The sequence below is a fragment of the Cherax quadricarinatus genome, chromosome 61 (genome assembly GCF_038502225.1).
Source record: "Cherax quadricarinatus isolate ZL_2023a chromosome 61, ASM3850222v1, whole genome shotgun sequence".
NCBI lineage: Eukaryota > Metazoa > Arthropoda > Malacostraca > Decapoda > Parastacidae > Cherax > Cherax quadricarinatus.
Window position 1 is genome coordinate 3,248,348 of NC_091352.1, and position 72,089 is coordinate 3,320,436.

At 39.3% G+C, this 72,089-nt stretch overlaps 3 protein-coding genes across 16 annotated transcripts in view; all 3 read left to right on the forward strand.

Annotated features, from left to right (window-relative positions):
• Positions 1–3,419, forward strand: part of BicC (protein bicaudal C) — a 133,762-nt gene extending 130,343 nt beyond the window's left edge. For all 13 annotated transcript variants that reach the window (XM_070098140.1, XM_070098142.1, XM_070098141.1 and 10 more), the window contains one exon: positions 1,051–3,419. In XM_070098140.1, the coding sequence (XP_069954241.1) occupies positions 1,051–1,151 (101 nt within the window). In that variant the 3' untranslated portion in view covers positions 1,152–3,419. The remainder of the gene's footprint in view (positions 1–1,050) is intronic.
• A 4,874-nt stretch (positions 3,420–8,293) lies between these two features.
• Positions 8,294–41,840, forward strand: LOC128699440 (L-asparaginase). The gene is made up of 15 exons (XM_053792186.2): positions 8,294–8,365; positions 15,974–16,262; positions 18,424–18,544; positions 18,836–18,953; positions 19,563–19,674; positions 19,984–20,109; positions 21,970–22,180; positions 23,477–23,682; positions 24,587–24,679; positions 24,858–24,971; positions 25,910–26,122; positions 27,817–27,990; positions 30,510–30,683; positions 31,321–31,480; positions 41,135–41,840. Exons 2-15 carry the CDS (start codon positions 16,182–16,184, stop codon positions 41,161–41,163), a joined length of 1,932 nt encoding a protein of 643 aa, XP_053648161.2. The 5' UTR covers positions 8,294–8,365; positions 15,974–16,181; the 3' UTR covers positions 41,164–41,840.
• A 6,627-nt stretch (positions 41,841–48,467) lies between these two features.
• The window catches only part of LOC128699439 (uncharacterized), a 33,878-nt gene continuing 10,256 nt past the window's right edge, over positions 48,468–72,089 (forward strand). The window contains exons 1-5 of one of the 2 annotated variants that reach the window (XM_053792185.2): positions 48,468–48,657; positions 63,286–63,371; positions 64,855–64,891; positions 70,407–70,481; positions 71,470–71,901. In XM_053792185.2, the coding sequence (XP_053648160.2) occupies positions 48,655–48,657; positions 63,286–63,371; positions 64,855–64,891; positions 70,407–70,481; positions 71,470–71,901 (633 nt within the window). In that variant the 5' untranslated portion in view covers positions 48,468–48,654. Of the gene's footprint in view, positions 48,658–63,285; positions 63,372–64,854; positions 64,892–65,368; positions 66,104–70,406; positions 70,482–71,469; positions 71,902–72,089 lie in introns of those variants that run through there. The other variant, XM_070098153.1, reaches the window with a different exon arrangement.

The following is a 72,089-nucleotide window of genomic DNA, read 5'->3' on the forward strand; positions in this document are numbered from 1 at the left end:
TAATGATTTTTACCTATTGAAATTTCTCCCTTGCCCTATCTTAATTTCTTGTTCTGTTATGTATAATACAAATCCTGTATTTTTAGCTTCCTTAATCCAATCATACTTTAAATGACATTAATTTTTGTATTAACTGCACACTGTTGAATATAATTAATATTTTTCTACAAGTACATGTACAAGGGAGCTTTCTGTATAGTATGTCATTGATATCAGCTAGGCCTGTATACCTTGTACATGTACCTGTAAAAACGAATATTATTATTAATGACATACTAAATTTTGTCCCCAGTATGCAACCCACACGAGTCGACTAACATCATTACCTATTTTCTGATACGTGAACATAGACAGCAAGTGTCTTAAGGAAACTCGTCCTAATGTTTCCACTCATACTGGGGATCAACCCCTGGACCTCAGTGTGTGAGCTGAGTGCACTAACAGTCAAACTACAGACACACTTTACATTTAATGTTACACGATTCACTTGTTCAGAACTTAAATGCCCCGTGGCCTGGTGGCAAAGCTCTCGCTTCACATGGTGAGGGTCAGGGTTCGATTCCTGGCAAAGGGGTGGAAACATTGGGCGTGTTTCCTTAAACTGGTTGTCTATGTTCACAATCAGTAATAATGGGCACCTGGGTGTTAGTTGACTGGTGTGCATCGTATCCTGGAACAAAACTGACTTAATTTGCCTGAAATGCTCTGCATAACAAGTGGCTTTCTATACAGTAGTATGTCATTGATGTCAGCTAGGCCTAAATACCTTGTACACCTGGAATATACCTGGACAGAGTTCCGGGGGTCAATGCCCCTGTGGCCCGGTCTGTGACCAGGCCTCATGGTGGATCAGGGCCTGATCAACCAGGCTGTTACTGCTGGCTGCACGTAATCCAATGTACGAACCACAGCCTGGCTGGTCAGGTACGTGTAATTGCAGAAATAGATATCATATTTTATTACTATTAATTACAGATGTCTTATGAAGTTAGTTGCTCACCACATAATTAAAAAACATTATTAATACCTAGTTTTTATGTATACTTTCAGATCTGGCAACTAAAAAGCCTTTCTTTGGGGGTATAAGTGGTGTGACTAGTGGCATGGACCATGCCTCTGCCATACGAGAGACAACGACGACATGGGAATAATGTACTGTAAGGAAGAGGTTATGACTAGGCACATAGAATAGTAACATTTTTGACTACTGTGGAATAGTTAGATATAATGGTGAGTTGACAAGCTGCAAGAGAAGTGGTTTGACCAGCCTTATAAACTTCAATCAATTTTCTTAAAAAATTACTTGACAAATTAATATACAGTAATTAATGGAAGTAGTTAATTAATATGTTTCTGATTATTTGATCTTTAAAAAAATACAAAATGGATGATAAAACGTTCATAGTAATGGTATTTATATTTTAAAAGTCTATGGTACAGTTTCTAATTAAATAAATTCCTGACTATAGCAATTAAATTTACGTCTCTGTTTTTATGTTGGGGAATTTTGTTCTCGAGTGCTGTAGTGGAAAATTATTGGTTTTCAAGAAGAAGAAAAAAAGTTATCCATTCAGGAGTTAGTGCTTAAGAATTTGACCTTTGTAATAATGTCACTATGTGGCATCTATTTGATCTGGTTCAACTGGTGATGCAGTGACATTGTCTGGTGAATAAAAAAAGGTTCAATAAGGTCACTTTAAGCATATAAAAAAAATGAACCTTGTAATGAAATCATTCACCAGTGTGAGCTCTGTGTCTGACAACCCAGAAACATGGAGTAGTGGTCACCCGCAAGTGAAATGAAGATTTTTTTTCCACATATGTTAGATGAAACTGTTTGATTATATATTTTATCATTTCTTTTCACTGGGTGAGTAAAGCAAGCACCAAATCAGGGTTATGGGGTATTGCTCTGCTCTCACTATTTCCTTGTATCTGTTAAGCTTTTTGTATTTGTCTTGACATACTATAAAAGTCACTTGCTTTTTGCTGGAATTGTGGCTGTATTTCAGCAGCTTTTTTGACTGGTCTACATATGATACAGTATCCAACATAATTTAAACCTGAACTAACTATGACTGCAGTCTCACAATACTGTGTTGCACATGATGACTCAGACAGAATATGGAAGTACAAATATTACAGGGGGTTTTTCACAGTAAGTTAGTGCTGTTGAACAGACATAGTAGCATCATGATGCATAATTGAAATTATGCCATACCTAAAAAATTTTATTTGCTCTTTCACATTGAAATGTTGTGCCTTAAATGTATGATGAATGTACTATTACTGGCCTGACTAATTAATATTACTGGCCTAAATAGTGAATAATATTACTGACCTGAATGAGTATATTATTATGGGCTGAATGGCGAGTGCATTGTTACTGGCCTGGATGAGTGTATTATGACCTAAATGAGGAGTGCATTATTACTGGCCTGAATGTGTTGTAACTGGCCTGAGTAATTGTTGTTACTGGCCTTAATAGTGTATTACTGCATGAATGTATTATCAATGGCCATCTTCTCCGCTGTATGCCGTATATCTCATGCTGTCATTTCTGTTGCATTTTATGTATTCTATTTTTTTTTATACAGGTATTGAAAGTATGTTAAGTTATTTCTTATACTGATGCCAGTTTTTGACCAGGTTGGTTATTATTTAAATTTGCATGATAAGTTCTTTGGAGTCAAAATGAGGTTTAAGCAGAATACTTGTTTTACGATTGAGTGGACACTAAATGACCAAGAAAATTGGAAAGTGTCTATTCAGCAAGTAAAAATTCTTTCTTTGTTGTTTAATTTTAAAGAAATACTATATTTAACATTTTCTTTAATTCACTGCTTATGCCAACATGTTTTGATCAGGACAGAATTCTGGTTCTGCCATGGATCGTGTGGCCCCATGATGTAATTTTGTTTTACAATTTTAAGGTCATTCCATAGATGTAGAGCAAGTGCCTTAATGCAGTGTTCATGTGGAATGTAATTGTGATATTAACTATAAGTAATATTTTACAATTAAGGGTGTTTACCCAAGGTTAGTTAATTATTTTTATACCATCATTGCTGTAAATAAATATGTAGCAGTTTATAGAAAAGTATGTAACTATATGCATGTAATTTTCATTTTCTAGTCTATATTCTATTGAGATAGAGAAAATAGATCATTCCTGTATTGGGATTTTAATTTTTTTTTATTATTTTAATGCATTGGGAGTTTTAGTTAGTGTGGGATTTTATAGGGGTGATCCTTTTTCTCTACATAATATAAGTTATGTTCCTAATATCAAAATAACCAAACTAAGTCTTTAGTATGCTCTTATTTTAATAAAATTTATGAAGATGATAGTTTCTAAAGAATTCTGCATTTTCAATTTATTTACTTTGTTTAGTTTGAATAAAGATTATCTAAATTTATTTAAATTTTTCATATCCCTTTCATCAATTTTTTTTTTGTCACGTGCTATAACAAGTACACTGAACTAAGTACAGTACACCATAAAATCTTTGTGGGAGAGCACCAGCAGTCTTTAATTTCTTAAGTTTGTATTAAGAGGAAGTTTCTCTTAGAGAAGTAACTTAGAGTTGGGTGCCTTGATTGATCTTGTGGAAAATAGCATAATTAATATACAAAAGTTTTAATTACACAAAAAAGTATCAAATGCCTTGCTTAATTAGGACTTTCTGTAGAGTAATTTATATGTCAATTACCCTAATTCTATAATATACTCTGACCCTTATAGGTTTAGTGCTTATAAGAATAAGTTTATTTTGACATGATGTATGGTTGTACAGAGGAAAATAGTTGGGTGTACATGCCAAAAGCCCCTTAGTATGCGGAGCATTTCGGGCAAACTTAAAAATTAACATAAGATTACGAAGGCAATAATAGTTCATTTGGTCATTAGTTAAGTTACAGTGAGTACAGGAGAATTTAATATTCTATTAGGTAATGCTACATCAATCAAAGTTTATTCTCTATAAAAATGTGGCTTTGATCAGTCTAGTAAAGAATAATTACACTACTGAATTAGTTTATGAAGATTACAGTATTACAATAGAACAATTTAAAACTATTTACAATATGATGTATTACAATTTAGTACTACATATTTAAAACAATGAAATTTAGACATCCTAATTTTGAAGTAGTGGGTAAGTGGTTGAGCAATCCTCAGCACAATATGAGTAGCTTTGAGTAACTGATAGGTATTAGGTATGGTTTGTCTGGTTAATTTTGGGTGATGAGGTGACTTCCTAGCAGGACCTTAAACTGATTTGCTTGGTTATGATTAACAATAAAATATACTCCACTTTCTATAAAGTTTGTTTTCCTGATGAAAGATCTAAGAAACAAGATACTAATAGAAGCTAAGCCAAGAAATCAACCTTGCATTGCTAGAAGTGAAGGATTGAACTTATTACAGAAGTAAATGAATGAGTAACCAAATGGATATACTGTACTTTGAACTATGAGCTAGGATTGTTTGAGGGTGGGGGCATGCCACACCCTTACTTGATCTTCCTTGATGATGGCCTTCACCTTTGACATGCTCCCTCTTAACTATTTTTCAGCATTTTTTTTTTTTATTAACACACTGGCCGATTCCCACCAAGGCAGGCTGGCCCGAAAAAGAAAAACTTTCACCGTCATTCACTCCATCACTTGTCTTGCCAGAAGGGTGCTTTACACTACAGCTTTTAAACTGCAACATTAACACCCCTCCTTTTTCAGCGATAGCTTTATTTATTCCTAGGTATGTTTCCGGACAGCGTCGTACGAGGGCATTTACTATCTTCGGCTAGTATTTTTACTGCTGAATTGTATGCCATCCTTGCAGCACTTATCCGTATTGCATCTATGCCTGTGTCGTCATTTGTGGTTGTCTCAGACTCCCTTAGTGCTTTACAGGCTATACAGAAATTTGATACACCTCACCCCTTAGTCCTCCGTATCCAACTTTGGCTACGCCGCATCTTTACCAAGCATAAAGATATTTTTTTTTTTTTTGTTGGGTCCCTGGTCATGTTGACGTACAGGGCAATGAACAGGCAGACACTGCTGTGCGGTCAGCAGTACATGACCTACCAGTTTTATATAGAGGTATTCCATATACTCTTTTGCTGCAATATCTTCCCACCACACCTGTTGGCAACAACATTGGTCTACTATGCTCGGCAACAAACTTCAGTCTATTAAACCGAGTATAGGTTACTGGCCGTCTTCTTATCACCAGTGTCGAGGTTGGGAGACTACTCTCTCCCGTCTTCGCATTGGCCATACTCGTCTTACTCATGGATATCTCATGGAGAGGCGCCCTGCTCCTTTCTGTGAGAATTGCCAAGCTTCATTATCAGTCAGCCACATTCTGTTGGACTGCCCACTTTATCAATGAGCACGCAGAATTTACCTCCGTCATCGTCTTCGCTCCGCTGATCTCTCTTTACCTTCCCTTCTCGCTGATGGACCCACCTTTCATCCGGACACTCTCATTGACTTTTTGACAACAACTGACTGACTTCACAAATTCTGATACCTTCAGCCCTTTCTACTTCAATCTCTTGCTACCCTCTACCCCCGTACTATCCCCTGCCCCGCTGTTTTCTGTAACCTACTGATCATCCCTCCTCCCTTCTGCCATCCAATACCCTCGCTTCCTTCCCTACCCTGCAGCTCTATATAGCCCTTGTGGCTTAGCGCTTCTTTTTGATTATAATAATAATATTCCTAGGTAGTGGGCTGGTAGACAGCAACTGCCCAGGGAGGCACTACCGTCCTGCCTGTAATTGTTGTACATGATGGTAAGATTGCTGGTGTCTTTTTTCCATCTCATAAACATGCAATATTTCAGGTATGTATTGCTACTTCCACTTACATTTAGGTCACACTACATGCATGTACAAACGTACATATACGTGCCTCTCTGGGTTTTCTTCTATTTTCTTACTAGTTCTTGTTAATTTCTTTGTGGTACATAATGTAGTTAACATGTAATAAGACATTGGTAGGCACAAAAGACAGCCAATAATGTGATGCATTTTGAGCGCACATGAAGGTACAGCACATTCTTCAATGGAAACTTTAATGGAGATGTACAGCTCTTGGTTGAAGAATTTGTATCCATCTTCCCAGTGGATTTATTTATTTATTTATTTATTTATTTATTTATTAATTAATTAATTTGAACATACAGAGGTACAAAAAAATACAGGTAAGAGCAGCATGCCAAAGCCACTTGTATGCATAGCATTACGGGCAAGCTTAAAATTAACTAAGCAATGATGTCATCAGTGATAAAACATTTTTGTATATAGATTGCCTTCCATTCTTGAGGTACTGCATGATCATTATAGATCTATGCCTTTCCCACTGAGTAATAATACAATATTATACAATACCCTGTTAACTGCATAATCTGGGCAGAGAAACTGCAAATGTGCGTATATCTTATATTAATTATTTATTATTAAGACCCTCTGTAAGAAACAACCGAGTTCGTTGTTGAAAATTTCTGTTCATGATCTAATTTTATTCATGGGTTAGTGTTAGTCATGGAAGGCTTGAGCCTAGAGGAACATTGGTAGTCAGGCAGATTTAGATTAGATTTTGCCACCGAAGTGGCTAGTTTATTGTGCACCCCATATCCATCCTGTGGACGGTAGCGCGAGAGCATATGGATACACAAAAGGCCTAGGAACTAGGCCCCAAAGGGTTAACAGGAATACATATGGATTTATATCTACATATCTATAGTTCACTTATCTGTTACAAGCAAATTTAGGAAATTTGCTTAGTATATCTGGTATCTTATTTTCATTAATAAGATATCTTGACATGTCACATAGGTTATTATACTGTCTGTCTCTGTATTCCTCAATAAGTGGACAATTAAGCACATAGTGTTCAAGAGAGTGACCATATGCCAGAGTCAGGCAGACTGGCAAGGTTTAGATGCCTGGGTCCTTGGCTGCTGCAGCGACCCATCTGGCAGACCTACGCTCGCCGGCATCCATCCACCACACCCACCTATCCTTATATCCACCTGCATCCATCCACCACACCCACCTATCCTTATATCCACCTGCATCCATCCACCACACCCACCTATCCTTATATCCACCTGCATCCATCCACCACACCCACCTATCCTTATATCCACCTGCATCCATCCACCACACCCACCTATCCTTATATCCACCTGCATCCATCCACCACACCCACCTATCCTTATATCCACCTGCATCCATCCACCACACCCACCTATCCTTATATCCACCTGCATCCATCCACCACACCCACCTATCCTTATATCCACCTGCATCCATCCACCACACCCACCTATCCTTATATCCACCTGCATCCATCCACCACACCCACCTATCCTTATATCCACCTGCATCCATCCACCACACCCACCTATCCTTATATCCACCTGCATCCATCCACCACACCCACCTATCCTTATATCCACCTGCATCCATCCACCACACCCACCTATCCTTATATCCACCTGCATCCATCCACCACACCCACCTATCCTTATATCCACCTGCATCCATCCACCACACCCACCTATCCTTATATCCACCTGCATCCATCCACCACACCCACCTATCCTTATATCCACCTGCATCCATCCACCACACCCACCTATCCTTATATCCACCTGCATCCATCCACCACACCCACCTATCCTTATATCCACCTGCATCCATCCACCACACCCACCTATCCTTATATCCACATGCATCCATCCACCACACCCACCTATCCTTATATCCACCTGCATCCATCCACCACACCCACCTATCCTTATATCCACCTTGCATCCATCCACCACACCCACCTAACTATCCTTGCATCCATCCACCACCCACCTAACTATCCTTGCATCCACTTACATCCATCCACATCCACTTTTTTTGTGATTGAAATTTCATTAGACAATTCAATTTATGTGTGCTTAACTAAGGTAGCTGTTGCCCTGTACTTGCTATCTTAATAACAATCATGCTAAATATTAAAAAATATAATACTGCGTCTTAGCGTTACGAAAGAGAACAATTTTTCCAGAAATAACAAGTCATGTAATCCTGTCTTCCCAGAGGTGGGGCCGCCCCACCTTGCTCTCCGCCAATCACAGAGCCTAGTCTCAGTGACGTCACAAGGGATTCTTCATTCAGATGCCTCGCTTCTGGGACCTACCCCTAAAATTTAGCCAATCAGAGACCTCTGAGTGCCATGACGTCACGGGTAGCTCGTGTGGTGGATTTTAATCAATATATTTTAAATCAGTTGTCTGTTGGCCAGTGTGGTGAGTGTTGGCTACTGCTACCTCTATGTGTCCAGCAGGTTATCCTAGGTAATTTACACCGTGTATGATAATTGTACTTATCTGTACCTGTGTCTAAACTAATACTCAACACGTTATTAAAATTAACGATTTGTGTGTATCTAATGGAAATAAGTCAGTTTTTTTGGGTTTTCCTGGTGGGTAATTTATACATATGTGACTTATGTATGATAATTTGTACAACTATATTTGTGTATTTGTACCTAGATAAACGTACTTATCCACGGACCCCCATGGAAATTAATCTTAATAACCTAATTTGATTATTATAATAATAATCATCTATGTTAAATGCACATAACGGGACTTTTTATAAACCTATTAATGTGACCTCAACATCAATGTAAAAATATTTTTTATGTATACATATGTAAATAAAAACTTCCATTTCTTGTTAGAAATAATTTCACCACGTGTTGTGAATATTTGTGCTCACTTATGTGTGCTTGCATGGGTCGAGTCACAGCTCCTGGCTCTACCTCTCCGCTGGCTGCTACTGGCTTTAATTTTCTTGGAAAGATTTTCTTCGAATTTCTGACCTTGAAGATTAACCCAAGAATTGACTTTTCATGGGACTATACCTGTGTGTCCACACTGGCTGACACCTATATCCATCACAGTGTGGGGCGACAGGGAGGAGCTCCTGACCACAGGGAGGAGTACAAGATCAGCAAGTACAGGGACATTAGCCAACAGTATCAGTTTATCCCAGTGGGATCAGAAACCTTGGGATCATGGGGAAAAAATGCCACACGTTTCCTTAAAGAATTGGGTTCCAGACTCATCGACACCACCAGGGACCCAAGGGCAGCCACTTTCATGTTCCAGCACCTCAACGTGGCCATCCAGAGGGGAAATGCTTGTTGCATACTGGGCTCGCGTCCGGCTTCGGAGGAGCTGGAGGAAATTCGTGATCTTTAACACATTGTACCATTGTATTCATTTGTGTTTTATGTAAATGTATTCTTTCTATTAATAAATTTTCCCATAGAAAATAAAATATAGGGGGTGGTAGGAGAAGAAAATATTCAAACAGTTCCGGGGAGAACCTTGAGTTTTCCCTGACGTACGTTTATTATCTTCTCTGAGGATGAGGGTCCCCAGTCCAGCTATAGAGGTGGTACCTCCCTGTATACATACACACACACACACACACACACACACACACACACACACACACAGATATATATATATATATATATATATATATATATATATATATATATATATATATATATGTAAGGCTAAGAGCTGGTATCCTACTTTAGCTTATTTCAGAGCCCTATCTTAGGTATATTACTACTCCCCCAGGATGCGACCCAAAACATTCAACTAATACCCAGGTACCTGCTTACTGTTAGGTGAACAGGGACAGGAGGTGCACGGTTACTACACCTAGTATCTACTTACTGCTAGGTGCAGGTGACTAACACCCAGGTACCTACTTACTACTAAGTCTAAGGAGACATGAGTAACGTGTACACAGTGCTGGGGATCAAAGCAGTGTGTGAGCTGAGGATTCAATTCATAATATTCGAAGCTAGTCATGGTGGATCAGGGTCTGATCAACCAGGCTGTTACTGCTGGCCGCACGCAAACTGACGCACGAACCACAGCCCGGTTGGTCAGGTACTGACTAAGTGTCTGTCCAGCACCTTCTTCAAGACAGTCAGGGGTCTATGCTTATGCATGCTGGGAGGCAGTTGAACAGACTTGGGCTCCTGACACTTAGTGTGTTGTCTCTCAGTGCTTGCATGAAGAATAGATGAGACATTGAGACTCTCTGACCGCGGGTTCAAATCCCGCCCGTGGTATGGTTTGTTTGCAATTGTGTCATTACGATTTCGTGAGTCAAATTTATTCTGCTGTGCTCTCACTCCTCAGGTACCATATAAGACATTTCTGGTTTCGCAAAAGTAGATGAGTGACCGCACTGCCAAGCAGCATCAATGGTGTAAATATTAAGGGAGTAGTGGTTGTAAAAATAGATGAGGGAGTAGGAATGGTTGGGTGTGAGCAGGAGGCGCACTAGGATTGCCTACCATGAGGTTAACAGGTGGAGTACTAGGACTTGCTTACCATGAGGTTAACAGGTGGAGTACTAGGACTTGCTTACCATGAAGTTAACAGGTGGAGTACTAGGACTTGCTTACCATGAGGTTAACAGGTGGAGTACTAGGACTTGCCTACCATGAGGTTAACAGGTTGAGTACTAGGACCTGCCTACCATGACGTTAACAGGTTGAGTACTAGGACTTGCTTACCATGAGGTTAACAGGTGGAGTACTAGGACTTGCTTACCATGAGGTTAACAGGTGGAGTACTAGGACTTGCCCACCATGAGGTTAACAGGTTGAGTACTAGGACTTGCTTACCATGAGGTTAACAGGTGGAGTACTAGGACTTGCCTACCATGACGTTAACAGGTGGAGTACTAGGACCTGCCTACCATGACGTTAACAGGTGGAGTACTAGGACCTGCCTACCATGACGTTAACAGGTGGAGTACTAGGACCTGCCTACCATGACGTTAACAGGTGGAGTACTAGGACCTGCCTACCATGAGGTTAACAGGTGGAGTACTAGGACCTGCCTACCATGAGGTTAACAGGTGGAGTACTAGGACTTGCTTACCATGAGGTTAACAGGTGGAGTACTAGGACTTGCTTACCATGAGGTTAACAGGTGGAGTACTAGGACTTGCTTACCATGAGGTTAACAGGTGGAGTACTAGGACCTGCCTACCATGACGTTAACAGGTGGAGTACTAGGACCTGCCTACCATGAGGTTAACAGGTGGAGTACTAGGACCTGCCTACCATGAGGTTAACAGGTGGAGTACTAGGACCTGCCTACCATGACGTTAACAGGTGGAGTACTAGGACCTGCCTACCATGAGGTTAACAGGTGGAGTACTAGGACCTGCCTACCATAAGGTTAACAGGTGGAGTACTAGGACCTGCCTACCATGAGGTTAACAGGTGGAGTACTAGGACCTGCCTACCATGAGGTTAACAGGTGGAGTACTAGGACCTGCCTACCATGACGTTAACAGGTGGAGTACTATGACCTGCCTACCATGAGGTTAATAGGTGGAGTACTAGGACCTGCCTACCATGAGGTTAACAGGTGGAGTACTAGGACCTGCCTACCATGACGTTAACAGGTGGAGTACTAGGACCTGCCTACCATGAGGTTAACAGGTGGAGTACTAGGACCTGCCTACCATGAGGTTAACAGGTGGAGTACTAGGACCTGCCTACCATGAGGTTAACAGGTGGAGTACTAGGACCTGCCTACCATGAGGGTAACAGGTGGAGTACTAGGACCTGCCTACCATGAGGTTAACAGGTGGAGTACTAGGACCTGCCTACCATGAGGTTAACAGGTGGAGTACTAGGACCTGCCTACCATGAGGTTAACAGGTGAAGTACTAGGACCTGCCTACCATGAGGTTAACAGGTGGAGTACTAGGACCTGCCTACCATGAGGTTAACAGGTGGAGTACTAGGACCTGCCTACCATGCGGTTAACAGGTGGAGTACTAGGACCTGCCTACCATGACGTTAACAGGTGGAGTGCTAGGACCTGCCTACCATGAGGTTAACAGGTGGAGTACTAGGACCTGCCTACCATGAGGTTAACAGGTGGAGTACTAGGACCTGCCTACCATGAGGTTAACAGGGACTGTTTTGTTCACCTGGGCAATATGAGACAATATTTGTGCTAAGCAACGCCAAATTTGGGCAAACCTAAATTTTACAAGATAGGGGAAGGGATGAGGAGGGAAACTGATGGGGAGAGGAGAGGATGGGGATGGAGAAGTCACATGTTGCCATGAGAGGAAGAGAGTGAGAGTTGTTGATGGTGTCGGAGAGACGAGTCACTGGGTCCATGACGCCTCTTCAAAGCTCTCCAAATATCTCTCTTCAATACGAAGGGCTGACAGTGCTTAAAAATAACTTGTACGTATTTAGAAGTTTATTATTTCGCCTATCTGTATAACTTTATTATAATTTTTAAAGGGTGGGCCGGTATTTTTTGTATTAAAATTAGGTACAATCCCCACTGGAAATAAGTCAGACTTGTTTTTTTAGGATTATCCTAGGTAATTGTTACACAGTGTATGATAATTGTACTTATGTGTACCTGTGCCTGGTGGCTAAAGCTCCCGCTTCACACACGGAGGGCCCGGGTTCGATTCCCGGCGGGTAGAAACATTTCGACACGTTTCCTTACACCTGTTGTCCTGTTCACCTAGCAGCAAATAGGTACCTGGGTGTTAGTCGACTGGTGTGGGTCGCATCCTGGGGGACAAGATTAAGGACCCCAATGGAAATAAGTTAGACAGTCCTCGATGACGCACTGACTTTCTTGGGTTATCCTGGGTGGCTAACCCTCCGGGGTTAAAAATCCGAACGAAATCTTATCTTATCTTACACGATTTTTTTTTTTTTTTTAGTATTTCTTCACTTGCGATAAGCTGGCTGTTATAATGCATGAAACAGGATGGGTTTTCCCGTCATACTTCATTACACACAAATATTGGTTTTCTTGCAGACTCCAACATACTGGATGGTTTTCCTGTCATTAGTTACTCCATCACAAAGTATGACTTCCATGTCATACATGGAGGGGGTGTCGGGGGTCAACGTCCCCGAGGCCTGGTCCGTGACCAGGCTTCGTGGTGGCTCAGAGCCTGATCAACCAGGCTATTACTGCTGGCCGCAGGTAAACCGACGTACGAGCCACAACCCGGCACATAAGATAAGCTAAGATTTCGTTCGGATTTTTAACCCCGGAGGGTTAGCCACCCAGGATAACCCAAGAAAGTCATCGAGGACTGTGTCTTATTTCCTTCCATTGGGGTCCTTAATCTTGTCCCCCAGGATGCGACCCACACCAGTCGACTAACACCCAGGTACCTATTTACTGCTAGGTGAACAGGACAACAGGTGTAAGGAAACGTGTCGAAATGTTTCCACCCGCCGGGAATCGAACCCGGAGCCCTCCGTGTGTGAAGCGGGAGCTTAAGCCACCAGGCCACCGGGCCACCGGTGGCTAACTGTAGGTGCCTGTCCGGTTCCTTGAAGATAGCCAGGGGTCTATTGGTAATCCCCCTTATGTATGCTGGGAGGCAGTTAAACAGTCTTGGGGCCCTGACACTTATTGTGTTCTCTCTTAGTGTGCTCGTGGCGTCCCTACTTTTCATTGGAAGGATGCTGCATCTATTGCCAAATCTTTTGCTTTCGTAGGGAGTGATTTTCGTGTGCAGATTTGGGACTAGTCCCTCTAGGATTTTCCACTTGTATATTATCATGTATCTTTCTCGCCTGCGAGATACATTATAATATACAACACACAAGATAGTTTTTCCATCATAGAGGTTGAGTTTCCTCTCGTATTTCAGCAAACAGGAATTGTTTTCGTCATAATTCATGACACGTTGAGTGGGTTTCACAAGAGGTAAGCCAGTGGCTGACCTTGGCCACATTATGCAACCAAATCTCCTCTGAACGGGTCAGGTATAACTTACATCCGCGTCTGGAATCTTCCTTTCAGTTATAAACGTCCTGATCTTTATCAGTCCACTACTTCTAAAACCTTTAAACAATATATGAAGCGAAGTCGATTTTTTTTTGTTGCTGGGCTCACCTGATCAAATAAGTTTTACCAGTGCATTAGAACTTTCCACGAAACTAATAGTTATCCGTTATAAAGGTCAAGCCGATCAAGTGGTAAATGACCTTCCACAGCTCCTACATGATACGGAAATGGTCATGTGTTTCTTAGGGGTATGGAGAAACTATGACATTTCATGATGTAATTTTTTATGCTCGTCTCAAGATATGGACAGATAAGCCGGCGGAAGGTCTCGCATTGCCCAAGGCTCTGCATGACCCTTATGGCTGTCGCACTCCTGACTTGAAATAAACAAAATAAAAAAAGCGAAAGAAAATGCGTGAGAAACCTGCAATATGGTGGACACAACTGATTGAGTCACATGACTGCAAACTCTCAGTGAGCGGGTGAACTCGAATTCCTTGGATCAAGAGCCTTTTATCAGCGTCATGATATAACTAGGTGTGATGAGAACCCATCTAGCATGTGCCATCAATCTACTGCAATGTTCGTATAATCTTGCTAAAATATATGTGATTGCAGACAATATTGTTAGTTACTGAACGAAGGGTAAAAACAGATAAAACAGACCACCTGTATGTGGTTGAAGGGATCACGTCACAGCTCCTGGCCCTGCCTCTTTGCTGGTCGCTATTAGGTCGACACTCACTCCTTGCTCCATGAGCTTTACGGTACCTCTTCTTAAAGCTATGTATGGATCCTGCCTCCACTACATCACTCTCCAGATTGTTCCACTTTCTGACAACTCCATGGCTGAAGAAATACTTCCCAACATCCTTGTGACTCATCTGAGTTTTCAACTTCCAGTTGTGACCTCTTGTTGCTGTGTCACATCTCCGAATCTTCGTGTCCCAATCTACCTTGTCAGCCCTCGCAGGCGGGAGAGATACATGATTATATACACTTGAAAAGTACTAGATGGATTAGTACCAAATTTGCACACGAAAATCACTCCCTGTGAAAGTAAAAGACTCGGCAGGCGATGCAACATCCCCCCAATTGACATCAGGAGTGCCACTAGCATGATCAGAGACAACACAGTGTCAGGGGCCCAAGACTGTTCAGCTGTCTCCCAGCATACATGAAGGGGATTACCAACATACCCCTGGCTGTCTTTAAGAAGGCTTTGGACAGACACCTAGTCAGTACCTGATCAGCCGGTTTACCTGCGGCCAACAGTAACAGCCTGGTTGATCAGGTCCTGATCCACTATGAGGCCTGGAAACAGACCGGACCGCGGGGGTGTTGACCCCCGAAACCCTCTCCAGGTATCATTATCATGGCCCTGCTATCCTCCAGTGTTATAATCATGGGGGGCGCTAAACCCGTAGGGATTATACAACGTCTGTGGGGGGAGGGATGGAAGGTATTCAGGGTCAGTCCAGGGAACTGGAGCACAGAACCAATTCCCTAGATCAAGAGCCCCTCACCAGCGTCAAGAAACCTCTCTTGAGGGGTCCTCCAGTGGGACATACCCCTTAGCTCCGGGACTAGTCTTGTTGCAAACCTTTGCACTTTCTCTAATTTCTTGTGACGTGCTTGACCAAGTGTGGGTTCTGCACTGTGTGTGTGTGCTCACCTAATTGTGGTTGTAGGGGTCGAGACTCAGCTCCTGGCCCCCGCCTCTTCGCTGATGTGTGCGTGTATGTGTGTGCATTATACTGCCATCATATGAAACTGAAGATGTGTATTTCCTTGTAAATCTTAGAATGTGTGGTTTACATGTTATAAAATATTAATTACAAAGACGGCCACTAGCATGCCTAGGCATTTCCGGCAGATTAATACAAATTCTTACTCTATATTGATATAAGTTATGGAGCAGTACATTTGAATGTACATTATTAGATACATAAATAATTAGATACATAGTCTTCCAACTTGTCAAATGTTACTTGTAATACGTTTTAGAAATAAATCAGGTGGAATAAAAAGTGTGTGCACCTGCTGAGCTGAGTATATTTTATAAACCAGGTGCACCAAGGATGCCAACTAATAATGGAGTAGAACGTGAAGACAACAGGACTAGTCTGGCTCACTCTAGAATGGAATAGACTGTCTATAAAATAGCAAAGTAGGTCGTCTGTAGCTTGGCCTCGTCTCCTGTCACCCCTGGTGTGACGGGGCAGTCACAAGACATAACCTTGCTGGTGGAAGGTGGGAAAACCTGGCATCTGGCACTATGATGTCCCACGCCTCCTCCTTGGATGAGATCAGTGCCAGCTATGACGTCAAAACTGTGGACCCGGCCTCAGTCCCCAAGGTAAGGCCTTCATCACTCATTTAACAGGCACGTAAGTACTCCTGTCTTCTAATAACATGTTCATTTTTCCCCTTGTCCATAATTACTATCGCATTACAAAGTAAATGCGATAGTAATTATGGGCAAGGTCTATTATAGTGGAAAAATGAGCGTTTTATTAGAAGACAGAAGTACTTACGTACCTATTAAGATTATTATTATTATTATTATTATTATTATTATTATTATTATTATTATTATTATTACTATTTTATTATTATTATTATTATTATTATTATAATTATTATTATTACTTTACTTTTATTATTACAAGCATGGGGAGCGATAAACTTGTAAGGGTCATACAGTGCCTATAGGAATAGGAGGTATTAAAAGTTAAAATAAAGATTTTATTTATTTGCAAAGGTTACAATTACAAATCAAGTCACTATCATGCCGGGGAATTTCTGGCGGATTAATCCTAATTCTTAAAAACTACTTAAATCTAGACAAGATAAGAGTGGTTATCTTTTCAATAAATCATTATGTTAATAATAATGAAAGGTGGTCAAAGATGGGGGGGGGGTATAATAATAATAATAATCTTGTGGTTACACGTAACAAATAACAATATTACAAATAATGATCAAAACAGTTACTATTTTATGGATTAGCAGGTGTTTTAATAGATTAAAGGTTATATAATATTTGGGAGAGTTGCTTCAAACTGATTAAAGTTCAGGTTGAGTCAAGGACCAGGAACACAGATCCAAGTCCCTAAATCAAGAGCCTCTCATAGGCATCAAGGAACCTCCCTTAAAGTATTATTTTTTCATATTAAATCCTAGCAAAAGGAAATAACTACAGCACTAATAAGCGAAACAATGTAGATCATAGCCAAAATGAGCGATAAACAAAAAGATTTAACAGGAATTTAAAGCCAAGGTAAAAGTGTTTGCCATAAAGCTAACAGAATTCTTGGCTTCATATCAAGAAGTATAAATAACTGAAGTCCCAAGGTCATACGTCAACTTTATATATCTTTAGTTAAACATCATTTATATTATGCTACTCAGTTCTGGTCTCCATATTACAGAGAATGATGATGAAGTTGATTCCATGTACTAGAAGCCTTTCATATTATAATAGGCTGAAGGCCTATTGTCACAGGCCTGCAGATGATGGGAAGCTATGACTAAGAATACAAAGCGAAAACAGGAATAAATATAGGGGGAAATAAATAGCGTATTGAAATTATCTAATCAAGACAGGGCTCACAGTAATGGATTAAAGTTTGAGAAATTTATATTTATTAAAGGATGGCGGGAAGTGAGACACTTCCGCAATATTTGGGTATCTTATCCAGAATCAAGATACCCAGATGTTGCACAAGTGTCTCGTTTATTAACATGGTGGGAAGTACTGGTTTAACAGTAGAGTTGTAGAAGAGTGGAACAAACTCCCAAGCAGTATCACTGAGGCAACAACTTTGGGTAGTTTTAAATATAGGTTTGATGGGTACATGAGTGAGTGTGAGTTAAACTTGCCTAGCATGGGCCAATAGATATCAAAATAATATACAATACGGACAGGTTGATAAGTAGGGCACATTTGCAGCAGTTAAATATCTTTATTCCAAAATGTTTCACTTAAACAGTATGCTACTTCAGTCCAGTACATACCTGGCATTTGTTATGATTAGTGTAGTCAAATTGTATGTTAAATTTATAACGTTTTTTTTTTTTTTTTATTTTGTTACACAAATCTCTTCATACATCAGATTCAGTTATGTTTTATTGAAACCACTAATTCTTTTACTCATCAGTTTCATTTTTAAAATAAGGGAATATGCTACATATTTCTAGAGTAAGAAAATAATTAGTTGCACGATGATATTCTTTTTAAAAAAGTAATGAAGAGTTGTGTAAGAAAACTTTTTTATTATGTCAGTTTTTATTTGGTGAAATTTCTTAGGCTAGAGAAGATAAGAAATTACATTTTTGGTTTAGCAGTACCTCTCCTACTTCACTATACACATTATATACTTGTACATATATTGAGAATTTAATTCCTGTTTTAGGAATTAAAGTATTTGTGACAAGTGGTGAACAGAGTACAGACAGCCTTAATGACCCATGTGTTTTAAGCTCAACAAACTACTTAGTTCCAAGTACTCTTGCAGATTCTGTATGGGCACAAAGAATCAATAGAGTCGCTGGTGGACTTCGAGTGGACCCAGGAGTCCAGAGTACTTGTACTGTACACGGGAGGAACCATAGGCATGGTCCGTAACGAGAGGGGAAGTAAGTACACGCAGAATTCAAAAATAGGTGTGAGGATGACCTCTGTATAAACTGGATGACGCCCATTACCCAAATATGACTCCTTTAGGTTTGGTGCTCCCCCTATACTACATATCATAAGCCCAGCCCCCTCTACCTCAGTGATGCAAGAATGTCCGTATAGTCCTTGCGGGACTATATGGACAAATGTTGAACGTAACACTTGTCTGTTCTCATCAGGACAGAATCTGAACATTACTATCATGTTTCATCTAGACAGAAGCTGAATAAGACAATCATCTCTCATTATAGAGCTGGTGCCCATCCCTCAGGAGCTGGAGCTTAATATCCGACGCTTCCCTCACATGCATGACGAGATCTACTCAGCCAAGCGCTTCAACAGCTTCAGCAACCCTCCTCTCGTCCTTCCGTATGTCTACCTCTCAGATGCTACTCTTTCTGTCTCTTGCATCCTACTTCATTTTCCTTTGCTTGTACAATTTTTATAGTATTTTTATTGTGTTATCTCTTTTTTATGATCCAGAGAGTTTCTTGTCTATTAACCATTGCTTACATGACTCCACTTAGGATGGTAACATGTTAGCATCCTCTGTATTTTTATTTGATACTGTTCTCTGCATAAAATGTTTACATTTAACATTAATGAGCTTATCATTTTGAAAATGCAAGGGTGATGATGGCATGTCAATTATACTGTATGTATGTACTGTACTGTATTACCTGTTCATGTAATTGCATAGTATGTACAACTTTCACATGTTTAATCATTTGTCATTTTGGCCTTGTGATAAATTTTCTTTTTCACTAATGAAATGATCATTTCTATGAAACATTTAGCATTATAATTGTAACATAGGTTATCTGGTCTTTGAGCAAGATATCATTATCTTTTCAATACCTTTGTCATGTTAAGTTTTAGGAACTGTATTGTAGTTTTGTCAGTCACTCACTGGTAAAATGTAAAGGTATAATGATGATGATGTCATTCTGCCCCTGCCTGATAAATATTCATGTACAGAGACTGTAAGGACAAGTGTCGAGTGGTTTATTGGGTTTACGAGTATGATCCCCTCCTTGACTCTTCCAACATGACGATGGATGACTGGATTCGCATTGCTAAGGATATTCGGGTAAATGATGGCCTCTGTTTTCCCTTCTAGATGCAACAAAAGTGTATAAAAAGGAAAAGCTGTAATATATTTAATGTGAAGTACTGTATGGTTAATTTTACTATACCATTTTGAAATGTTAGTGCTCAGCCTTCATACTAAAAGCAACCTGTGCTTAAAACATTGCTCATGAACATAAATTTTTGCAGCTAACAGTTTTTTGTATGTTGTCACACTAAATCTGACCCACCTGATATCTATAACTGTATGCCATTTTAAATTTTACAGTGTCTCTTATTTATGGATGTTAATTTTTCAACTTATTCACAGGGTGTATATGAGATGTTTGATGGATTTGTGGTGTTGCACGGGACTGACACTTTGGCCTACACAGCTTCAGCTCTGTCCTTCATGCTTGAAAACTTGGGCAAGCCTGTTGTCATTACTGGTTCTCAGGTAATGTATGTTTAGTAGCTGTCACATTTTTTGAAGTACAGTTTTCTTAGTTGAAACATCTATAATTTACCTGTTAAAATTTGATATCTAGCACTTGTCTTACACACATGTTCCCTTTGAAGAAGACTTTAGATTAGTAACCCAAGGTAATCTAAAACAGTCAGGTAGTGTGGCTTATTTCTGCAATCTCGAGGAGTTAATTAATTACTTAACACAAGTAGTATCTGTTAACACCCCTCTGGGTTTTCTTCTATTTTCTTACTATTTTTTTCAAGAAGTTGGCTGTCTTCCACCAAGGCAGGGTGACCCAAAAAGAAAGAAAATCCCCAAAAAGAAAATACTTTCATCATCATTCATCACTTTCACCTCACTCATACATAGTCACTGTTTTTGCAGAGGCACCCAGATACAACAATTTAGAAGCATATATAAAGATAGTATATAACACATCCCTCCAAACTGCCAATATCCCAGACCCCTCTAAAGTGCAGGCATTGTACTTCCCATTTCCAGTACTCAAGTCCGGCTATATAAAAATATAATCGGTTTCCTTTCGTTTGATACCCTCATCACCTTCCTCTTATCTATGTTCACTTTCAACTTTGTACCTTTACATACCCTCCCAGTACTATTTCTTGTTCTTGTTCATTTCCTCTTATCTCCATGGGAAAGTGGAACAGAATTCTTCCTCCGTAAACCATGCGTGTTGTAAGAGGTGACTAAAATACCGGGAGCAAGAAGCTAGTACACCCCTTCTGTATACGTGTACGTATATTACTAGTTTTAAAAAGAGAAACTTGTTTTTCTTTTTAAGTCACCCTGACTCGGTGGGATATGGCCGGTTTGTTGAAAGAAAAAGTATCTGTTAACTACTAGGTGAATAGGGGCAAGAGATTTAAGGAGAATTGCTGATATATTGGAAGCACTATATTGGGTCTGACTTCCACTAAATATTGGTTACTCTTGCTGAGGGCTAGGACACATATAAACTTTATTAGTTATTGGTGAAATTTAGCAGTCCTGATTTCCTACTTATTTGTTCTTTCTTGGAAGTACAGATGTATGTCAGTAATATAAGTATGTACATAAAATTCACTCATACTACTGTGTATACTACATATCAGGACAATAATATCAATAATATCTAATATCAATCCAGTCCTGAAACTCTTTCCTGATATGTAGTTATATTATTATTATTATATTATTATATATATTTATTATTATTATATTATTATATATATTATATGTAGTTGCAACAGAACTCGTAGACATTACACTAGACTACCCCCTCTCCAACCTTTTCGAGAATGACCCCTATTCTTATTCTTCATATATTATACTTGTGATCATAATTTTGTTTTAAGGCTGCCCAAAATGGTTTGTATACAGTATTAAGGGACTTTCTATAAAGCTGTTATATATGTCAATCAACCTAATTATATAATATACTGTATCCCAGTTTATAGAAATTATTTTTTTCTTTTGTTTATTCATCGTCATAATTTTTTACTGGTTGCTTAGGGAAACCTCATATTTATAGAAGACAAACCTTTGTGTGTTGTTTCACTGGATCTGAACACTACCACCATGTTACTCCAGCACATCCTGACCATTTGTGTAACCTGAAGTGGAAATTATGAGGGCACTAAAATGGTATGTTTTCTTGGATGCTGATGTAATACAGTATCTTTTCAAATAACTGCATTTATTGAAAATGTACTGAAAATACTAGTGTGCTTCATCATCGATTAAAAATGAGTTGCTGCATTTTTGTGCCATTACCAAGTTTTTCTCCAATCTCTTCACATTTCTATAGTTTATTCAGCTACCTATCTAACACTTGCAAATACACTTCAGATCCCCATTTTTGAGACTCGAAGCGATGGAAGGGACAACTTCATTGGGGCAGTGATAATAGCGGGGAGGTATACAATCCCTGAAGTGACAGTATTCTTTAATAACAAGCTATACCGTGGGAACCGCACAACTAAAGTATCTACGGGCAGACTTCAAGCCTTCGACTCTCCAAACATGTCCCCACTGGCTACTGCTGGCATCTCCATCCAGGGTGAGTTATATAACCACACATTTTGAGGATGACTGGGAAGAGGGGTAAGGTGTATCCAAATGGCATACTGTGGGCAATACCTGGAGTATACCTGGAGAGGCTTTCTGGGATGAACGCCCCTGCAACCCCATCTGAGACCAGGCCTTGTGGTGGATCAAGGCCTAATCAACCAGGCTGTTACTGCTGGCTGCATGCAAACCAATATATGAACCACAGTCCGGCTGGTTAGGTACTGACTTGTAGTGCAAACTTTTTATCTAGATGCTTTGCTCTGTCTAGAGTTTTAACAAGTTGAAACTACAAAAAAATGAAATGTGGTCCAAATAAAAGCTTTTTCTGCTATGTCTCTCTTACAAAAAGATAGGACTGAAGAAAAAAACAGAAATAAGGTAGTGAAAAGCTATTCTGCTATGTATCTTACAGGCAGATAGGACTGAAGAGGAAGAGAAATAAGATAGTGAAAGCAATACAGTATTGTTTTCAGAGAAGGGGAGAGAGAGAGTGAGAACCTTTTGTTTTTGTTAAGTTGAGAACATGATTCCATATTCTTATGTATGACAACAATAATAATTTTCTTGGAGTAAATGAGAGACTAATTATCATTATCCGAGCAAAATGTTTTTCACAATCATTTTTTTTTTTTTTTAGTCGTTTTGAATTGTGTATTCTGTCTTTGAGGTCCCATGTATGAAACTTAAACTTTAGGTATTAGTTGAGAATTTAGTAAGAGTTAGAAAACAAATTAAGAAATCTGATTAGGTTTTGGTAAATAATAGTCAAAATCAGTTTGGAAATATAATGGCGTTCTCATTTTGGTGTCAGTACTCATCTCTAAGTGTGTTGATAATACTCTTGGAAGTTAATTTTTCTATAAAAAAATGGCTTCCAAGGTGAATTTCCAATTCACTGCCTGCTATAAATGTATGCAGTATATACCTGGAGGGGGTTTCGAGAGTCAGTGTCCCCGCAGCCTGGTCCATGACCAGGACTCACGGTGGATCAGGGCCTCATCAACCAGGCTGTTAATGCTGCCTGCATGTAAACCAACGTATGAACCACAGCCCATAATAATAAGAAATCACAAGAAGCTTATGTGTGTGTAGTTGATGTAAGAATACTCAGCAAAACTAGTCAGAGTTTATCAAAATGACAGAAGGGGACTGGATATGTTAACCCTGAGGACACCATTAATTGAAGATATTTGTCTTCAAATTACTGTACAGTACAGTACATATGATTTTATTTCATAAATGTAAACTTGGAACAGAATATATACTGTACAGTATTTCTTTTCAGTTGATTACCGCTCTGTGTTTCATCCAACCTGCCTGAAGAAATTTACAGTATTTGACAGTCTAAATCGTCACGTGGGTATTCTGAGGATATTTCCCTCTATATCTGCTGAGACTGTTTCTGCATTTCTCCAGCCTCCTATGGCTGGAGCTGTCATTCAAACTTACGGTGCTGGTAACATGCCCTCTAACCGCACTGACATTATCAAGGTAGGCTCTTTATTGGTACTCATGTACATTTTTTTTATGTATTGTCATTTTCTTTTGCAGTGCAGAATGTTACTCAGTAAAATGCACAGGTGTTTTTTGATACATATTAATTGCTCAGAGTCTTTGGACTAATTGCAAAAACAGTTTTATTGCTAAGCAGCTATGAGAAAGAAAGCTGTTGAATGCATGACATTGAGAGTAATCCCATTACCTCTGTGTTGTACTGTGTTTGCTTAGACTAGTTTTATTTTTATCAACCTTAATAAGAAAGAAATTTGTTTATTAAGAAAATGACTACGGAAGAGATGATTAGTATCTTACAAGATTATCTTAAGAGGCAGCTACCCTAACTCTTTATACTCTTTATTTTACAACAGTATTTCTGTATGGTGATACATATGGGATGTGTGAGGGAAGGAGGGAGTAGAGGTTATACTGTACTATTATCAACAGGCATATATGTATGTTAATCGGGGTGGAGGTGAGGTGTTTATGGAATGAGTACGTATACATATTAGATGGGTTGGGATGATGTGGTTTGGTAGGTTAACAGTCAACCACAGTGTCTCAATCCTCTTGATAGTTAATGTTTTTATCTTTGAGATTATTATTTTCAGTACTATAAAAATGTAATGTACTCCCCTGTTTATGGTTGCAGTGGTTGATTCATAGCTCCTGGCCCCTGTCTCTTCTTCAGTCATCTTACCTTGGTGAGAGATGGCTGGTGGGTGTGTTAAGAACATTTTTTTGACATGCTGGCTGTCGTCCACCAAGGTAGGGTGACCCGAAAAAGACACTTTTACCATCATTCACGCTATCACTGTCTTGCTAGAGGTGCACAGATATGACATTAGATGTTTCTCTAAACAGCAAATATAATGCAATATTTTGTTCAACTTCATAGGTGCTGGAAGAAGCAACTGAGCGAGGAGTGATCTTGGTTAACATTACTCAGTGTATGCACGGCTCTGTAGACACCATTTATGAGACAGGAGAGGTGGGTTTGACTCTCTACTGCTAGAAATAAACAAGATGGCACTCACAGCTAAAAATCATGATTGTCCATTGTAGCTTAAGATTAGTTGCAAGTTGGATGAGTATAAACTGTTTAAATATCATTACAATTTCTGCATAATATTTTCAGCAGCATATTGCTTTTCATTTGTTTTTCTCAGGGTCTGGTGCAGGCTGGAGTGATGGCAGGTCTGGACATGACACCTGAAGCAGCACTTACCAAACTTAGCTATGTCTTGGCCAAGAAAGAATGGGACAGTGATGCCAAGAAAGCGGTTAGTAGAAATCAGACAACTCATCAGAACACAGAGGGATTTATTATTATTATTACACTCAGAACTAAGCACTAAACCCACAAGGGTTATTCAGACAGAGTGATTGCAATGACTGGATGTCGCAACATGTCATAACCTCTGTAACTGGGAAGACATTGCACAAGCTTCAAGCTTAACGTATGATAAAAAGGATTTTAAACGCTGTAGTTTTTTGGAAGCTTGGATTAGCATTTTTTAATCAAGATAAGCTAAAGATAAAAAAAAATACAGTATTTTGTAAAACTCATTGCTTTTGTTTTACTCATTATAACTAGGAAATAGAATATGACTATTTTTACTTACTTATAACTGCACCATTTAAAATTAATATATAAGAGGTAACCTCTAGATACTGATAATATTTTTCTTCTGTAGTTTATTATTTTTTATTTACTGTAATTATTATTATTATATTTTGCTATATACTATTTTTTTTTTCAACAAGTCGGCCGTCTCCCACCGAGGCCTATTATTTAATGTGATATTGCTCGTATTTATATTCAAATCTTTTACAGAAGTAGTATGAACTGTGCTCTTTATGAAAGCAGCAATTAACCAGTATTCCATAAGTGTTAACACACTTACAAATAATATAGTAACTGGTTAGCCAGACTTGAGTCCTGGAGGTGGGAAGTACAGTGCCTGCACTTTAAAGGAGGGGTTTGGGATATTGGCAGTTTGGAGTGACATCTAAACTGTCGTATCTGAGCGCCTCTGCAAAGAGGATTGTGTATGAATGATGGGGAAAGTGTTGAACGATAATGAAAGTTTTTTCTTTCTTTTTGGGTCACCCTGCCTCAGTTTGAAACAGCCGACATGTTAAAAAAAAAGTAATAACAGGATAATAATTATTAGCTAATTTTATGATTGCATGTCATAAAGTAATTTTTTAATGACAGATGATGACCACAAATCTACGAGGTGAAATGACTGTAGTTAACCAGGAAGATGAAGAGTCGAGGGAATTGGATGTCATAAGCTCCATAGCTCGTGCTCTCCATCTGTCCTCTAGTGAAGATATTGAACATGTCAAGGAACTTCTCATTCCCACACTTTTCTTCTCTGCAATTAGTAATGCCGACTTAAAACGGCTGGAAGAAATTTACCGTAATGTAAGTACAGTACTGTGATGTAAGCTCACTACTGTGGTTGCTACTCCCCTCAAGGAAGGTTCCTTGATGTTGGTGAGGGGCTCTTGATTTAGGGAATTGGATCTGTGCTCCAGTTCCCCGAATTAAGCCTGAATGCCTTCCACATCCCCCCCCCCCCAGGCGCTGTATAATCCTCCGGGTTTAGCGCTTCCCCCTTGATTATAATAATAATAATAATGTGGTTGCTACTTTGTCACTGTATTGAATACGTGTATAAGAAGTCACACTTATTGTTGGTAGCTTAGATCATTTTATCATGTCTGTAGGCCTGGGGGCTTTTGATATTTGTGAACTGATACAGTCAGTAACTACTGTCAGCGAGAGCTGTTCTCTAATATGATATGTTCACATTTCCTGCTTCAGACAGCCACTACGGTAAGTCTAGTTTATCTAGATTGTGCAGCTCTTCCTACTGCACCTTATTTATTTATTTTCACAATCCTTCTTGCTGGGGTGTAAAATGATTTACAATACTAACACACTCATAATTTTGATCACATTATTATAAGACATTCATAATTTGAAGATTTTACTTGGATGTTTGTGCTCATGCTTGTCTTTTTGTTTGTTCCATGAACATTTAGAATGACAGGTAAGTTCCTTAAACTTTTACCTACCAGGTACATTCAATATACACTTTACTTCCCTGCATGTTTCTTAATAGTTCTTATTAATGTTTTATTTCCAGTGTAGGTCTAATTAACGATTGGAGCCGTGAGGGTGATGATTCCCAGAATAATTAACAGATATAACAGTATTAACACTACACTTGGTGTAAACTTATGCAAATTTCCTGTGGAAATTTGACCAGTTGATACACTTGCCGCTAAGTTTTAAGTATGTTATGTAGCCAACCGCAGTATTTAAGTCAATTAGATCATCCAGCACTAGAGATTTAACTTCCCTCTCACACACAGGTTCATAATAATATACAGCTTTCTGTCTTATTATCTCAGCACTAAGTGGGTCACCTCTCTTTGTTTTTCCTCAGTTCACACATTCAGTAACTGTTCTGTCATTTTAACCTATTTGTTATTCATTGCAGTAGGTTTTTTTTTTTTTCTAATGGTATGGACAGTTAATTCTCTGAGGCCAGAGTAATGGGCAGTTTGCAGCACACATCCACTTCCTCAAAGCATACATCAAAAACTTCAGTCTTCTTTGAAGTTGTCAGTTTCATGCTTAATTTTTTCTTTGCACTTCCAGCATAACTAGTTTTCTGTTGGATGCCATGGTTAATATCCAGAGATGAGGTAGGGTGCATAAAATGTCTAGAATTATTCAATAAACATAGGGGCACTGAACATGCAATTTAGGGAAAATTACACACTGTGTATCCATCCTGGATGTCACAAATCACTTGATTCCATACTGATATTTTCACACATTATGGCATGTGCATTTGAGGGCTCTTCAGAAAAAAATTGGTTAATGGTTGCAATTTTTTAATTGTTGAACTCATATATTCGGGCTCTCATAAACCATGGCTCTGTGGTATACTTTACTGTACATGCATTAATTAATAGATGAGTAGAGAGTCATTAATTTCTTATAGTATATGAACACTTGAAATTGTATAACATTTATTAAAATTGTATTCCCAAAAAAGTGTTAAACCTATATAGATGTACTGTACAATTTGTTGTGTGTTGCAGGGTATTGAAATTAACCTGCAGGATGCCTCTGGCTGGACAGCTTTGCACATGGCATGTAATGAGGGACTGACTGATGTGGTGACATGGCTGCTGAAACATGGTGCCTCGGTACACATCAGGGACAGGCTGGGACGGACACCCCTCAGTGTGGCCATTGAGAATGATCACCACAAGGTACAGAGAAAATCTTATGCTATACATACAGCATTATCCATTAATGATGATAAAAGCATTTTAAAATTTTGGCTTCTGAAGTATTACTATATTGTGGAATGCTATTGTATTTCAGAGATAATTAAATGGATTTCTATTATCTAGCATAAGGTAGTACAGTGGTACCTTGAATTTTGAACATCTCCCAACTCGAACAATTATATAAGTGTATTTTTGTAAGTGTATTTTTGGGGGTCTGAAATGGACTAATTTACATTATTCCTTATGGGAACAAATTCGTTCAGTAACAGCACTTGAACAGCCTTCTGGAACAAATTATGGTCGAAATTCTTGCTCCCAACATCTTGCTCCTGGGGGATTTCAACCTTAGGCACCTAAAATGGAGGAACATAGCAAATAATGCTGTAGCAGAGACAACACTAGGAGGCAGCTCAGATGAAAACTCGCACACACACAAGCTTTTAAATCTCTGCACCAAATTCACCTTAAACCAACAAATAATAGAGCCTACAAGATTGGAGAATACACTGGACCTCATCTTCACTAACAATATACTCAGATCACAACATAATAGAGGTTCAGACATGTATGCGCGGGGCCCCAGACCGACAAAATGTGACCAGTCATGAGGGAGCTTTCACCATTTCAACTTCAATAACAAAAACATAAAGCGAGCTGCTAACCAGACTGAGAGTCGAAGACCTAAATGAATTTTTTATGAGAGTGCCACAGAATTTGGTAGACGCAAATCTGTCTGACATTATCCTGGCGCCAAATGACTTCGAAAAGGCGATAAATGACATGCCCATGCACTCTGCCCCAGGCCCAGACACATGGAACTCTGTGTTCATCAAGAATTGCTAAAAGCCCGTATCACGTGCCTATAACATCCTGTGGAGAGGGAGCATGGACACGGGGGTCGTCCCACAGCTGCTAAAAACAACAGACATAGCCCCACTTCACAAAGGGGGCAGTAAAGCAATAGCAAAGAACTACAGACTGATAGTGCTAACATCCTATATCATAAAAATCTTTGAAAGCAAGATTGCCACCCTTCTAGATACCCATCGGTTACACAACCCAGGGCAACATGGGTTTAGAGCAAGTTGCTCCTGTCTTTCCCAGCTACTGGACCACTATGATGCTCTAGAAGACAAACAAAATGAAGATGTAATACACACAGACTGCAAAAGCCTTTGACAAGTGTGACCATGGTGTAATAGCAAACAAAATACGTGATAAAGGAATAACAGGAAAAGTTGGTAGATGGATCTATAATTTCCTAACAGATAGAACAGAGAGAGTAATAGTAAACAGAGTAAAGTCTGAGGTGGCTACCGTGAAGCACTCTGTTCCACAAGGCACAGTACTCTCCCCCATCTTGTTCCTCATCCTCATATCTAACATAGACGGGGATATTAACCACAGCGCTGTGTCTTCTTTTGCAGATGACACCTGAATTTGCATGACAGTGTCCTCCATTGAAGACACCGCAAGACTCCAGGCAGATATCAACCAAATCCCAGTATTTGAGGTGTTTTATCGCAGTTATGTGTGCCATGAAGGTTCTCTACATTTTCTAGGTCAGCAATTTCACCTGCCTTGAAAGATGCTGTTAGCATGCAGCAATATTCCACCCTAGATAGAACAAGTGACCTGATGAATGTCATCATGGGCTTGGTATCCCTAGATTTGAAGGTTCTCATTATCCATCTTGTCATTTTTCTAGCAGATGCAATTGATACAATGTTGTGGTCTTTGAAAGGGAGATCCATTCACATTATCACTCCAAGGTCTTTTACGATGGTTTTTTTGCTCTATTGTGTGGTTGGAATTTGTTTTTTATTCCGATATAGTTATAATTTCCTCACATTTTCCATATCGGATTAATTGAAATTTCTCATTATTGAACTTCATATTGTTTTCTGCATCCCATTTAAAGATTTGGTTGATGTCCGCCTGGAGTCTTGCAGTGTCTTCACTGGAGGACACTGTCATGCAGATTCAGGTGTCATCTGCAAAGAAAGACATGGTGCTGTGGCTTATATCCTGGAAGAGCTTTTCTGAGTAGCAACCTCAGAGTCTACTCTGTTTACTACTACACTTTGTGTTCTATTTGTTAGGAAATTATAGATCCATCTACCAACTTTTCCTTTTATTCCTTTATCACGCATTTTGTGCGCTATTACACCATGATCACACTTGTCAAAGGCTTTTGCATGAATTTTTTACATGAATTACAGTGTGAATTACAAATATTTTACAGCGATGACTTACATGGATAGCACAAACCTAAGCAATGCTAGTTTTTAAGATACAGTAACATACTATAATGATGATGATAAAAACTAGAACAGCATTTCTCAAACAGTATACTGCAGCCAGCAAGGAAACTGTGTGCAGAGAAAAACCTTAAATGACTGGGAGGTTGTTTGACAAATTACATGTAGCTAAACTGAACTATCAGTTGTCAGACTTATACCGTTTATGCTTCTATCTGACAGCCTCTTTACCTTCAGGTAATTGAGCTGCTATTAAAGACGGGAGCACATCTTACTGAATCTACACAAAAACTTGGGGAGGAACTTGTGACAGCAGCAGGAGTGAACAATAAGAAAAGGCTTATGTCGTATTACCTGGCTGAAGCAGACCTCTCTAACAGTGACCCTTGTGGCCGTACTGCCTTACATGCTGTGAGTACTGTACATCATCTTATTTTTGTCTTGCTTTATGATGTTACTTCAGCTATGCTTCTTTTTGTACTCTTGCAAAGATTTAGCTTTCTGACAATAATACAGTATACCAGAGCTGATCTACATATAATGTTATTCAGTTGCATCTCCTTAGCTCACATCTCAACCCTTAAACGGTCCAAAGAGATCGATGTTCAAATTCATAGTGCTACAAAAGTAGATCTACTTTTTTTTACATATTTTCAAATATAACAAAAAAAATGTAGATAAAAGTTTTTTTTACACGTTTTCAAATGTAAAACAAAAAAGATCTACTTTTTTTTACATACTTTCAGATATTGAAAAAACGTATATATACGTTTGGACCATTTAAGGGTTAAAATACCAGCTAGTGGAAACTCCAACTTCATAACCCTGTATAATATATTGTATATAATTTTTTCTTTTATCTATATAATTTGGAGATATAATAAGTACAGTCTTTATATTCTATATGAGAAAGATTTCTAGTACAAATAATAACCACTTCACAATGCCTTTACAATTTCCATTTGTGCTTTTTAAGAAAACAAAGACTACTAAATTTATTTTCACTTGGCTACAGTATTATGAAACAGTTACTTTAATTTTGTTACAGGCTTGCACAGTGGGATCAGTGGAATGTGTACGTTTCCTTTTGGATGCTAATGTTCCTACTGATGTGCGTGACCGTACTGACCTCACACCAGTTATGTGTGCTGAGATCAATAACAACCAGCACTTGGTGGAACTGATAGCTGCCCATGAGGAGATAAATGGTGAGAAGATCCATTAGTCTGAAGTGTTGTAAATTAAGCAAAAATATTTGCATGAGTTTTAATAATGTAGACATCCAGAGTACAGTGCTGTATTGTAAAGGTAGCAGAAATTGTTGTCTTTATAATACCAAGTCCTGATCTTTGTCTTGCCTGACTCCACCAAAATATCATCACCCTCAAGAACTGCAAGCCATCCATCAGATCTATCACCCTGAAAGTGTTGTCACTTATCAATACTCAAGTGTCTGTTGTAATGGCAGTTATATATAGCTAGTATTCCTTGTGTATTCCCCATGGGGAAGTGGAACAGAATTCTTCCTCCGTAAGCCATGCGTGTTGTAAGAGGCGACTAAAATGCCGGGGGCAAGGGGCTAGTAACCCCTTCTCTTGTATAAATTACTAAATTTAAAAAGAGAAACTTTCATTTTTGGGCAACCCTGCCTTGGTGGGATATGGCCAGTTAGTTGGAAAAAAAAAAATTCCTTGTGTATATGTTCTTGGGGTTGTTAGACCACAAAAGCTTATGCCTTATTGAGCCCAGCTTCCCAGGAGTCTGGGAAAAATATATTGGACAAATCTGGTTGGGAATTATAAAGAACAAAGTTTCCTCGAAAAGAGAAATGGGAACAATACGTCCTGACAGAGCAAGACACCCCATACACTTCCCACCTGAGTTAACAACAACAATAATAATATCTTTATTTCTACAAGTACATGTACAAGGTATACAGGCCTAGCTGACATCAGTGACATACTACTATATAGAAAGCCGCTTGTTATGCAGAGCATTTCAGGCAAATTAAGTCAGCTTTGTCCCAAGATGCAACCCACACCAGTCGACTAACACCCAGGTACCCATTTTGCACTGATGGGTGAACAGGGACAGCAGGTGTCTTATGGAAACAAGTCCTGATGTTTTCCAGCCGTATTGCAGATTCGAACTCCAGACCTCAGTGTGTGAGCTGAGTGAGCTAGCGATTGAGCTATGGGACACCCGGACACCTATTATATGGCACGTCAACCAATTGGTCAGCAGCAGGCACTGTTATGATGAGAAATGTTTCAAGAGAGAGAGAAAAAAAAAGGAAAATTTGACACTAAGCTGAAGGCAGGGTAGGGCAAGATGTCTGCACTCCAGCAATGCCATTACAGAAGTTCTTGTGTGTATAATATCAGTGCTAGAAGAAATTGCAGTAATAATGCAATGTATTTAGAAAATAAACAGAGTTGGTATTGAATTTATGCCTTAAATATGCCATTAGTGCCTGTGGATGTTTTGATGTCGTAGTCTCAAATGAAACAGTTGATACATTCATTCATATTTAAATCTGCTTTAATAAACTGACAATTTAATCATCTCTGTAGATGCAAAATTAGTTTCCAAGCATAATTAAAGTGTTTACCAGGTAACAATAATGTAAGATATATGATTGCTACTCGCTCCCATTCAATTTTGTAATCATATTCCTTTGTTTTGATATTCTTATGGGAAGATAATGTTTGGTAAGTTCATTTGTTTTTTACTACTCGACACACTGATGAAGAGGCTTAAATGATAACCCTCTTCAATACATTTTTGCACTATTTTTTTACTTTTTTATCCTTGCTTATAAGCTTAATTATCAGGTGTTAATACAACAGTCATTTCTTTATTTTTTACTTTGTATATGTTTCTTGTCCTATATAAAGTTACTGCTAAAGATCTTAAAATATTACACTCTTATAGTGGAAATTTTGTTAATGGTATCTTCACCTATTACTGCTGTTAGCTTACACTTATGATTGCTTGTTAGTTTAAGAGTGATATATTTTAATGTGTATGTTTTAATGAAAAGATAATAATATAATATATACCCAGAAGGGGTCAGTGTTAACAGATACTGGTCAGACTATAGAGGCTAAAACACAAAATTTTCAACACTATGTTTGATTAAGTACTGCTGTGTCTACAACTGTGTATTAGCATGATAAGTCTCACTGCTGTGCTTGTTGCATGTCTTCTCTGTGGTTTGTGTGTAAACTTTTTTTATTGCATGTTGGTTTACCCTCACAGGAAGATTCTTGGTGCTGGTGAAGGGCTCTTGATCTAAGGAATTGGACCTGACCTCCTCTTCCTTGGGCTGAACCTGATTGTCTCCCTTTCCCCAGGGTGACCCCTATGGGTTTACGTCTTTCCCCCTGAATATAATAATAATGTTAATGAATATTTAACCCTTAAACTGTCCAAATGAAGATCTACGTTCACTCGTGTAGCGCTCTAAGTTTTATTTTACATGCCTTCATATGTAAAATAAAACGTAAATCTACATTCAGAGCACTAAGCGAGTGAACGTAGATCTACGTGTGGACAGTTTAACAGTTAATGAATACTAATGCTTACTTTTGTATTAAAGCATGATATTTCTTTAGAAAAGTGTTCAATTTAGAAAAGTTTTTTGCTGCTAGTGATAGTGATATATGCAGACTAAGCAATAATAATATTTTTCTCACTTTATTGTTTATGAAAGAATAAAAATCTCATGCATCTGCAAAGGCCTGTAATTCATGCAAGAAGTATAAGGCCTCTGCATGCTTGTTTGGGATTTTTACTTTGTATGTGATACAGTAAGCTGTATGAAAGATGAGGTGAATCATAGAATTGATGAGGGGAAAAGGGTGAGTGGTGCACTTAGGAGTCTGTGGAGACAAAGAACTTTGTCCTTGGAGGCAAAGAGGGGAATGTATGAGAGTATAGTTTTACCAACGCTCTTATTTGGGTGTGAAGCATGGGTGATGAATGTTGCAGCATGGAGAAGGCTGGAGGCAGTGGAGATGTCATGTCTGAGGGCAATGTGTGGTGTGAATATAATGCAGAAAATTCGTAGTTTGGAAGTTAGGAGGAGGTGCGGGATTACCAAAACTGTTGTCCAGAGGGCTGAGGAAGGGTTGTTGAGGTGGTTCGGACATGTAGAGAGAATGGAGCGAAACAGAGTGACTTCAAGAGTGTATCAGTCTGTAGTGGAAGGAAGGCGGGGTAGGGGTCGGCCTAGGAAAGGTTGGAGGGAGGGGGTAAAGGAGGTTTTGTGTGCGAGGGGCTTGGACTTCCAGCAGGCATGCGTGAGCGTGTTTGATAGGAGTGAATGGAGACAAATGGTTTTTAATACTTGACGTGCTGTTGGAGTGTGAGCAAAGTAACATTTATGAAGGGATTCAGGGAAACCGGCAGGCCGGACTCGAGTCCTGGAGATGGGAAGTACAGTGCCTGCACTCTGAAGGAGGGGTGTTAATGTTGCAGTTTAAAAACTGTAGTGTAAAGCACCCTTCTGGCAAGACAGTGATGGAGTGAATGATGGTGAAAGTTTTTCTTTTTCAGGCCACCCTGCCTTGGTGGGAATCGGCCAGTGTGATAATAAAAAAACAGTAAGCTGTATCTGTTTTGAGTATTTAGCTTAGTTGATTAGATTAGATTAGATTTTTTATTTTGGCAAATTACATGGTTGTACAGAGGAATATAATAGTTCGGGTGTAAATGCCAAAAGCCCCTCTGTATGCTGAGCATTTCGGGCAAACGTAAAGATTAACTTAAGAATAGTAAGGCAATAATATATAGTTCATATGGTCATTTATTTAGTTGTAGCTACAGTTAGAGTAAGATGTAGATGGGACAAGAGGAAGGTGGCAACAACAAGTAGGAGGAAAGTGAAAGTGTATAAACTAAGGGAGGAGGAAGTTAGGGTGAGATATAAACGACTATTGGCAGAAAGGTGGGCTAGTGCAAAGATGAGTAGTGGGGGGGGTTGAAGAGGGTTGGATAAGTTTTAAAAATGCAGTATTAGAATGTGGGGCAGAAGTTTGTGGTTATAGGAGGGTGGGGGCAGGAGGAAAGAGGAGTGATTGGTGGAATGATGATGTAAAGGGTGTGATAAAAGAGAAAAAGTTAGCTTATGAGAGGTTTTTACAAAGTAGAAGTGTTATAAGAAGAGCAGAGTATATGGAGAGTAAAAGAAAGGTGAAGAGAGTGGTGAGAGAGTGCAAAAGGAGAGCAGATGATAGAGTGGGAAAGGCACTGTCAAGAAATTTTAATGAAAATAAGAAAAAATTTTGGAGTGAGTTAAACAAGTTAAAGCCTAGGGAACGTATGGATTTGTCAGTTAAAAACAGAGTAGGGGAGTTAGTAGATGGGGAGATGGAGGTATTAGGTACATGGCGCGAATATTTTGAGGAACTTTTAATTGTTGAGGAAGAAAGGGAGGTGGTAATTTCATGCACTGGCCAGGGAGGTATACCATCTTTTAGGAGTGAAGAAGAGCAGAATGTAAGTGTGGTGGAGGTACGTGAGGCATTACGTAGAATGAAAGGGGGTAAAGCAGCTGGAACTGATGGGATCATGACAGAAATGTTAAAAGCAGGGGGGGATATAGTGTTGGAGTGGTTGGTACTTTTGTTTAATAAATGTATGAAAGAGGGGAAGGTACCTAGGGATTGGCAGAGAGCATGTATAGTCCCTTTATGTAAAGGGAAAGGGGACAAAAGAGATTGTAAAAATTATAGAGGAATAAGTTTACTGAGTATACCAGGAAAAGTATACGGTAGGGTTATAATTGAAAGAATTAGAGGTAAGACAGAATGTAGGATTGCGGATGAGCAAGGAGGTTTCAGATTGGGTAGGGGATGTGTAGATCAAGTGTTTACATTGAAGCATATATGTGAACAGTATTTAGAGAAAGGTAGGGAAGTTTATTTTGCATTTATGGAATAAATGCTGTAAAGAGGTTTTATGAGGATAGTGAGGCTCAGGTTAGGGTGTGTAGAAGAGAGGGAGAATACTTCCCGGTAAAAGTAGGTCTTAGACAGGGATGTGTAATGTCACCATGGTTGTTTAATATATTTATAGATGGGGTTGTAAAAGAAGTAAATGCTAGGGTGTTCGGGAGAGGGGTGGGATTAAATTATGGGGAATCAAATACAAAATGGGATTTGACACAGTTACTTTTTGCTGATGATACTGTGCTTATGGGAGACTCTAAAGAAAAATTGCAAAGGTTAGTGGATGAGTTTGGGAGTGTGTGTAAAGGTAGAAAGTTGAAAGTGAACATAGAAAAGAGTAAGGTGATGAGGGTATCAAATGATTTAGATAAAGAAAAATTGGATATCAAATTGGGGAGGAGGAGTATGGAAGAAGTGAATGTTTTCAGATACTTGGGAGTTGACGTGTCGGCGGATGGATTTATGAAGGATGAGGTTAATCATAGAATTGATGAAGGAAAAAAGGTGAGTGGTGCATTGAGGTATATGTGGAGTCAAAAAACGTTATCTATGGAGGCAAAGAAGGGAATGTATGAAAGTATAGTAGTACCAGCACTCTTATATGGGTGTGAAGCTTGGGTTGTGAATGCAGCAGCGAGGAGGCGGTTGGAGGAGGTGGAGATGTCCTGTCTAAGGGCAATGTGTGGTGTAAATATTATGCAGAAAATTCAGAGTGTGGAAATTAGGAGGTGTGGAGTTAATAAAAGTATTAGTCAAGAGGGCTGAAGAGGGGTTGTTGAGGTGGTTTGGTCATTTAGAGAGAATGGATCAAAGTAGAATGACATGGAGAGCATTTAAATCTGTAGGAGAAGGAAGGCGGGGTAGGGGTTGTCCTCAAAAAGGTTGGAAGGAAGGGGTAAGGGAGGTTTTGTGGGCGAGGGGCTTGGACTTCCAGCAGGCGTGCATGAGCATGTTCAATAGGAGTGAATGGAGACGAATGGTATTTGGGACTTGACGATCTGTTGGAGTGTGAGCAGGGTAATATTTAGTGAAGGGATTCAGGGAAACCGGTTATTTTTATATAGCCGGACTTGAGTCCTGGAAATGGGAAGTACAGTGCCTGCACTCTAAAGGAGGGGTTTTGGGATATTAGCAGTTTGGAGGGATATGTTGTGTATCTTTATACGTATATACTTCTAAACTATTGTGTTCTGAGCGCCTCTGCAAAAACAGTGATTATGTGTGAGTGTGGTGAAAGTGTTGAATGATGATGAAAGTATTTTCTTTTTGGGGATTTTCTTTCTTTTTGGGTCACCCTGCCTCGGTGGGAGACGACTGACTTGTTGAAAAAAAAAAATGGTCATTAGATGAGTTAGAGTGAGTACAGGAGAATTTAATATTATACCAGGTAATGCTACATGGTTTTTATAAGTCTAGTAGAGACTTTTTACACTATTGAATTAGTTAATAAAGATTACAGTATTACAATGTAACAATTTAAAACAATTTTCAGTGTGATGTATTACAGTTTAGTACTGTTTAAAACAATGAAATTTGGTATTACAATGGAACAATTTACATTATGATGTACTGTATTACAATCTACTACTATTTATAACAGTGAAAAGAGCAGACATGATCAGGAAGACTATTGAAATGTATTCTTTTACAAGAATATTCTTTAATTTTGGTCAGCGATTCTCAATTTATTACCAAAATATATCTATTTACTATGACTAGCACATAAAGAAATGGAAAATAGGAAACAAAAATTGGATGGAAAAAGAAACAAAATTGTTGTATAATGCAATCAATTATTGATGTGTTTCCCCCATAATGCAATCAATTATTGATGTGTTTCCCCCATGCTGTGGTCTTTATTAAGTCTGTGACTTAAAAAGTCCCACTGTCAGAGGAAAACATTGTCAGTGAAGGATTGCATTATACTAATGCATTAGTGTGTCTTTTTTCACATCAAGATCTCGCAAATACCAAATTTTCCTCATAATGTTGCCAGTTTATTTTTTTTTCTAAATTACTGGATTAGTTTTTTTATTTTTCAGGTTGAATTATTTGCATGTCACAATACCATGAATGATGCCAAAGAACTTTAATCTCAATAATTTTCTTTGTACTTTTCATATAAGATAGACTGAGCAGAAGTTTTGTTAGGTACAAGGACAAGTGCAACTAATGTGACATTTTACTGTGGCAACGTTTCACTCTCCAGGAGCTTTACCAAACCATTATGACTTGATACAGCTCCTGAAGAGCGAAACGTTGCCACAATAAAATGTCACATTAGTTGCATTTTGTGTCCTGTTACCTAACATATTGTCGGTAATTCTATCAACATTAATACAGAAGTCTTGTTATAGGTGTATACCAGGAGGGTATCTGTTGTTTTTATTCTTCTTTGCTTATTTTAAACTTTGATCATTTTTTTCACATGAAATATTGTAATGCATTTTCATATTTTCATATGTTGTGTATCTTTGTACGTATATGCTTCTAAACTGTTGTGTTCTGAGCACCTCTGCAAAAACAGTGATTATGTGTGAGTGTGGTGAAAGTGTTGAATGATGATGAAAGTATTTTCTTTTTGGGGATTTTCTTTCTTTTTTGGGTCACCCTGCCTCTGTGGGAGACGGCCGACTTGTTAAAAAAAAAAAATTATATTTGTAGTTATCAAATGAAAGTGGGTATGATCAAGTTTAGTATATTATCTGTTATATGAGGTAAAATTAGGTTTGTCTTTAATCACTTGAATACCAAATTAAGCATCTTCCATTAGCCATATCAAACATCGATTTCAGGAGTCTCCCCATAAAGTTATATAATTATACAACCCATTCTACACATAGCAAGCATGGTTCTACATTGATTTAAAATGCATAATTTTTTTGCACAACTTAAGCTGAGACCAAAATTATATATTACTGTTATTCTAGATTAGCTTAGCCTGTCAATAATTTTTTTTTTTTATTATTACACTGGCCGATTTCCACCAAGGCAGGGTGGCCCGAAAAAGAAAAACTTTCACCATCATTCACTCCATCACTGTCTTGCCAGAAGGGTGCTTTACACTACAGTTTTTAAACTGCAACATTAACACCCCTCCTTCAGAGTGCAGGCACTGTACTTCCCATCTCCAGGGCTCAAGTCCGGCCTGCCGGTTTCCCTGAATCCCTTCATAAATGTTACTTTGCTCACACTCCAACAGCACATCAAGTATTAAAAACCATTTGTCTCCATTTACTCCTATCAAACACGCTCACGCATGCCTGCTGGAAGTCCAAGCCCCTCGCACACAAAACCTCCTTTACCCCCTCCCTCCAGCCTTTCCTAGGCCGACCCCTACCCCGCCTTCCTTCCACTACAGACTGATACACTCTTGAAATCATTCTGTTTCGCTCCATTCTCTCTACATGTCTGAACCACCTCAACAACCCTTCCTCAGCCCTCTGGACAACAGTTTTGGTAATCCCGCACCTCCTCCTAACTTCCAAACTACGAATTCTCTGCATTCTATTCACACCACACATTGTCCTCAGACATGACATCTCCACTGCCTCCAGCCTTCTCCTCGCTGCAACATTCATCACCCATGCTTCACACCCATATAAGAGCGTTGGTAAAACTATACTCTCATACATTCCCCTCTTTGCCTCCAAGGACAAAGTTCTTTGTCTCCACAGACTCCTAAGTGCACCACTCACCCTTTTCCCCTCATCAATTCTGTTTCACCTCATCTTTCATAGACCCATCCGTTGACACGTCCACTCCCAATCTGAATACATTCACCTCCTCCATACTCTCTCCCTCCAATCTGATATCCAATCTTTCATCACCTAATCTTTTTGTTATCCTTATAAACTTACTCTTTCCTGTATTCACTTTTAATTTTCTACTTTTGCACACCCTACCAAATTCATCCACCAATCTCTGCAACTTCTCTTCAGAATCTCCCAAGAGCACAGTGTCATCAGCAAAGAGCAACTGTGACAACTCCCACTTTATGTTTGATTCTTTATCTTTTAACTCCACGCCTCTTGCCAAGACCCTCGCATTTACTTCTCTTACAACCCCATCTATAAATATATTAAACAACCACGGTGACATCACACATCCTTGTCTAAGGCCTACTTTTACTGGGAAATAATTTCCCTCTTTCCTACATACTCTAACTTGAGCCTCACTATCCTCGTAAAAACTCTTCACTGCTTTCAGTAACCTACCTCCTACACCATACACCTGCAACATCTGCCACATTGCCCCCCTATCCACCCTGTCATATGCCTTTTCCAATAATTTATGCTGTGTTTATGTATAGTTAACTGCCAATAATGAAACTGCATCAATAGCAGCTACATCTGGCAGTGGTGAAGACATTATCATTGGTTAAATAATTTGAAAAAGTTGGAAACCTCAGATTGATTAGGTTGGAGGATGGGTAAACAAAAGGAACATTTATTCTAGTGTCTGTTGGTTTTTTTTTTTTTCTTGATGAAGCTATACATAAAAATGTGAAATAAACATGCACAGGGTTAAGAGAATTCTCCTTACAGAATCAGGCTTATTCATAACTTCACAAATTTTCCATCCACTCGAAGCAATTTTGTTAAAGATTTTATTAATGTTCCTTATGAGTTGTCTCTGTAGACATCATATATGAAATGTAGACACATTGATAAATCTTGCATTAGCAGGTCACACTGAATAATCATTTCTGGTCCAACAAACTTGAAGATTTCCACATAGTTTTCACTCTTGCTGCTCAAGACTTAAAATTTACTTAGTTTTTTACCTTTGCCAAAATTTTTGATGAGTTCTTTATAGATTTTGATCATTAGTAAATACTAATTTTTTTTTCCAGATTCTATGTATCATGCATCTCATTATCCTCACTTGATGTGCTTTGTCTTACAGAGGAAGTGCGTCACAGCGTGAGACACTGAGAACCACCACAAAGAACATAATCACTCCCAATAGATCTATATTCCTTATATACTCTTACTTCTTTCTGTAGATAATCAGTGGGTATTACTACAAAGAAAATGGTACTGGTAGGCTACCATATTAATACCATGCAGTGTTATATAAAAAAAATAAACTCTTTGCTATATGTATAATTATGATTCATTAACTTTGTAAATAGCTGTAGGCATTGTTATTTAATCTATAAGTGTCCAGTTTTAATATTCATTATAATAGCTTCTAATCATAAAGTCATGTATACAGTGTTTCATATAAATAACAATTCTATAGAATATAGAAATCCATGTAGAAAGTAAACTCTGTTTAAAATAACATTTTGCTATCCATGATACTATTATCAAAGCCCTATAAGGCAAGGAAGTCATTTTCTGAAAAAAATTCTAATTTCTGTATAGTGTCCTATATACTGTACATACTTCTTTTCTCTTTGAAATGTATATAGTATATTGTAAATTTATTTTCATCATTATTATATTTTTGTAATTTAGTATATAAATCATGATCTAAATGAATTTCCAAGATTTTCTGTATCACATTCAAACCCATGATATTTCTGTATCACCTTCAAATCCACAGTACTGTATTTCAACAGTATTATTACTTTATTAACTAAGATTTGAATAATGGCTCAGCAACATGGATTTTTGATTTTCCTGTTCAAAGGTCCAGCTTTTAGTTTGGAAACTATTTGTTGTTTTATGCTAGTGTAATGGGTGTATATGTTATGAGTGGAGGGATGAGAGCTTGAGATGAATATAGTATTGTGTTTGTGCTCCATTTAGTTTGTACAATAAGCAGAGAAGATCCTTCCTCCATAAACCATGCATGTCGTAAGAGGCGGCTAAAATGCCAGAAGCAAGGGGCTAGTAAACCCGTCTTTTATGTAAATTACTATATGTAAAAAGAAGAAAAACTTTCTGAAATTGTTTCTTCTTTTTTGGGTCACCTGCCTCGGTGGGAGACAGCTGGTGTGTTAACCCTTCGACTGTCGCGGCCGTATATATACACCTACCATCCGACTTACGACCTGCTCGACTTACGACCACTCGACTTACGACCGTGTTTTTTATGCCAAATTTCTGGGGAATAAACAACTATTTGTGTTGTACACAGTGTTTATCCTAAACCTTACAGTATAAAATACAGTACTTACAGTATAAAAAATAAAGTAAAACATGAAATACCAAAATAAAACAATAAAATAGTCATTACAAAAATGTTTTGTTGATATTCAGTAGTAAAGTTCGACTTACGACCATTTCGGCTTACAACCAGTTTCTCGGAACCGAACTCGGTCATAAGTTGGATGGTAGGTGTACGTTTTACGAGGTACCGTGTTTGACATATACTGTACTCATAAATTCTAGCGGCATTAAATCAAGCAGGAGAAAGCTGGTAGGCCCACATGTGAGAGAATGGGTCTGTGTGGTCAGTGTGCACCATATAAAAAAAAATACTGGAGCACGCAGTGCATAATGAGAAAAAAAAAACTGGCCGTTTTTTTTAATTAAAATGCCGACTTTGTGGTCTATTTCCGTATAGTATTTATGATTGTATTCTCGTTTTCTTGGTCTCATTTGATAGAATGGAAAACATATTATAGAAATAGAGGTGATTTTGATTGATTTTACTATAAAAAGAAACTGGAAATGGAGCTCAAAGTAGGGGAAATGTTTGATTTTTGCCAATGTTCAAAAGTAAACAAATGATGTCATTGTCCAATAAATGTCCAACTAGCCATTCTAATATGCAGTCATGAATGGGTTGATGTTATTTATACAATTATTACAGTATTACTGTAGTCTGCATAATAGTAAGTCTTCTATTTTTTGTTTGAATAAAAATTCAAAATAGAAAGCAAGAGTAATATCAGAGGGGCCTGGAGACATGACTGATGAACAAAGAAAATGTTATTTTAGAGCCAGGAATGTCTGCATTGTTCATTCTGGACCTTATTTTGAAATAGTCATATTTTTTAATTTTCATGAAATTGGCCAAATTGCAAATTTCTGACCACATTATTGGGTAGTTGAAATCGGTAAATGGGCAGTTTCTTGTACTCAATCGATAGAAAAAATGGAGTTCTAAAGAAATACCTATGAGTTTGGTCGACTGGAAGAACGGAATTAGCCAAAAATAGGGCTCAAAGTGGGCGAAATCGCCAATTTGTAAATATCACCGAGGTCACTAACTTCGCTAGAGCATAATTCCGTCAGTTTATCATCAAATTTCGTTTTTTTGTGACATTACAATCAGGAAAGGAATCTCTATCATTTCATAAGAAAAAATAATTTTTTTTTTTTAAATTTTGCAACACCAGGAGACGCCTCAGGATTGGGGGTTGCAACAGTCAAGGGGTTAAAAAACATATACTTTTTCTGTTGCTAATCTTATAATATTTGTGGGTGTGCAAGCTTAGGTATATGTGAGGCTGACTAATGTGTTGTGATTGTGTTGGGGACTAGTACATAAATATAAATGTGTATGGGTGTATATGGGTGTAGCTTGACTGATAGTGAAGTAATTATTTTGGTATGGCAGGAAGAGATTTTTAATTTGTTTGAATTTCCTTTCTCAGGATGCATTGTGATCAATTAATTTCTAAATTTTGAATATGAGCACAATCTAATGATTGTGTTGCAATGTATAATGAATGTGTTGAAATGTACAATGAATAATTTGTTGTATAAAAATTAAATGTTTCATAATGAATTGCATTACTCTAAGAAAAACAATCATATATGTAAAATTTAGAAGGGGAGTCTGATGTCCAACACCTGACAGCCAGAAAGGAAGCATCAGCATGGGAAGTCCTTGCAGAATTTTGGGAGAATAAGATATGCTGTGAGTAGAGAAGTTGGAAGGGGACAGCACTACAGCTGGTGGCTGCTCCTGCAAGGTTTTGTGAAAAAGGATCTTTTCTTAGGAAAGAATGAAAAGCAGGGGTGTCGTGCATACACTGAGAGACAACACAAATGTCAGGGGTCAATACTGACTGTCTTCAAGAGGGAGCTGGACAGGCACCTAAAGCAAGTACCTGACCAGCCTGGCTGTGGTTCATATGTTGGTTTGTGTGCGGCTGGCATTAATAGCCTGGTTAATCAGGCCCTGATATACTACGAGGCCTGGTCATGGACCATACTGCAGGGGCATTCACCCCAGAACACCTTTCAGGTATACTTCAGGTATATGCATGTGGTTGTTTCTATTACTAAGTAAACTAGCAGGCTGACTGTATCTTGAAGGTGTGTAGCGTAACATTAAATTCTAATATCATTACTATGCTTACAAAACTGCATAAAAGTATAAATATATTTTAAAACTGTCTTTTTATCATTTACCTTATTTTACTTTCTTCATTTGATGGTAATTGATAGATCTGGTGAAGGCAAGGTTTAAAAGAAGTTACAGTCTGTGCACGTACAAACATGCAGCATTCACATTAGTGGCAGACAAGTTTTTGTGCTGTGATAAGGTTAAAATTTTTATTTTGTAACTAAGTCTGTAGTTGCAGACTGTGTCAAATGTTTTTCAGGTATCCTAATGGACAAGTTTTTTTTTATTTTGGTTTGTGCACTGTATGTATGTGTAGCATGATTACTGTGGACTGCAGTTCAAGCTCCTAGTCCATCCTGCTTATTGCAAAGGTTAGTGGTCGAGTTTGGAAGATGTGTAAAGGAAGAAAGTTAAAAGTGAATGTAGATAAGAGTAAGGTGATGAGAGTAGCAAGTGATTTAGATAAGGAAAAATTAGATGTCAGACTGGAGGGAGGGAGAATGGAAGAAGTGAATGTGTTCAGATATTTGGGAGTAGACTTGTCAGTGGATGGGTTTATGAGGGACAAGGTAAACCATAGAACTGATGGAGGAAAAAAGGTGAGGTGGTGCATTGAGGCATCTGTGGAGACAAGAAAATTATCCATGGAGGCAAAGAAGGGAATGTACGAGAGTATAGTGGTACCAACACTCTTATATGGGTGTGAAGCATGGGTTGTAAATGTTGCAGCAAGAAGGCTAAAGGCAGTGATGTCATGTCTAATGGCAATGTGTGGCATAAATATTATACAGAAAATTTGTAGTGTGGAAATTAGGAGGAGGTGTGGAGTTACTAAAAGTATTATTCGGGAGGCTAAGGAGAGGTTGTTAGCTATTTTGGTGATTTAGAGAGGATGGAGCAAAATAGGATAACTTGGAGGGTGTATAAATCTTTAGCGGAGGGAAGCTGGGGTAGGGGTCATCCTAGGAAAAGATGGAAGGAGGAGGTAAAAGAGGTTTTGTGTGCAAAGGGCTTGGACATACAGCAGGCATGTGTGAGCACGTTAGAGGAGTGAGTGGAGACGAGTGGTTTTTGGGACTTTACAGGCTGTTGGAGTGTAAGCAGGGTGATATTTTGTGAAGGGATTTCAGGGAAACTGATTAGCCAGACTTGAGTCCTGGAGGTGGAAAGTGCAATGCCTACACTTTAAAGGAGAGGTTTGAGATATTTACTGTTTGGAGTGATATCTGAACTGTCATATCTGAGTGCCTCTGCAAAAAGTATGATTATGTGTGAATGGAGGTGGTGTTGAATGATAGGGAAAGTGTTTCTTTTTTGGTTAGATGAGGAGCTGGAGGTATTGGAAAAAATAGGTGTGAATATTATGAGGAACTGTTAAATACTGATGAAGAGAGGGAGGCAGTGATTTTATGCATTGGCCAGAGAGATGTAACATCTTTCAGGAGTGAAGAAGAGCCGGATGTAAGTATGGGGGAAGTGCATGAGGCATTGGGTAGAATGAAAGTATAAAACAGCTGGAATTGTTGGGATCATGACAGAAATGTTAAAAGCAGGTGGGGATGCAGTTTTGGAATAGCTAGTACTTTTGTTCAATAAATGTATGAAAGAGGGGAAGGTAAACCATACCACGGGCAGGGATAGAACCCGCGATCGGAGAGTCTCAAAACTCCAGACCATCGCGTTAGCCACTGGACCAGCTAGCCACAATAAGATTCGTCTAACTATGCTAACCTTCCTATGGTGTAGAAATATACCTAGTTGGACGAATCTTATTGTGGCTAGCTGGTCCAGTGGCTAACAAACCATACCCGCCCATGGCATGGTTTGTTTGCAATCGTGTCATTACGATTTCGTGAGTCATGTTGACGGCTTTGAGGGGACTTGAGCTAGAGTTCATCGTGGCCACGCTAGCTGGAGATTCGTCTGTAAAAACTTGCATTTGTGGTCACAGTGGTGCCTATGCTAACCTTCCTATGGTGTAGAAATATACCTAGTTGGACGAATCTTATTGTGGCTAGCTGGTCCAGTGGCTAACGTGACGGTCTGGAGTTTTGAGACTCTCTGATCGCGGGTTCTATCCCTGCCCGTGGTATGGTTTGTTTGCAATCGTGTCATTACGATTTCGTGAGTCATGAGGGGAAGGTACCTAAGGACTGGCAGAGAGCGTGCATGGTTCCTTTATATAAAGGGTAAGGGACAAAAGAGAGTGTAAAAGTTATAGGGGAATAAGCCATTTGCTCCCTAGGCTTTCTCAGCCTATTTATCTCACTCCACCCCTCAAGGAAGGTTCCTTGATGTTGGTGAGGGGCTCTTGATTTAGGGAATTGGATCTGTGCTCCAGTTCCCCGAATTAAGCCTGAATGCCTTCCACATCCCCCCCCCCAGGCGCTGTATAATCCTCCGGGTTTAGCGCTTCCCCCTTGATTATAATAATAATAATATCTCACTCCAAAACTTTTACTTCTCAGCAAAATCTGTAGACAGCACCTCACCCACTATCATTGGCTCTTCTTTAAGACTCCCTCACCACTCTCTTTTACTCTCCATATATCACTTTTGCTTTGTAAAAAATCTCTCATACACGAACTTTTTCTTCCTTATCATACCCTTTACCTCATTATTCCACCAATCACTCCTCTTCCCTCCTGCCCTATATCCAGAAACTTCTGCCGCACATTCTAACACTTCATATTTAAAACTATCCCACCCCTATACTCTAACTTTCCCACCTTTCTCCTAGTAGTTACATATATCTCACCCCAACCTCTTCCTCCCTTAGTTTATACACTTTCACCTCTCTCTTGTTCGCTAATGTCATTTTCCTTCTGTCCCCAACTACCTCTTCCTCTAAGTGTAGCTACAACTAAATAATGATCTGATATATCTGTTGCCCCTCTGTAAACATGTACATCCTGAAGCCTACTCATCAACCTTTTATCCACCAAACTATTTTCATTACGTCCTATATCATATCTTGTATACGTATTTATCATCATTTTCTTAAAATATGTATTACTTATTACCATATTTATTTACATATATATTTATACACGTACACCACATAGGGAGTTACCACTTTTACACCTGACAGGGGACCCACAGCCTCAAAAATGAGAATAAGCGTATTTCAGAGAAAACTCTTGAGGAGGTCTTCCCCCGTAGCTGTTTGAGTATTTTCTGACTGAACCCCTTATGTGCCATGTTTGTGTACCTTATCTGAAAACAATATGCTTACATTTCAAATACTTCGTCCTTTTCCCCTGCGATGGGTTGTGTGCCCAGAATGCTGCAGGCATTTTCTCTCTGGATCTCCTCACTTAACCTCTTAAAGAGAAAGCTGGCCGTTCTGGGGCTATTACTTTCTTTGATGAGTTTTTCCCTTAACTCTTTAAGGAATCTGAGAACACACACGCCCCATTCTCTGAGTCTGACCCTTCTGGGACAAAGTTATAGCATGGTGCCAATCCTCTGTACTTGTTAATCTTCTGGGTCTCCCTGAAACTGTTAGCTAAGTCTGTATACGTTGTACACATGTAGAAATAAAGAATTATTATTGTAGTATTGTAACTAGGTATCAACCAACATAGGCTTAGAGTACACGTGTAGTCCCATGCAATCTGCTTACCATACTTCCAGAATAGCATGGTGACTCAAAATAAGCACAACACACATTCAAAAAAACTAACTCATCCTGTGGACAATGTAAGATAGTGTCGATATCATCGTTCATTTAGTTAACTCTTTAAGGAAAGGAGTTCCTTGATGTTGGTGAAAAGCTCTTGATAGAAAGAATTGAGACTTTCTTCCTCTTCCTCAGATCAAACCTAATTGAATATTCTGCAAGACCTGCATGATTATAGATGTAGTATATATATATATATATATATATATATATATATATATATATATATATATATATATATATATATATATATATATATATATATATATATATATATATAGATTCACATCAGTGTGTTGGCAACCATCAAAGTGAGAGGACGTCGCTCTGTTGCTCATTCTCATCAATGGCGGGTCCTTTCAAGCTATTTTGATTAATATTTCTGTATGTACTTAGGATATACGTTAAAGGTCTGATTATATACATTAGAACTGGTGTTTCTGATTTCCAACTCTGCAGGCTGAGTGCGAAACCTCATCGTCACTTGGTTTAAATGGTAAGTACTTGTCTTGATGTCACGTGATTCTTGTTAAAATAGCCCATTCAGGGGTGCTGGTGAAGGGCTCTTGATCCAAGAAACTGGAGCTACCCCTCTCCATCGAATCAAACCTGATTACTCCATCCCTTCCATCCCCCCACGTTCTGTTGACTTTATGGAGTACCACAATAATAATACTAATAATTATTATTATTATTATTATTTATTCAGAATGTAAAACCTGACTAACCGGGCTGTGGTTCGTACGTCAGCTTGCGTGCTGCCAGCAGTAACAGCCTGGTTGATCAGACCCTGATCGACCATGAGGCCTGGTCTCAGACCGGGCCGCGGGGGGGGCGTTGACCCCTGAAACCCTCTCCAGGTAAACTAGGTAGAAAGATTTTTCTAATGATATTAGGATGGAAACATTAATTAAGCAGCGCCGGTGTGAATTTTATAATACAAAAAATAATACTGCCCTCCCCCCTAAAAAAAAAAACACAAGTATTTAAGTTTTTGAAAATGTCGAAGGACGTAACATTTCTGGGGAAGGTTTCACTTGTAGTTCTTATGCTGGTTTATTGTGCTGCTCATTATCTTTATCTTCATCTTATGCTGGTTTATTGTGCTGCTCATTATCTTTATCTTCATCTTATGCTGGTTTATTGTGCTGCTCATTATCTTTATCTTCTAACTCATCTTCATTTTTTAATTCTTCATCTTCTAATTCATCTTCATCTTTTTCTAATTCACCTTCATCTTCATCTTCTAATTCATCTTTGTCTTCTTTTGTTATAAAATCAAATTCATTGATGTACCAAGAGGTACGTCAACTAGAGTTGACGATACTGGTGAAGTGCTTTTGATCCAAGGAACTGCAGCTGCCTTCCCTTACCTCAGATCAAACTTGATTACCTCCCATTTCCCTAGTCTTAAACCTTTGCTCTTCTTCCCAGGACCAAACCTGAATGCCTCCTATCATCCCCCTAGGCGCTATATGACCCCTACGGTTTTAGCGCTCCCCGTGAATGTAATAATAATAATCATAATCAGTCGTATGGCCACTGTATACATGTGGTTAAGTTCTTGCCTGTCAAGATTTTTTTTTTTCTGTATTCATTGGTATGCATTGTGTCAGTAATATATAATCTCAGGTCAAGAGTGGAATCTGCAGCAGGTAGAAAGTTGTTTCTGCTTCTACTGTGTCAATGAACCTCAAGTTTTAACCACCGGAGCAAAACTATGTTTGTGTCACTAATAGACATGTTAGTTTTAGTTAGTTTAATATGTTTATTATGCACCCCATACCCATCCTGTGGGCGGTAGTCAAAAGATTACAGAGGTACATAATTGGTCCAGGGACTGGACTCCAAAGTTTTGATAGCTGAGCAAGTTACAAAGGTAATGAACTAGATCTGGTCATAATCATGACCAAGTTACAAAGGTAATGAGCTCCAGGTAGAGCTGGTCACGGACTGGATTTATATCATTTATTGGCGGGGATTTTAAACGCTGGGGTAGTTTGCTGCCTGAGTGCCGCCATGTTCATCTCTGGATCTACTGAGCGAACGAGGACAACGAACAATTAGTTACGCTGCCAGCGTCCTTGGAGGGGAAAATACAAGGAAGGCATTTTCACTTTTTATTTTTTTTAGAGTGTATATACTCGTGCTCTAGTCATGTTATTGTGGCTTATGATTTTCTTTATGCGCTCAGTTCAGTTTGCACGGTTTTGATTCTTGGCAGCCAGTACATAATCGTAAGCTAATCAGTAATATTTATTACATCCATAAAAAATTATTTGAATCTATGTATATTTTTAATGTTTTTGTATACATATATGTACCACATGCATAATGCTTTATCATAATTGTTAATCTTAGGTTCTAGCCTGCCCGAAATACTCTGCATAACCTGGGGCTTTCCGCTTACGTTATTAAATGCCATGTAATTTTGTAAAAACTATGTACTGCATCATTTGGAAATAAAGTATTTATTTATTATTTACTATAAAATTATATATAGTGTTTGCCTCCACATCATGTAACTCGTTCCATGTGCTCACATTTAAGACTGAAAAGGTGTTTATTAACGTCCTGGTGGCTCATTTGCTTATTTAGTTGCCGATTACATGTCTAAACGTATATCTTTCTGTCCCTAATAATAATCTTTATTTATACAAGTACTTGATACAACTGTATTATAGACCTAACTGACATCATTGGCATACTGTACTCGTATAGAAAGCCCCTTGTTATGCAGGGTATTTCAGGCAACTTGCGTTTATCTTGTTCTCCAGGAAGCGACCCACAACAGTCGACTGACGCCCAGGTACCTACGTGCCTGCTAGGTGAATAGGAACAGCAGCAGGTGTAAAGAAACATGCCTATTGTTTCACCCGTGCCGGGATCAATCCCCGGATCCTCGGTATGTAAACTGATGCTGTCAAAATCACGAGCGCCTCATTTGTCTTAAAGTTTCCAGTGGCTGTCATTTACTAATTCTTGCAACTTTTCATTATCCTGCCATTTTTTTTGTAAGAACTTTCTTATATCCTTTTGTCCCTTCTTTATTATATCTATTTCGGTGACATAATGGTGAAGGTGTTTACTAAGTAAGTTTATTCAGGTACAAGTACACATACAGTTACATAAAGTATCATACATATCATATGTGTAGATTACCCAGGATAACCCAAAAAAAAGTCAAAGCGACTTATTTCCAATGGGGTGGTTGTAGTGATGGACGTATAGTAAAGGTGGTTATGATAAACGGTAGTGGTGATAGTACTGATAGAGTTGGTTGTAGTGGAGTTGGAACTTGTAAGTGAAGTTAATAAAAGTGGTGAAGGTAATATTGGAGGCGGTCAGCAACACATGGTGTGGGTGTCCACACTTTCACATACCTCCCCCCCCCCCCCCCCCCGGGAGTCGGAAACACCTTTACCTCCTTATGCTATTCCTCCCTCCATACTTTGCCGCTTTTCCCTCCCTTCTTATATATATATATATATATATATATATATATATATATATATATATATATATATATATATATATACACATATATACATACATACATAGAGTGAAAGACGCGTCTAAAATTTATATATTATAGAAGCACAATATACCTGGAGAGCGTTTCGGGGGTCAACGCCCCCGTGGCCCTATCTCTTGTTGGATTCAATCGTACAGCTACAACATAATAATAATAATAATAATAATAATAATAATTTATAAATGTTTAAAGGGGAATGTAGTATGTAGCAATGGCTGCTTCTTCCAATATTACGTCAGCATCTCATCTCGCACGTGCGTGCAAAAATAACTCCAGTTTGCATAGTGAAAGTATTGAGATTATTATAATGTGGGTGTAATGGCAGCCTTGTGTCTTCTGTATTCTGGGGAGGAAGGGAGGGTAGGCAGTTCGAGTTCCTTCATGCGTGGACTGAGTTTTAGACAAAATATTGCAAGGTCTGGGAGGTTCCGCATTCGCATCTGTAGTATCTCTAGACTCACTTCGATCATCCTCCTTTCGTCTTTCCCTGTTTCATTCGTCGTCTTTCCTTTTCATGCGTCCTACACAACACCTTTCGTGATTCTGCTCTCTTCTTATTTTCCTTATTTATATCATCATTATAATACTGAGAAAGTCTATCCCTGTCTTGTTTTCCCTTTCCACCCACCACTGGGTTAACTTGACGCAGTGGTGTTTGAGAGTTATGCATCCATGGAGGAACGACCTCACTGGGTCCTTTGTCCAAATAAAAACTTAAAGAGGTAACAAGTGCAGTAGTTTTCTCGGGTCGGAACTCCGGGGCGTTGAAATATTTGGGCAAATTTCACTACAACCCTCCCCGCAGCTCCTGCCTATAGTACATACATGTGTGCTAGCCGACTTGTGGGTGCCAGACAGGATTCAATTCAATTCAAAGTTTATTCTCTATAAGGATTACAATGCTGAGTTTACAGAAATTTGGTTATTGTTTGGTTTACATGTAGTAAAATTGTGATTACAGAGTGTACCACTAGAACGCTTAGCATGGCTAGGCATTTCGGGCATACTTAGTTTTATTCTTAATTGTAAAATATTACAAATTATGAGGTAAGTTGGTCTTATGGCTAAGTGACTAAATACTAGTTTATGAGTTTAGCAATGTGAATGCTTTTGTTTTGGCACAGTATATAGTTTCAGTATTGGAGTATCACAGGATTCATTATTTTAAGACTGAGATTAATATTTCTGTTTATGGTCAAATGAGTGAGCGAGTGTAAGTGTGAACCACCAGGTGGTATTCGTGTAGTTAGTTGACGGGGTGTATCAGGGAGATAAGATGTTTTCTAATGGTAGTTTTGAAGGTGATGAATGTGTCTGCAGTTCTAGAGTTCTCAGGTAGGGTATTCCAGATTTTAGGGCCTTTGACATACATTGAATTTTTGTAAAGGTTTAGTCGGACACGGGGAATGTCGTAGAGATGTTTGTGTCTGGTGTTATGCCTGTGAGTTCTGTCACAACTATCAAGAAAGCGTTTTAGGTCAAGGTTGATATTAGAGTTTAAGGCCCTGTAGATATAGATTGCACAGTAGTAAGTGTGGATGTACTGAACTGGGAGTAAGTTTAGATCTTTGAAGAGTGGGGGGGGTGTGCTGCCAGGGATGGGATTTAGTGATTATTCTTACTGCAGCTTTTTGTTGGGTTATTATTGGCTTTAGGTGTGTTGCTGCAGTTGATCCCCAAGCACAAATAGCATAGGTGAGGTATGGATAAATAAGTGAGTGGTATAGTGTGAGAAGGGCATTTTGCGGCACGTAGTATCGTATCTTGGAGAGGATCCCAACCGTTTTGGATACTTTTTTGGCTATATGCTGGATATGGGTGCTGAAATTCAGGTTGTTGTCAAGGTATAAGCCTAGGAATTTTCCCCCATTATTTCTGGTAATTAGAGTGTTGTCAATCTTAATGTTAATTTGTGCATCTCCTGCTCTGCTACCAAACATAATATAGTAAGTTTTGTCAGTGTTAAGCGTAAGTTTATTGGCTGTCATCCAAGTCGATATTTTAATCAGCTCCTCATTCACAATGGTGTTGAGGGTGGCAAGATTAGGGTGAGAGATGACATAAGTCGTGTCATCAGCAAAGAGAATGGGTTTCAGGTGTTGGGATACGTTTAGAAGGTCATTGATGTATATGAGGAAGAGCAGGGGACCAAGGACACTTCCCTGCGGAACTCCAGTATCAAGTGGCCGTGTTGCTGATGCTGTGTCTTTAATGGTGACGTACTGATACCTATTAGTAATGTAAGATTTGAAATAAGCAAGCGCATGGCCTCTTATACCGTAGTGGTCAAGTTTGTGGAGTAGGATTTGGTGGTTTACTGTGTCAAAAGCTTTTCTTAGGTCAATAAAAATTCCTAGTGGATATTCCTTATTTTCCAATGCTGTGTAAAGCAGATCTAGCATTTTTATGATTGCATCATTAGTGCTTTTATTTTTCCTGAATCCAAACTGGTAGGGGTTGAGTATGTTTTGAGCCGTTATAAATGAATACAGTCTCTTGTACACGAGTTTCTCAAAGATTTTGGATAGCAATGGTAAGTTAGATATTGGCCTATAGTTGTTTAAGTCTGTAGGGTCACCACCTTTATGTATTGGTGTAACCCTTGCCATCTTGAGTAGTTTCGGGAAGGTGCTAGTCTCTATTGACTTGTTAAAAAGTAATGAAATAGCATGCGAAAGGACATGGGCCGCTCGCTTGTATAGTAATGGTGGGACATGAGACAGATTCCCCGAGTTATTTTTAAGTGACTTTATGATCCCAATGACTTCCGTGGGCTCAGTTGGTGCAAGATAGAAGGAATTAGGAAAATTACCATCTAGGTAGTCCCCGGCATGGGCATTGGTATGTGGGATTTTACTGGCGAGATTAGATCCTATGTTTGAGAAGAAGTCGTTTATCTTGTTAGCTGTGTCAGTGGGATGTAGTGGTGTTTCATTAGGTTTAGTTAGGACAATATTCTTGGTTTTTCTCTGTTTGTGGGTCCCTAGAATCTGAGAGTGTTTTCCAGGTCTTTTTTATATCTCCTCTAGTGTCTGTGAATCTACTGGAGTAGTATAGTTGTTTGGCTTTTTTTATTACTTTGGTGAGAGCTGATGAATAGTGTTTAAGAGTATCTTTGTGTATTAAGCCCTGTCTATATTGCTTTTCATATTGGTGTTTCTTGTCTATGGATTTCAGAATGGTGCTGGTTAGCCATGGGCAACCAAGCCGTTTGTTTGTGATCTGTTTTGTTTTTATAGGACAATGTTTGTTGTATAGTCTAAGTAATTTGTTAAGAAAGATGTCTGTCCAGTCATCAATACCATTGGCCTTGGAGAATTCTGTAGGCCAATCAACAGTCTCTAGGTCAGCTGTGAACTTCCTTACTGAGGCCTTGTCATGGAGTCTAAATGAGACTTTGTTGTATTCAAGTGGTGGTTTACTAATGTTTGTCAGGAGGAAGGTAGGGTAGTGGTCTGTAGTGCTATCTGTGATTATCCCTGATTTAAGGGGGGCTAGTATATTGGTCCATATGTGGTCTATTATGGTTGCACTTGTCTCAGTGAGCCTGGTTGGTTTAGTTATTGTTGGTATGAGAAGTGTGTTGTTCATATTGTTGATGAAATCAGTTACAGGCTGATCATCTAGTAAGCCAAGGTTGATGTTGAAGTCTCCAGCTAAGAGAAGGTGGTGCTTATTCATTTGTCTGTTTGTTATTAGTGACTTTAATTTCTCACTGAAATTTGGGATGTTTGTGTGAGGTATATTATTATTATTATTATTATTATTATTATTATTATTATTATTATTATATTTTATGCCAAATGTGTAAGTTCAAACACATGTTGTGTATAATGTATTTATGCAATAACGTTCATTATAAAGCCAGGAACCCAGCACAACTTTTCGAGGTGAATATGGGAGATATTTTTTCCATTCTCCTTGGCACTGTATGACACACTCGTTCGGTGCAGTTTTTTTTTTTGTGAATATAATAATATAATTTCGCCTAAATTTACTGTGACATTGCCAGTGACTTTGTATGACTTATGCGCATGGTTTATGGTATACGTATAATTGAATTGTTCTTATGTACTGAAACTATTGGCTTCGTAGTCTTTACTGGGACTTTACTTAATTCCGCTTTACTGAACTGTTTTAATTATTTTACTTTCCTCGTAACGACGATCTCCTTTTTAACACATTAGTTTTACAGGCCAAGAGCTGTAATATGACATTAAATTAGTCACAATATTAGAAGAGCACTATTTTGGATTACTGACCTCTTGAGGGGATAATTCAAGCCAAGTATTGTAGCTTATTTCCTTTGGCAACGATAGTAGAAAATGAATCATGACATCAACAAATGTTTGTTGTTGAAAGCGCCTAATAATCATACATACGTTCTTATAAACAAACCATACCACGGGCGAGGTTAGAACCCACGATCAGTCATAAAACTTGTAAGACTCCCCACCCGTGGTATGGTTTGTTTGCAATCGTGTCATTACGATTTCGAGAGTCAAGATACGTTCTTATATTTTGTAAACCAAACAAATCAATGAAACTCTCTCTCTCCTCTGCGAGACTACACTCTCCTCAGCCACAGAAAGAGAAAGTTTCCTCAATTGGCTTCTTATTTTCTATCCTCATGTTGCACCAGCAGTACAGGACATCAACTTTCACCAATTTATATATTTACTTTCGGCATTATAGTATGAATGTTAAAAAATAGGGCTGGATTTTAGTGTTATGAATGAATAAAAGTAGAATACTCCAACACCGCAAAAGTAATAAAATATATACTAGTACTGAATGACAAAATGAATAAAAGAATATACCAGCACTGAATAACAAAATGATTAAAAGCAGAATGTACGAGGACTGAATAAAAATGTTAAAATAAGTGGGAGAGAAATGGTATAAAATAACGACACAAGTGCAATCCTTGTATTGAATTACTCTTTGCAACATACCTCACCTGACTCTTCAGGTCATTACCGTCACTATACATATCCTCATCCTCTCTACCCAGGTAGATCTGTTTTTGACTTGATAAAGACCACTGTGTGCGCGAAACGTTGTCAATAAAAGGACCGCATTATATTGCATTTATGGCTATCCACGAGTGAGGCATCTTGAATGAGACGTTAATTAAACCTTTACGTTGCGGAACTTTTTTTTTTCTTATATATAGTTGTGTGTGTGTGTGTGTGTGTGTGTGTGTGTGTGTGTGTGTGTGTGTGTGTGTGTGTGTGTGTGTGTGTGTGTGTGTGTGTGTGTGTGTGTGTGTGTGTGTGTGTGTGTGTGTGTGTGTGTGTGTGTGTGTGTCTGTATGTGTCTGTGTGTGTTTGTGTGTCTGTGTGTATTATATACCACATGAGGTGTCTGTCACCAGGGGTATTGCAACACAAAGAAAAAAACATATTCACCGTCTTTCATTCAATATTTGCTTTGTCACACAAACGGACATCATAATTCAGTTTGCAAGTTAAATTCAACACCAACTGTGTACAAACTGAACTGGTACTGGGAGACAGCAAAACATGACGGAGCTGGTAAAAGACAGGAAGACGACGGGAAGAAAAAGTAAATACCTCTCTGGGTTGTTTGTTAAGTTAAAGCAGGAAATGTTACCCTCTTTGTGTTGGAACTGACAATACAGCTTTCACAATTAAAACCTCGTCATTGTACCTTGTTGGTGAGTTCCTGGGGCTAATCTACCGCCTCTTGATTACTTAGTATAAATAAGCAGTAGTGTGTGACTCCTCTCTTTGTATTATGTATACATTACCATACGTCCCGGTTGAGAAATTATGGTAAGCCTGTGTACACAGTATTTAATATAGTTTGAAATTTAACATAAGAAATGAGGAACAGGTCGCTCCTGTCTGTCTCAACTATTGGATCACTACGACAAGGTCCTAAATGCACTAGAAGACAAAAAGAATGCAGATGTAATATATACAGACTTTGCAAAAGCCTTCGACAAGTGTGACCATGGCGTAATAGCGCACAAAATGCGTGCTAAAGGAATAACAGGAAAAGTCGGTCGATGGATCTATAATTTCCTCACTAACAGAACACAAAACAAATTCTGGCCACAAAATAGAGCGAAACACCAACGTCAAAGACCTGGGAGTGATCATGTCGGAGGATCTCACCTTCAAGGACCATAACATTGTATCAATCGCATCTGCTAGAAAAATGACAGGTTGGATAATGAGAACCTTCAAAACTAGGGAGGCCAAGCCCATGATGACACTCTTCAGGTCACTTGTTCTATCTAGGCTGGAATATTGCTGCACACTAACAGCACCTTTCAAGGCAGGTGAAATTGCCGACCTAGCAAATGTACAGAGAACTTTCACGGCGCGCATAACGGAGATAAAACACCTCAATTACTGGGAGCGCTTGAGGTTCCTAAACCTGTATTCCCTGGAACGCAGGAGGGAGAGATACATGATTATATACACCTGGAAAATCCTAGAGGGACTAGTACCGAACTTGCACACGAAAATCACTCACTACGAAAGCAAAAGACTTGGCAGACGATGCACCATCCCCCCAATGAAAAGCAGGGGTGTCAATAGCACGTTAAGAGACCATACAATAAGTGTCAGGGGCCCGAGACTGTTCAACTGCCTCCCAGCACACATAAGGGAGATTACCAACAGACCCCTGGCAGTCTTCAAGCTGGCACTGGACAAGCACCTAAAGTCAGTTCCTGATCAGCCGGGCTGTGGCTCGTACGTTGGTTTGCGTGCAGCCAGCAGCAACAGCCTGGTTGATCAGGCTCTGATCCACCAGGAGGCCTGGTCACAGACCGGGCCGCGGGGGCGTTGACCCCCGGAACTCTCTCCAGGTAAACTCCAGGTAAACACAGAGAGTAGTCGTCAACAGAGTTAAGTCCGAGGCAGCTACGGCGAAAAGCTCTGTTCCACAAGGCACAGTACTCGCTCCCATCTTGTTCCTCATCCTCATATCCGACATAGACAAGGATGTCAGCCACAGCACCGTGTCTTCCTTTGCAGATGACACCCGAATCTGCATGACAGTGTCTTCCATTGCAGACACTGCAAGGCTCCAGGCGGACATCAACCAAATCCTTCAGTGGGCTGCAGAAAACAATATGAAGTTCAATGATGAGAAATTTCAATTACTCAGATATGGTAAACACGAGGAAATTAAATCTTCATCAGAGTACAAAACAAATTCTGGCCACAAAATAGAGCGAAACACCAACGTCAAAGACCTGGGAGTGATCATGTCGGAGGATCTCACCTTCAAGGACCATAACATTGTATCAATCGCATCTTTGTAGATGAATGGTTCAGAGAACCGACATGTTGATAAATTAGACACATGTGCAACTCTTGGGTATCTTTATTGAGGAAACGTTTCGCCACACAGTGGCTTCATCAGTCCATACGTAGGAGAAACTTGAAGAACAGGAGGAGAATGAGGTAATCAGTCCCTCAACCTTGAGTCGATGTGTTCAGTCCATCAATCTTGAATAGAATTCTATTCTATTCAAGATTGATGGACTGAACACATCGACTCAAGGTTGAGGGACTGATTACCTCATGCTCCTCCTGTTCTTCAAGTTTCTCCTACGTATGGACTGATGAAGCCACTGTGTGGCGAAACGTTTCCTCAATAAAGATACCCAAGAGTTGCACATGTGTCTAATTTATCATCAATCGCATCTGCTAGAAAAATGACAGGATGGATAATGAGAACCTTCAAAACTAGGGAGGCCAAGCCCATGATGACACTCTTCAGGTCACTTGTTCTATCTAGGCTGGAATATTGCTGCACACTAACAGCACCTTTCAAGGCAGGTGAAATTGCTGACCTAGAAAATGTACAGAGAACCTTCACGGCGCGCATAACGGAGATAAAACACCTCAATTACTGGGAGCGCTTGAGGTTCCTAAACCTGTATTCCCTGGAACGCAGGCGGGAGAGATACATGATATTACTGTCACGAGGGACATGGTTATTAAACAGATAGACAAACTGAAACAAAATAAGTCCCCGGGACCCGATGAGTTGTTTTCAAGGGTACTTAAGGAATGCAAGATGGAGCTTAGTCAGCCATTAACGAGTGTATTCAATGCGTCCATCCTTACCAGTGTTGTGCCAGATTTGTGGAAGATGGCTAATGTGGTTCCTATATTCAAATCAGGGGAGAAGTCCACTCCTTCAAATTACCGTCCAATAAGCCTGACATCTATAGTGGGCAAGTTATTAGAATCAATTATAGCTGACATTATCAGAAGTCACCTTGAAGAGCATAACTTGATAAATGAATCTCAGCATGGATTCACGAGAGGTCGTTCCTGCCTGACAAACTTACTGACGTTCTTCAATAGAACATTTGAGGCAGTTGACAGTGATAAGGAATATGATATTGTTTATTTGGATTTTAGTAAACCCTTCGACAGAGTACCTCACAAGAGACTCTTAAGAAAAGTGGCAGCTCATGGTATAGGAGGTAAAGTTCTAGCATGGATTGAGGCATGGCTTACCAATAGAAAGCAGAGTTACCATTAATGGAGTGAAATCTGAATGGGGATTAGTCCCTAGTGGCGTTCCACAAGGATCAGTTTTAGGCCCTCTCCTGTTCATAATTTACATTAATGACCTTGATGAAGGGATTACTAGTGACATGAGTAAGTTTGCTGATGATACAAAGATAGGCCGTATAATTCACTCTGAGGAGGATATCAATGAACTCCAGGACGATTTGAACAAATTAATGTCTTGGTCTGAAAAATGGCAGATGAAGTTTAATGTGGATAAGTGTAAGGTACTTGCCCTTGGTAATGAAAATAACCCTCGAAGCTATAATCTAGGTGAAGTAGAGCTTGGTCATACAGAATGTGAAAAAGACTTGGGAGTCATGGTAAGCAGAAATCTAAAGCCAAGACAGCAGTGCCTTAGTGTGCGCAACAAGGCCAACAGATTACTTGGATTTATCTCAAGAAGTATAAGTAACAGAAGTCCAAAAGTTATTTTACAGCTCTATACATCACTAGTGAGGCCTCATTTAGATTATGCTGCTCAGTTTTGGTCCCCTTACTACAGGATGGACATAGACTCATTAGAGAACATACAGAGAAGAATGACTAAAATGATTTACTGTGTAAGGAACCTCCCGTATGTAGATAGACTTAAAGCCTTAAATCTCCACTCTCTGAACATTAAAATGGTATAAAATACCGACAGATTGTTAGGTAAGACACACACACACACACACACACACACACACATATATATATATATATATATATATATATATATATATATATATATATATATATATATATATATATATATATATATATATATATATATATATATATGTGTGTGTGTGTGTGTGTGTGTGTGTGTGTGTGTGTGTGTGTGTATTGAACAAATGTATATAACTGAACTAGTGAGAGCACTAAATGGTAAGTAGTATGTCAATTAGCCTACCAGATGCTGGAGAAACTTCTCTAATTCTTCAGAGTTACTAAGTAGTTATAATATTTTATGCTATTATAATGTTCGTATTATTCTCCGTTTGTCAGTTTCTTATTTGTACAAGTAATAGTAACTGTTTGTACAAGTAGTATTAATTGCTTGTCATCGTAATATTGCTATTTATGTCTATTCTCCTAAGTAGTACAAAATTTATCATTTTTTTAACTACAGTAAGTCGTTCCTATATAGTCGTTTTGTGCTTATGAAAGACAGTAAGATGGAGCCAAATATATATATTGAGGTTTTTAAGAAAAATATTTATTTGACCGATTGTTTGGTGTTGATATTATACTCGTAAAGTTATAACAGTAATCACAAACATATGACAATTAGTAACACCCAAGATAAAGGTTAGTCACTTTCAGATATTACTATCTTATATTGGATTTAGATGTAACTCCACCAGCCGGTGGTGCGACTGGAGTGCAGGTCGGGGAGAAAGCCTTTAGTAACCCATTCTAATTTCAACTGTCTAGGCTCTGTCTAGACTCTTAGACAGTGACTATTAGAATTCAGATCGTATAGTTTTTCTCAGGATGTAGCCTCGACGTGGATGATAAAGTCTTGGGTTGTCTGCCTGCCCAGGTGCCTCAGTAAGCTCAAACAGGGGAAGCAAAATGAAATTATGAGGGAGCGCTAAATCCGTAGGGATTATACAGCTCCTATTGGGGGAGGGAGGATGGAAGGCATTCAGAAGGCACAGATCCAGTACAATACCCTAGATCAAGAGCCTCTCTCCAGCATCAAGGAACCTCCTTTGAAGGGCAAAAGGAAATAAGTCTCATTTTATTAGTTTTTTTTCAAAATTACTTGTGTAACTAATATAGTCATGTAACTGATATGTAAATTCTAAATAGCCTTTTATTGTTAATAATTATAACCGGTCGTGGACCGGGTCGCGGGGGCGTTGATCCCCGGAATAACCTCCAGGTAACCTCCAGGTAACATATTCGTGTAGCCAATATATATTTTACACAAGGACCCCGACGTAAATAAGTCAGTGTTTTACTGAGTTATCTTAGGTTTATATACTCTTAGGTTAATAAGGCAGTTGTAGAAATCCAAACTTGTATATTGAACCTATATAAAATCTTCCTTATTAAGGAACTTTAAATATAAATTTCATGTCAAGAAGTTTTCGACTCCCATAAGAACAGTGAAGGAACACTACATTAGGCCTACTGGCCCATGGTAGGCAGGTTCAAGGCACGTGCATCACCTAGTTATCATTATTTGAAGACGCTTAATCAACCAGTGGTTTTATCAATTCAATACCAGGTATCTGGTATTGAACTGATAAAGCCACTAGTCAGCGAAATGTCTCCAACTATTGATATTCGGTGTTGCATGTCTCAGATTTCACAGTGCCTTTTGGGTGTCTTCAGCCTATGACATAAATACCTCCTCTGGATGTGGTCGTTGATTTCATAGCTTCAAGCTTGTGCAGATGAACAGGAATTGTTCGTGTCTACCTGCCCTGCTGCTGTTTTGGTGGTCTGACTGCCCACTATATACATCTTGTAATAACATTCACACGGTTACTTTTTAGTTTAAATTAACTTATATATGTAATGTGAATGTTTATCTAACCTAGTTTTACGCCTTGTGGAAAACGTATTTATGTGAGCCAACTAGTAATTTATCACTGATACCCAACACAGGTACATCAGTGGTTGTTGAATCACTAGGCGGTATGCCCGTCAATTGACCTTTGTTGGGAGATTTCTTTCGTTTCCTGCAGAATAAAGCACAGACATATTTAATATTAATACTTATCAAAAAACTAAGTTAATGATAGCTAAAACTTCACGCAAAATCTGACTTTCCCAACCGACTAGGTCACGAAGTAGTCATGTCCCTGTTCACCTATCAGTAAGTAGGTTCCTGGGTGTTAGCCAACTGTTGTGGGTCGCACCCTGAGGAGTGGGGGAAAGGGATTAAAAGACCCCCAGTGAAACTAAATCAAGTCTCTTGACAGTGGCTCTGTTAGGTTATCCTAGGTTACTAACTCCGGGTAAATAATCTGAATAAAATTTACAATGATGAACAGATGGAGTTTATCACAGTTTCTACTTTCAGATGCGTCTGTTCGTGGTGGTGATTTCGTGCTGTCTGGTCGTGACCGTCTTCACGTTGTCTGCCAACTCTCAAGACACAGATGACGGGTCTGTTTCGCTCAACGATTTCTCGGAATTTTCTCATACACCTCAAGGGCAAATATTTACAAATATTGCTTGTAATAATTATTCCCTATTATTGCTTCGGTGTAAAAAAAAAAATCAGAATTTACTGAGAGAGAGGGGAGTCAGCAAATTTGCTTTTCTAAATGATTTCTTCACGTTTAAATACTTCTCTGTGTCATGTATATATTGATAAAAAATATTTGTCGTTCAGTTTGTATGCTGCACACTATGCATATTCAAGTGCCGTAATTGATTGGTTAATTCCATCTTTATTAACCCTCGAGTATTTTATAGATCCTAAACTTAACTAACCTCATACTCATAACATTCATTTACAATATCCTATTAATTTAAAGCTTCAGTATTTTGTCAATAAGTTATAAACATGATAACTTTTTTATTATAGAAGTTGTCATTGATCTATATAATTTTTTACTAGGTGAGGCCAAGAAATATGCTTACCCAACGCACCAAATTAATATGTATAAACTAAAACTTCACATTATCACAAAAAACTATGAAAATGAAGATGCAGTAGTTGTTGGGAATATAACTCCAGCACACGGGGCTACATATCACACACATACACCTCTAATCTTAACACTTGGACAGTACTTCAAGAAGGGGCCAGGTACCTACCTGCTGGTGAGGGACAACTGAATCAAGGATTCAAGGCAGAGCAAGTTTGTAGTGTGCCTTAATATTGGTGTTGAAAATCTGAAGCGAGTTGAAAAAGGCATTTACAAGGCATCATATGGAAACTAATATCTGACTGTATTCAGTAAAAATGGTAATTTAGGACATATACAAGCTCTTGATGACACTGTTCAGGTCGCTTGTTCTATCTAGGCTGTAATATTGCTGCACACTAACAGCACCTTTCAAGGCAGGTGAAATTGCTGACCTAGAAAATGTACAGAGAACCTTCACGGCACACATAACTGCGATAAAACACCTCAGTTACTGGGAACGCTTGAAGTTCCTAAACCTGTACTCCCTAGAATGCAGGTGGGAGAGATACATGATTATATACACTTGGAAAATCCTAGAGGGATTAGTACCAAACTTGCACACGAAAATCACTCTCTATGAAAGCAGAAGACTTGGTAGATGATGCAACATCCCCCCAATGAAAAGCAGGGGTGTCACTAGCATGATGAGAGACAACACAGTAAGTGTCAGGGGCCCAAGACTGTTCAGCTGCCTCCCAGCATACATTAGAGGGATTACCAATAGACCCCTGGCTGTCTTCAAGCAGGCACTGGACAGGCACCTAAAGTCAGTACCTGACCAGCTGGGCTGTGGTTCGTACGTCGGGTTGTGTGCAGCCAACAGTAACAGCCTGGTTGATCAGGCCCTGATCCACCATGAGGCCTGGTCACAGACCAGGCCGCAGGGGCGTTGATCCCCGAAACCCTCTCCAGGTATAATAGAACTTAGAAATTTCATAGTCTTTTAATTTCAGGTTGTATGATCTTGACTCTTCTGCTAATGATATCAAGGTTAGTGGCATATTATGTATTTATTATTATTATATGGTATAAAAAGGTGAGAAATGATGTAGGTATCATAGATTGGCAAGTTTGCTCAGTACACATATGTATATAAAGCTTTTAAATGTTCTTGTTCTAAGTATTGTGGGTAAGTGTTGAGCCTAGCTTGATCACCAGGGTGGTCTTAGTAACCAAGACAGTATGTGTCTAAGTGTAAATTTTCTTTTCACCTCTCTTTCTCCCCTAAATATGGTGATGATGTTTTGTTCATCAGAAAACAGAACACCTAGTGTCTCCTGATATGGGTCTTTGTTAGAATATGGCCTGTGTTCCATGTGCAAAATAATAATAATAGAACTTTTCTGTCAGAGGAAAGAAAGTCTCCCTGATAACATTGTGTATACATAGTGCATAGTGTATAATACAGTGGCTCCCTAGTATATAGATGATAAAGGCTGAAGTGTCATTTGAAAACAGGTGAATTTGTAAATGAAGTGATAAGCCTATAGAGGCAGGTGCCAGAAGTCGCCAGAAACTTACCACAGTGGTCAGCTGTTTTAATAATCTTCCTGGCCTGCTAGTGTACTCGCATATAATCTAGTGATACCAGTGAATAGCAGAATACAGTGTTGTAGTAGCAACTAACCAGTATTATAATGATACTTAGTGGAGTGGAGTGACTTTCATTAGTTTCTTTTTTCTTGAAATACCAGACGTTACTGTGAATTTCATATAACCTGTAGTTACCAGCGGTCGCAATATACAAAACGAGAAGCAGTTATTACTACAGAAAAAGCGTCCTTCCTCCAAAATTTCCACCAGTCAACTATAGTGATAATATAGCATTTATTGTGGTGGAGACGAAAAAAAACTAGAAAAGCTAGATACAGCGATTGATAAACAAGGGTTGAGGCTCGACCGTTCGTCACTGTAGGAGCTGCCAGAAATCACCGGCTCTTCAACACGCAAGTTATACTTTTGTATCAATCAAATCACATATTACTCGGGTAGATAATTTCAAGTAGATCCTTCATGTGTTAGCCCAAATCACCAACTAGTATGTTTTAAATAAGTGACCCACTGATCAGATCGGATCGACTGGTCCGAACCCTTGACTGGTTTCAAACGGATTCGTTGGACAATAAAGCAGACTGTAAATGGATGGGGTTGTAGGCGCCCTTATCAAACACAAACAATAAATATAAATCAGGAACGTACACGGTAAGCTGTCCAATATACAAGTACAGTTAGAAATAGAAATACAAATAGCTAGAGCTTCGTTTAAGGAGGTTATTAATAGAGTATTCAAGAGGTTGCTAGTAGAATTACAGTAAATCAACCATTCAAATCATTATGAAGCTCTGTATAGTCTGCAGTCAATCAAAAAAACAGGCTTTCACATGGATAAATTGTCATTTTTGTGGAAATTGGTGTCACGCCCCTTGTGCAGATATCCAAGAACTAGCTACAAGCAGTATTAAAACAGGGAAGTGTTTTTGGGTATGCTCAAATGAGGAAAATCTGTGGACTAAAATCACAAGGGTATTAAAAGAGGATAACATCAAAGCTGCTTTCATAGACAACCTGGAAGCTTTCTACAACAGATGGGAACATAAAAAGTCTGGGCTGAATGGTACTGCCCTTGATACTGGCCATGTAGTCAGAAACTGTAAGGCTGGAGGTGAAGTCCTGGTAGTCAGTAAATGTGGGGCTGATAGTGCTGTCCTGGGAGATAGTAATGGTGAAGCTGGAGGTGCTGTCCTGGGAGACAGTAATGGTGAAGCTGGAGGTGCTGTCCTGGGAGACAGTAATGGTGAAGCTGGAGGTGCTGTCCTGGGAGACAGTAATGGTAAAGCTGGAGGTGCTGTCCTGGGAGACAGTAATGGTGAAGCTGGAGGTGCTGTCCTGGGAGACAGTAATGGTGAAGCTGGAGGTGCTGTCCTGGGAGACAGTAATGGTAAAGCTGGAGGTGCTGTCCTGGGAGACAGTAATGGTGAAGCTGGAGTTGCTGTCCTGGGAGACAGTAATGGTGAAGCTGGAGATTTTGTCCAGGTAGTCGGGAATTATACGCAGGAAGGAATACATATAAATGACCTCATAGGGGACAGGAGCCGTAGTGGGAAAACAAGTGTAGTCAAAGATAAGATAAAACCAATATTGCAAACTAGAAATACCACAGGAAATAGCAAACAAGAGGACTCCACTAGCAATAGTGAGGATATATTACCAAAAACAACTGGTGGGAGCTCCATTGTTGGTGCTAGGGAGGATAGGAATAAGACAGGGAAACATGCACCAACAGGGAATACAGTCACAGAAACCCAAGGCAAACGGAAACCAAGCCTGTGCACATACTATGCACTTGATATCTGCAGACATGGGGAGTGATCATGTCGGAGGATCTCACCTTCAAGGACCATAACATTGTATCAATCGCATCTGCTAGAAAAATGACAGGATGGATAATGAGAACCTTCAAAACTAGGGAGGCCAAGCCCATGATGACACTCTTCAGGTCACTTGTTCTATCTAGGCTGGAATATTGCTGTACACTAACAGCACCTTTCAAGGCAGGTGAAATTGCCGACCTAGAAAATGTACAGAGAACTTTCACGGCGCGCATAACGGAGATAAAACACCTCAATTATTGGGAGCGCTTGAAGTTCCTAAACCTGTATTCCCTGGAACGCAGGAGGGAGAGATACATGATTATATACACCTGGAAAATCCTAGAGGGACTAGTACCGAACTTGCACACGAAAATCACTCACTACGAAAGCAAAAGACTTGGCAGACGATGCACCATCCCCCCAATGAAAAGCAGGGGTGTCACTAGCACGTTAAGAGACCATACAATAAGTGTCAGGGGCCCGAGACTGTTCAACTGCCTCCCAGCACACATAAGGGGGATTACCAACAGACCCCTGGCAGTCTTCAAGCTGGCACTGGACAAGCACCTAAAGTCAGTTCCGGATCAGCCGGGCTGTGGCTCGTATGTTGGTTTGTGTGCAGCCAGCAGCAACAGCCTGGTTGATCAGGCTCTGATCCACCAGGAGGCCTGGTCTCAGACCGGGCCGCGGGGGCGTTGTCCCCCGGAACTCTCTCCAGGTAAACTCCAGGTAAACTATGACGACCCTAGAAAATGCCATGCCCATATGACAACAGGAAAATGCAAACTCCCTTCCTGTAAGCTTTTTCACCCTGAAATGTGTACCTCTTCAGTACAGGAAAGACTGTGCTATAACTTAAATTGCCAGGCACACCATCTAAAGGGTACAAAAAGATACAAAACATCCAGGCCATGGGAAAACCTGGGTAGTCACAGCCACTCAAGAGGGAGAGGTTTTATAGTGCCAGGAAGGAAAAAAAACTGGCAGGAAATGGCAGAAATCGTACACCAAATCCAGTCATTCCTGGAGTGGAACCACAGTCGATGGCCTCCACTCCAAACCAACAGATACAGATACTAATGCCGGAAAAAAAATCAACCCCCAGTACCAACAATACCACCAGTCCGATGACATTCTTCTTTGCAAATATACAGGGTCTAAAGCCAGCAACAAACAACAAAATACCTTTCATCCGTGGACTGCTTGCAGAGGCAAAGGCAATGTTCGCGGCTTTCACTGAGACCCACATAAAGGATCACTTGGACAACGAAATATGGATCCCAGGTTACAACCTATACAGATGTGACAGAGTGAACAGGCAAAAGGGGGGGGTTGACCTGTACATTGCAGAGTCACTTGTTTGCACAGAACTGCTAAATGCCTCAAATGATGTAGTGGAAGTTTTAGCAGTAAAGGTCGAGAACCAAAACCTAGTCATTGTGGTAGTCTACAAGCCTCCGGATGCAACATCCCAGCAATTCCAGGAACAGCTGTTAAAAATTGACCACTGTCTGGAAAATCTTCCAGCTCCTGCACCCAACATCTTGCTCCTGGGGGATTTCAACTTAAGGCACCTAAAATGGAGGAATATAGCAAATAATATTGTTGCAGTAATAACACCAGGAGGCAGCTCTGATGAAAACTCACACTCACACGAGCTTTTAAATCTCTGCACAAAATTCAATTTAAACCAGCAAATAATAGAGCCTACTAGACTGGAGAATGCATCATATGGAAACTAATATCTGACTGTATTCAGTAAAAATGGTAATTTAGGACATATACAAGCTCTTGATGACACTGTTCAGGTCGCTTGTTCTATCTAGGCTGTAATATTGCTGCACACTAACAGCACCTTTCAAGGCAGGTGAAATTGCTGACCTAGAAAATGTACAGAGAACCTTCACGGCACACATAACTGCGATAAAACACCTCAGTTACTGGGAACGCTTGAAGTTCCTAAACCTGTACTCTCTAGAATGCAGGTGGGAGAGATACATGATTATATACACTTGGAAAATCCTAGAGGGATTAGTACCAAACTTGCACACGAAAATCACTCTCTATGAAAGCAGAAGACTTGGTAGATGATGCAACATCCCTGGAATGCATGCGGGAGAGATACATGATTATATACACCTGGAAAATCCTAGAGGGACTAGTACCGAACTTGCACACGAAAATCACTCACTACGAAAGCAAAAGACTTGGCAGACAATGCAACATCCCCCCAATGAAAAGCAGGGGTGTCACTAGCACGTTAAGAGACCATACAATAAGTGTCAGGGGCCCGAGACTGTTCAACTGCCTCCCAGCATACATAAGGGGGATTACCAACAGACCCCTGGCAGTCTTCAAGCTGGTACTGGACAAGCACCTAAAGTCGGTTCCTGACCAGCCGGGCTGTGGCTCGTACGTTGGTTTGCTTGCAGCCAGCAGCAACAGCCTGGTTGATCAGGCTCTGATCCACCAGGAGGCCTGGTCACAGACCGGGCCGTGGGGGCGTTGACCCCCGGAACTCTCTCCAGGTAAACTCCAGGTTATGTGGGTAAACATCTGCAAAGCTACCTAGCTGGGGTTTCCAATTATTTAAATTCAATGGCCCACCACACATAATGGCAAAAGTAGCAAAATTAATCTGTATTATTTATTTCCTATTTTTTTCTGTAAACTTTTTTATCCCAGCTTAAATAAAGCATAAAATGCCTTCTTCCATTCCCACTTTAGAAGTCTTCTTTCAGTATACATAGTGAATAAGTCCAGACCATACCACGGGCGGGATTGAACCCGCGGTCAGAGAGTCTCAAAACTCCAGAGTTTTGAGACTCTCTGACCGCAGGTTCAATCCCGCCCATGGTGTGGTTTATTTGCAATCGTGTCATTACGATTTCGTGAGTCATGAATAAGTCCAGTATGACACGTGTAAATACTCTGTATTGATTTATTGTTGAAATTTATGATAGTCCTTCTTAAATATATTTGGAAAAAAAATTGAGCTTTTTTTTAAGTTAATTTTTCACATTTTCTAAAATATACACACAGTGGCCTATTAATCTTTTAAAACATGATTCTCTGTTGTTCACATCAACCATTATTTGCTACAGTAATGTTATGTTGGTATTTCTTTCCTGCAGGAGGTGATCCTGACCTCTGCTTCTGCCAGCACCCATCCTGATGATTCTCCCCACCAACAGCTACCACTACCTCAGGTTAAAAGAATAGGTCATGTACAGGAGGGCCCTGCTTTACAGTGCTTCACTTTACAGCATTTTGCTAATGCAGCGGTTTTCAGTTATACCCATTCATCATTTATTCAGATTTTGTATGATGAATATGTTCACTACTCACTATAAGCCAACTATAAAAAATTTTTAAGGTAAGTAATGTGTGTATTGTATATGCATATTTTAGGCCTAGCTCTATTGCTCACTTAATATATGATAGTGTAAACATGTTATCAGGCTTTTGAAAATGAAAAAAAGTTGTGTTTCACTTTACAGCGATTTTTGCTCTACAGCAGTAGTAGCCCAGAACCTAATCTGCTGTATAAGCGGGGCCCTCCTGTATCAATTTTCTCTAATCAGAAATTCTTTTGATTTCTAGTAGCAATAGTTGACTAAACAAACATTATTTCATCAGTAATGTTATCCTTATTAGCAATTTTAGAATGATGAATTCTTACTGATGAATCTTGTTGGTAAACATAGGCATTGTGAAAACTTCAAGAAATTGCTGTTCATAATGTTGAACACATTTCTTGTGACTGATTAAGGGTGGCTTAGGAATTTTTAGTGCACCAGCACACAGACTGATTGACTTAGTAAACCAGCACACAGACTGACTTCACGCACCAGCACACAGACTTATAGACTTAGTACACCAGCACACAGACCGACTAACTTCATGCACCAGCACACAGACTGACTTCATGCACCAGCACAGACTGACAGACTTCATGCACCAGCACACAGACTGACAGACTTAATACACCAGCACACAGGCTAACTTCATCCACCAGTATACAGACCATAAAAAAGTCATGAATTCCCTTATATCACAGCATATGCCTATCTCTTATCATCACTGCAAAACCTCTTATATATTCTACCTGACTGCAGATGTTTTAAAGGTGAAATCTAGATAATCCCTTTCACCCTGACTCTCTTACTTTAACTCGCATGATATCCTATCTATCAGGATACAGATCATGCTGAGGATGTCTCCAAACTGCCTGATGCTGCCCCTGATCATACTGGGGGCCACCTAGCTGAACCAGAGAACTATTTCTTTGAGAACCAATCTACCGAGGATGAGGAGGAAGTGTTGGAGAATGTGCCTCCTGTCATGCAGGAGAGACAGGATTTTGCTCCCCCATTCCACCATCCACCTCCAACGTCAGCCAGACGACCTCACTTGGGACGTGTTCCTGGCTTTCCATTGCGTCAGGGTTTCAGGGGACAAGCCCAGAGTCTCCAGCAGCAGGGCCAGCTGCAACTTCGTGGGGAACAGGAAATTCGGAGGCAGCTGAGGGAACAGCTTCGAATACAGCTGCAGCAGCAGGAACCTCGTCAGCAACACACACCACCCACACACCCAGATATTAGTCTTATTCCTCTACAGTCACTTGAGGTGAGTATACTTGTATATGATTACTTATAGACTAACTACAGGAGCAGATCTTTGCTTGTACTGCCCCTTCTTTAGTGTTTCTAGTGGTTGACATCATCTCCTGGGCTCCAATTCTCAAACATTAATCACTTGATTCCATGGGGCTGTTACACTTGCATTTAAATTCATATCAGGTGTCTGCCTTCTCA

What these genes read in the sequence shown, in the direction of transcription:
- LOC128699440 (XM_053792186.2), top strand. Translation starts at nt 16,182, where the DNA reads ATGATGTCCCACGCCTCCTCCTTGGATGAGATCAGTGCCAGCTATGAC. An exon ending in TTGTCATTACTGGTTCTCAG is followed by an intron (nt 20,110 to 21,969) that starts GTAATGTATGTT and finishes AATACACTTCAG; the next exon opens with ATCCCCATTTTTGAGACTCG. An exon ending in CCATTTATGAGACAGGAGAG is followed by an intron (nt 24,680 to 24,857) that starts GTGGGTTTGACT and finishes TGTTTTTCTCAG; the next exon opens with GGTCTGGTGCAGGCTGGAGT.